This window comes from Musca autumnalis, unplaced genomic scaffold (assembly GCF_047663935.1).
Source record: "Musca autumnalis isolate F117 unplaced genomic scaffold, ASM4766393v1 scaffold_1, whole genome shotgun sequence".
NCBI lineage: Eukaryota > Metazoa > Arthropoda > Insecta > Diptera > Muscidae > Musca > Musca autumnalis.
In genome coordinates, this window is record NW_027411644.1 from 71,526,183 (window position 1) to 71,598,271 (window position 72,089).

The 72,089-nt window shown below is 35.6% G+C and overlaps 1 protein-coding gene across 7 annotated transcripts; it reads right to left on the reverse strand.

Annotated features, from left to right (window-relative positions):
- Positions 1 to 3,925: 3,925 nt before the first annotated feature.
- LOC141401023 (organic cation transporter protein) lies at positions 3,926 to 37,442 on the reverse strand. 7 transcript variants are annotated; one of them, XM_073980852.1, is made up of 7 exons: positions 37,172 to 37,395; positions 32,586 to 32,665; positions 11,322 to 12,017; positions 11,096 to 11,250; positions 4,975 to 5,478; positions 4,770 to 4,910; positions 3,926 to 4,573 (listed from the first exon to the last, which is right to left on the reverse strand). In XM_073980852.1, exons 3-7 carry the CDS (start codon positions 11,906 to 11,908, stop codon positions 4,176 to 4,178), a joined length of 1,785 nt encoding a protein of 594 aa, XP_073836953.1. In that variant the 5' UTR covers positions 11,909 to 12,017; positions 32,586 to 32,665; positions 37,172 to 37,395; the 3' UTR covers positions 3,926 to 4,175. The 7 variants fall into 7 exon arrangements, with proteins under 7 accessions (XP_073836953.1, XP_073836961.1, XP_073836969.1 ...); XM_073980860.1 differs by having other exon boundaries at positions 36,931 to 37,375; XM_073980868.1 differs by lacking the exons at positions 32,586 to 32,665; positions 37,172 to 37,395 and adding exons at positions 30,929 to 31,237; positions 32,184 to 32,521.
- Positions 37,443 to 72,089: the final 34,647 nt, after the last annotated feature.

Below are 72,089 nucleotides of genomic sequence, written 5' to 3' on the forward strand. Positions count from 1 at the left end.
TAGGTTCTCCTTTAGCTCACTGCTAGTGATGGCCATTAGTTTATACCCTTCTAGAATGGGGTCCAAGAGTTTGTCGTTGGCCAGTTTTTCCAATGGTTTTCTGCTGGTTCTTATTCAACCTTCCAGGCCTTCTACTGTTGTCGATGACAGTTGTACCTATGTATATTGACTTTGGCTACATTAGCGTGCGTTGATGGCGCCCCCTTTCATGTCTCCTCTTCTGAAAAGTGTAAGAATTCGTTCACAGTCCCCAGTCTTTCTAGAAGATTCAGTGGTCGGGCTCACTTTCTTCACATCCAAGCCCATTGTGTCACCCTCTGTCAAAGGATTCACGGGACATTCTCCTCTACGTAGACCTTGACGAAGTTTACTCTTTGCATTTGAAGATGGGAAGCTGCTTTGTTTTTCTTGGGCGTTTTCGCAGAATTTTATCCTCTTCGCCGCTGCCCAGAATGTGGAGAGAGTGTTCTTGCTCTCCTTGATAACATCCTGCTATTTTTTATTTTCAGCCGCTCCTAGTACTTCTTAAACTGTAGAGAGCATTGTTATTATACCCTACACTTCCATACGGGCAAAATGTGCCTCATCGAAATAATGGTATTGGACACCAAGTATGTTTGGACGAAATCCGTTTCAGACACTTTGGAGTCGATTTAGCAGTGTCCGTCCGTCTGTCTGTCTGGCTGGTTGGTGAGCACGATAACTCTCGAACCGATTAGAACCAAATTTTGGGTATTTTAATGTTTTGCCTAAACTTAGTTTAAGTTCGAAGATGGACCATATCGGTCCACTCCTTCGGGTACCTCCCCCACAAAAGTTCGAAAATGTTCGGAAAATTTGTGCGCACGATAACTCTTGAAGGAATTAACCGATTTAGTCCGTAATTTGCACATCGTAAAATTTCTACCAGTCTTAGATGAGGTTCCAATATGGACTCAATCGGTGGACTCAATTTCGGAAAAGTTCAGTTTAGGACGAGCTCACGAATCGCTTTGATTTTTGTTGGAACGGCTTATATTCACTGCCCCCCCCCCCCCCCCATACGACGGTACAAGTTTTATCAGGGGCACCCCCATACTTCCTGACAAAATAGCCTGAAAGGTGCAAAAAAAACCCCTATGACACCGTGTGTAGTGGTTGGATGGCAAGATAACTCTCGAACGAATCTGCCGATTCGGTGCAACATTTGGCCTTCATAATATTATGTGCAAACTTAGTTCAAGGTCGAAGATAAGCCATATCGGTCCACTCCTTCAGGTACCTCTCCCACAAGTTCAAAAATGTTCGGAAAAATTGTGCGCACCATAACTCTTGATGGGAGTGACCGATTTGGTCTATACTTTACACGTACTAAAATATCTACCAGGTATAGATCAGGTTCGAATATGGGCTATATTTGTCCACTCCTTCGGGTACCTCCCACACAAAATTTTGGATAATTCACTTTAAGACCTGCTCTCGAATCACTTTGATTTTTGTTGAAGCAACTTGCATTCACTGCCTCAATTACGACAGTGAAAGTTTTTTCAGGGGCAAGTCCATACTTCTTGAGAAAAAAGGCCGAAATTGTAAAAAAAAACCCTATGTCACCATATGCATGGGCTGGAGGTCTCGAACCGAATACTGCGTTCGTCCACACTTTGGATATTGTAACATTTCTTCGAATATTAGATGCAATTCGAAGGTGGTGCTTATAGGTCCACTCCTTCTGGTACCTCACCCTCAAAAGTTCGAAAATATTCGCTAAAATGGTACGCACGATTTCTCATAGACGTAGCAACCGATTTGGTCCAAACTTTGGATCTCTAAATGTTGTCGAAACTTAGTTTATTTTCAAATTTGGGCCCTATCTGTCCAATCCTTGTGGTACCACCCACACAAATGTTCAACATTTTTGTGTGGTTCGAGGATCCTTTGGACATTTTTACCGAAGGTTTTCCTTCCTTGTTTACAGCAATATTATATTTTTCGTATGCTAGTGTGATAAAAAAGACCTATCTATCAATATCCCCGGTGCATATCCCTTTTGTCGGTGCATATGCCCAAAATTTCAAACCACACAGGCTGAGGGTATATCAGTGTCGGCAAAGCCGACTGATACTTTTTATACCCTACACCACTATGTGGGGAGGGTATTATAAGTTGGTTTTGGCCAAAAAGTTTGTAACGCATCGAAATAATGGTCGTAGACCCATACTTATATATACCAAAATGAATGTCTCGACGAGGTGAGTCGATCTGGCTATGTGTGTCCGTCCGTCCGTCCGTCCGTCCGTCCGTCTGTCCGTCTGTCCGTCTGTCCATCTAAACCTTGTAATCACGCTACAGGTCGCAATGTTGGTCGGATCGTCACCAAATTTTGGGTGTTGATGAGGGTCCCGGAGGGGAAGAAGCCTATTGATTTTGGTGATGGTCGGATAATATTCAGGGGTCGGAATGGGCAAAAAACTTATTTGGGGAAAAAGTCAACGTTTTATTTCAAAGCGAATATCTCCGTATCTATAAGGGGAATATCAAAGGCAAAACCTGCTAGTGAAAGCAGAAAATATCACCTTTACAACGATGTATAGTAGGTTGTCGTAGGTGGTCAAACAACGAAGATATCGCAATAGTCGCTAATAGAATCTAAATTTTCATTTATTCGATTTTAATTCTAATGACGAATAACACAGCTTTTGTTGGGGACTTTCCAAAAACAAAGTCTGACGATGAAAGTAGAAAACCCCATCTTTACAATGATGCAAATTAGGTTGGCGTAGGTGGCCAATTAACGGAGATATCGCAATAGTCGTTAATACATCCTTTTTTCCATTTTTTTGTAATCACGCTACAGGTCGCAATTTTGATCGGATCGTCACGAAACTTTGGGGGTTAATGGGAGTCCTACAGAGGAAGAAGCCTATTGATTTTGGTAATGGTTGGATATTATTCAGGGGTCGGAATGTGATGGTTGATGGTTGGCGTACATCCCACTTTTCCATTTTTTTATTTGAGTTATTCTGACGATGCACTTAAATGCGTTTCAATAAAATTGACCTGTATTATTGAAGACATTAAGAACAAAGGCGCTAATCTATCCCAATTTTAATATTTTGAATTTTACCAGTCAAAAGCTTATGCACAGGGGAAGTGGTGTAGGGTATTACATAGTCGGTACCGACCCGACTATAGCCTTGGCTCACTTGTTTACTTGTTGTTTTTGTTTTCACCTTTTGGTGGATGAATTGACATAAAAATAAATAAATTCCAGCGATGTGACGAGGATGTGATTTACGTTTATTTAACAATGTGGCCGCATCTGAATGATGAGCGTATCGAACGTGAAAGATCGAAGTGAGTGTGGAATTAAATAAAAAAAATGAATTTACAATTGAAAGGAATTATATGCATGACTGGAACTATATGAACTATAAAAATGCAAGAGTCGGATATAGTTCTTTTAGTTCCTTGTCCGGAATAGATCCTTGGAACTAGTTCATTCCTCAACTACACAACTCTAATAGTTACGGAAGTCCCCACTAGGTTGACTAAGAATAATTTTTAATGCATTTACAATTTCTAAGAAACACATATTGTCCTTCGCTAAAAATTAAATGCATTTGTTAATAAATCATTAATTTCAAGTCAGTAAAGGCAGAACAATTGCGTGACTGAAATCTGCACAATTTTAGAATCACGCAATTTTTTACATTACTTACTAATGGTCATGGTAGCAACATTACACGTGCAATGAATGCAATTCCTAAAATTTCTCAAGTAGTTGAAGAAAATAATTCTCAAAGTTAGTCTAGATTAGGATGGAGAAGACCTTCAACATGAGATTTGTTTCTCATGCAATGGAATAGAAATAAATCAGCAAAGGGGCTATATAGGATACTTATACTAACATATTTTGAATCTGTGGTCTCTTAATTCAAAGTCGATATTTATATTCGATATGTATATGCAATCACATTTAATAAAACTTTATTTTTAATATAAAAAAAAAACAATACTTATATATACAAGCAAAAACAATACTCTTGAGAGAGCTTTAAGTACACTTCTTGAAAATCACATATATATATATATCTTGGACTACATAGCTTAACGATTAATTTAACTACTTATTTGTGCTAAGAGTTTCCTTTCATTTCTTAAGGATATTAGGATTCCTTCTCCTTTTTCTTCGTTGCCTACAGTTGAGTATTACTAACATCCATTTCCACGGTAAAGACAGGCTTGGCTAGGGGTGATACATCCTTCTTGGCTGGTGCGGGCTCAACATTTTGTTGTGATGTGCTGGAGATTCTCGGTGTTAAAATTAGACAGGTACAAATGCCACCAATGATACTCATGACACAATACGAGCTAAGCGAAAGGGCGACATCGATTTTCTTGAGAACATTAAAAAAGGGTGCTGATAGGAAACATATACGTGCCCAGGTCACCACAGAGAAAACAAAGGGGACTTTTTTATTTGCCGGCATAATCTCAGCCATGCAAGCCAAAATAATCGATTGGGCACAAGAGACACCCATTTTAGGTATGGTGGCAATTATCATCCAAAGCGTGACCTTCAATTCCGGATTCACTGAAAGAAAGATGAGAAGATTAAAATGTGTGGTGGAGACTGTTCTTCAATTTAAATTAGAAGAACTGCTGGGGGTCTTCGGTATACAGATGTCTATAAGGCCTTAAATGGATAGAAGATTACATAGGCGATCTTCTATGTCGTGGTCTTCTATACATTAGGGACCTTCCGGAAGTCTTCTACACTTTGAACTTACTTTCCGATCGACTAAAGAACCATCCAAGGCACCCAATTAGGCCCGTCACGATATTGAAACCTCCAGCCAATTGCCACTTCCATTTGTTGTGTTTCAAAGCGAAATGTAAAGCCAAGAAACAGCCAAAGATTTCGGAGAAACCTACAAAAATACAAATTAAAAAAAAAAATCTCAAAAAAATTATTACCCCGCCCCCTCGACTTACCCATTGCCACAGTATTCGGCACCAAATAATCCCTACCAAACGAACGAAGATTCAACAGCATACCCATGAAATTTGTAACAAATACAGCCAATGCCACATGGGCTGCAATCATATGGAGTTTGGCTTTGGGACCCTTCCACAGATCCAACCACTTTGCTGGCGCTGGGGCAGATTTCAATTTATCTCTTAAATTCTTTAGTTGATAATGAAAATCTTCAGGAATTTTACATAGGCGATCATTTATGGCTGCTCCCTCCCTCACAATCTCCTCCACACGGTCTATATCTTTATCGGTGCCATTTTTCAACAGCCATCTTGGAGATTCTGGGGTCCATTGGAGTAGTAGGGTTAAAAATAATGTTGGAAATGTAATACCCAAATAGATGTGGGTCCAACTGTTGAAGAAGGCACTGAGTGAGGGTAGGAATATTACACCCAAAGACCAGAATGTATCGTAGAGAATTATGGCACCCACACGATAGATGCCGGAAGTAATATCAGCAACTGAAAAAAGAATAAAAGAATTTAATTGTATTTTTTCTACATCTAGGTGGAGCACCCAACCCCTAGACAGTAATCGCATAAATATAATAGAATAAAATATAATAATTTTGGGCTTCGCTGTTATTAGGGGATTTATATATTTTTTAGAATTGGCGCATCTTCAACCGAATTTTTTTGAAAGAATATTTTTTCAATGAGGTACAAACGCATATTTTTTAAAATAAATTTATACATGGAGTCACAAAAGTGGATTTTTTTTAGAAAATATTTTCAAGTTGATTTTTAAAGAAAACATTTTAAGAGCAACAAATGTGAATTTTTAAATACAAAAGAAGAAGAAGAATATTTTCTCAAGAAGCCAAAAAAAATTAAGGAAACGTGGATTTTTTAAAGAATATTTTCTCAAGAATCCAAAAAATTAAGGAAACGTGGATTTTTTAATGAATATTTTCTCAAGAATCCAAAAAAATTAAGGAAACGTGGATTTTTTAATGAATATTTTTTTTAAGAAGCCACAAAAAATGAGAGGAAACGTGGATTATTTAAAGAATAAGTTTCAAGAAGCTACAACAAAATTAAAGAAACGTGTATTTAAAAAAAATACATAAAATATATTTTTTAAGAAAATAGGGGGTTAAAAAATAATAAGAAGGCATGGATGTTTCTTCTCTGAATTAAAAAAAATATTTTTTCTGGAGAACTAGATTGTTTTATTTTTCCCGTAAACGTGGATGATTACAAATATTTTTCAAGGAAATAATTTTTTAATAGAAAATAGTTTAAAATAGTTTTTTTCAAGTGAACGAGGATTTTTTAAATTATTTTTTAGGGTTTATTTTTTCAGAAAACATGTAAAAAATGTTTAAAAACATTATATAAAAAAACTTCTGAAATGAAAAAAGAACATATAAATTTTTTGAAAAAAAATAAATCTGTTAAAAAATATCTCAGGAAATTTTTTAACTTTTTAAGACATTGGAATTTTGAAGAAAAATATTGAAAATCTAAAAAAAATATAAAATTTATTTTCATAAAATAGACAACTTTCAAAAAATTAAATGTGCTAAAAATTGTTATTCTCATTTTTAATTTTTTCAAAATTATTTTTCAAAGAAACCTGAAATTTTTAAAAAATTAAATTTTTACAAAAAAAATTGTTTTCCAAAAATTTAAATTTGTTAAAAATTCTCTTTTCATGAAATTTTGATTTTTTAGAAAAATAATGTTCAAGGAAATTTAAGAAATTATTTCTCAAATTTTATAATGTTGAAAAAATTTTTGAAGAATATTAAAGAATGTGAATATTTTCAAAAGAATTTAATTTAAAAAAATGATTTTTTTTAAATGTTTATCGAAGATATTCGATTTTTAAAAGAAAATTATTCTTCAAAAATTTTTGAATTAATTTTAAAATATACAAAAAATTAAGAAAATATATTTTTTAAAAAAATATTTTTTTTTTTTATTTCAAAATATTTGTTTTTATTTTCCAAAGAGCAATTATTTTTTAAATAATTTTTCAATGAAATTTGATATTTTAAGAAATATTTCTCTATGTTGAATATTTAAAAAAATAATTTTAAAAAATTCAAATATAATTTTGTTATACACTCCGTTTTGTGTCAATAGCACATTTCAAATTGCTTTTTGTTACTTCATTTTAGTCGATATCCGTGGAATAACCTCGGTAATGTTTATATATCTTGGTTTGCAATCTTATGAAGTATATTTCAACGAAAAGTTTGGCTTCGATAACGTACCGTTATATATATTTTTTTTAATTTTCTTTCAAAAAGTCCAAAATGTGTACGGTTTAAAGTGTTTCATCGAAATAGCACATTCTTTAATAACTTGGGTAAAAATGCAAATTTATCCATTTTTAATGAAATTTGATATTTTAAGAAATATTTCTCTATGTTGAATATTAAAAAAAAATATTTTAAAAAATTCAAATATAATTTTGTTATATATTTTCCAAAGAAATGTTATTATTTAAATAATATTTTTCGAAGAAATGTGTTTGTTTTTAAATATTTTGAACAGAAAATTTAATTTTTTTCAAAAGAAATTTTAATTTCGTTAAAAATATTTGAAGTAATGTAAAAAAATTAAATTAAAATAAAAATAAAATTTATTTTCATAAAATAAACATTTTTCAAATAATTTAAATTTGCTAAAAATTGTTATTTATTCTCAAGAAATTTTGAAATTTTAATTTTTTTTAAATTATTTTTAAAGAAGCATGAAATATTTAAAATTTTTAAAAAAATCAGATTTTTATAAAAAATTTCCAAAAAAATTAATTTTGATAAAAATCCTATTCTCAAGAGTTTTTTTTTATTTTTTTTTAGAAAAGTAAGGTTGAATGGAATTATTTATCAAATTTTATTATTTAGGAAAAAAAAACAAATTAGAAGAATATTAAAAAAAAATGAATTAAAAAATATCAAAGAAATGTGAATTTTAAACAAAATTAAAAAAAAATAATTTAAAGAAATCAAATAATATATTTTTTATATTTATCGAAAAATTTTAATTAAATAATTAAATATTGTTGATCCATGAAATTTAACATTAAAAAAAAATTCTTCAAAGAAATTTATTTTTTAAGTATTTAAATTTTTAAGAAATTTGAATTTTTTTAAAAAATTTTCTCAAGTTAACATTTTTCAAAGTAATGTGAAGTATTTCGATTTAGTAGAAAAATATTGTTTAAGGAAATTTATTTTTTTAAATATTTTTCCAAGAAATTTGATTCTCATACCACACAAATTTGCCAAAAAAAACTATTATTCTTACGAAATTTTGATTTTTTTAGAAAAATAATTTTCAAAAGCTATTGAATTAACAACAAAAATAAATTTAATCAAAAAATATGAAATTCAAAAGAATTTAATTTAAAAAAAATTATTTTTTTTTAAAAAGGTTTATCGAAGATATTTGATTTTTAGAAGGAAAATATTCTTCAAAGAAATTTGAATTAATTTACAAATATATAAAAAATTAAGAAAATATATATTTTTTAAAAAAAAATATTTTTTCGAAATTCAGAATTTTTTAAATACAATTTTGCAGAGAGCAATTATTTTTTTAAATCATTTTTTCAATTAAATTTGATATTTTAAGAAATACAAATACAATTTTTTATATATTTTCCAAACTAATGTCATTATTTAAACTTTATTGTTCGAAGAAATATTTTTTTAATTTTTCAAAATAGTCTGGCTTAATCCAATTGTTATTGTTTTAATATTTCAAACAACTAATTTATTAGTGGCGAAGGTTTGGCATTGTTCGCCAAGGGGTAATGCAGGGAAGACTAGTTTCGACCCTCGCCACAGGATCTCATCAGTTCCCTTGTTTCTTGTTTGTGGATATTCTCCACCGAAGTTATTTTTCAATAACTTCTTCAACAAAAAACATTTTATACCCGAACATTTTTTTTTTTAATATTTTGCACTGAAATTTGAAATTTTTTCAAAAAAATTTTCAAAGAAATTTGATTTATTAAGCGGCTCATACACTATCAAATTGGCTTGTCCATCCGATGAACTCCTGCTGTACGTGTGTGCTTGATAAGTGTGTAGCAAAGCATTCAATCAGCCTTCAATCGCGACCGAAATCTTCAAATTTTCCTCTAAAAAACGAATGAACTTCAATTTTTTATTTCTTTCCAAACACAATATTTTCTTTTTTTCAAAATTTCTTTTTGACAATTTTGAAAATAAACCATATTCATCGGATTGATTGGGTTTCATTTTGAAAATCAAAACTATTTTGATTTTCCTCAATCCATAAAATACACACACACATTCTCATATTTTGAAAAATGTACACATACTACTGCAAATGTTGACATCAAAATTTGATAGTGTATGGGGCGTTTTAAAAACATTTATTTCAAAGAAATTTAAATTTAAATAAAAAATTGGTGACATTTATTTTTTTAAAGAAATTTCAATGATATAGGAAAGGATTTCGAAGGAATTAAAACATATTTTTCAAAGAAATTTTAATTTCGTTAAAAATATTTGAAGGAATGTAAAAAAATTAAATTCTTTTAAAAAATATTTTTGATTTAAATTTTTTTCCAAAGACGTAACGAAGCAAATTATTTTTGAAAAATTTAAACAGACATTTTCAAAGAAATTTGATTATTATATGTTTTAATATTTTTTAAAATAAATTTGAATTTAAAAAAATGTTTTTCAACGAAATTTTACCTCATTAAAAAATATTTCTGATGGAAATGTGAAGTTTTCTAAAAAAATGTTTTAAAAAATTTTAAAATTTTAAAAAATATGTATTTTGAAAAAATTATTTTTTTTTAATATAATTCAAAGAAATTACATTTTTTTAAATATTTTATAATAATTGTATTTTTAAAAATAAATATTAATCAAAAAATAAATATTTTTTTAAAATTTGAGGAGACGTAGATTATTCCAGTATGTAACACAATAGATTGCTCTCTCTTTCTATAAAAGACCGACCACCTGAGGCATATTCTTAAAGGATCTTCTACATGCCGACCGCCTGGTTCCTATGAGGAGACTAACTGGTATACTATAGAGAAACCATTTGCTCGTATATGGAAGGACCAACTGGTCTTCTATAGAAAGACCAAATGGTCTTCTTTAGAAAGGCGAACAGGTCTTTTATAAGAAGACCAACTGGTTTTCTATAATAAAACAAACTAATATTCTATAGAAAGATCAACCTGTAGTGCGATTCTCTAAATCATTTTTTGAGTTACCGACAAACATCGGTAACATAAAAATGTTTATAATTTCGGTAATTAACGATATTATTCGATAAGTTAGAGATTAATAAAAAGTTCTAGCGATAGCAACAGTGTTGTCAACTTTTATTTGAACTTTTTATTCATAATTTTGCGTTTTAAAGTTGCCGATTTTTGTCGGTAACTCAAAATATGAGTTACAGAATTCCACAACTTGCAATTCTTTGCTTACAGTTGATCTTGATTGGTTGTTACCATGAGAGTCATCCTAATAATCATATGGTGGATAGGTCAACCCTCACCTAGACATGACAGAAGTGATCTTCTTGACCTATACGACATTATATATCGCAGCTGAAGAACATCAGCCACCACGACAAAAGAGATTAGTTTAGGGATGTGTACAACTATCGATGACACGCCACCTTGCACATTTCAATTTTCATGCCAAACCTTCTTAACAACGAATAGAAGCAGTTACATTCATAGCCCTTGAAATAAAGCCAGTGTCAGATTAAAGAGAAAACGAGCACACACACATATTATATTCTGTTGCAACGGGTCCGCAATTTGTGAATATTTTAAAACAGTTGATGAAAAGTGGAGGATCTGGGACAAGAGTCTCGTAGTAAATAAACTCAGACACTTACTTCGAGATTTTCCTCCCAAATCAGAATAATTATCTGTGGTTGTTTATTTAATTCGACTGGCTTTTTGGCAAATCCAATGGGCAATCCACTATCCACAACTTGTAGAGGCGTTCGGCAGCAATTATATATGCTTTCCCGATTACGCAATTGCTGTTTGTTGTTATTCCTTTCCCCTTTGACAATTCTTAAACCTAATCTGCCGTTTTTTTTTTATTTGAACACTTACATATGGCTTGTCCTGAGGTAAACATCATAGCACAGCACACTGCAGACAAACAACGGAAGGCACAGTGTAAACTAAAGTCTCGAGCATATCCGGTTACAACACCACAAATGATTTGGGCCATTTGTCCAATGAAGTAGACATTGCGAGGACTGATACTGAAAGAAACAACAACAAAAAACACACCTATTATGTCATTCTCCAACAAATATTCCACTGAATTACTTACAACAACATCATTTTTGTGCCCAACACACCACCCGCCATCACACCGAACAAATGCCAAAATTGTGTCCAGGCGACAAAAATATCCCGCAAACAGACCAAATCAAATTCCATAATCAATGATCGGAAATCGAAATTATATAGGAACTGGGTACATTGCTGGCGGCCTCCCTCCAGATCGTCAATATAACATTGATTGGGGGTGATTGTTTGATTCACCGTCAAACCTTCGGCAACGCATTCGAATTCCTTCTGGGGATACAATTCAGGTGCTGTGAAAATAATACAGGCCATAAACCAAGAGGCTGGTATTTTACAGAGGAATATTATTAGAACTGTGCGAAGTTGCCACACTCCAAAATCACCAACAATTTGGCCAATTATATCTGTGGGTGGTGCAGCTGAAGGTGATGAAGTGGCTGGTGGGGTATGTGTTGCTGCTGGAATGTGAAAATTATTTGTACCATCCTTTTCTCCGAGAATATGATTGTGATTGTTCTCATTTGCCTCCTTGACAAAGGCCATGTTGTGTTGGCCCATTTTGGGGGTGTGATTGGGTGACACCCTACTCGTACCATTCGATTGTGACATTTTGTTGTGTGGATTTGTGGTTTTTCAATATTAATATTGGATATTGATGCTACTGCTTCCTTACTATCCGCTGTTTTTCAGACTTCCATGTTGTTTTCTTGGAGATACTCTGAAATATTAAAAAGTAAAATAAAAACGATGAGAATTCCATGTTCAAACTTTCATTTTACAATTCATTTCAATTAACATCAATTGATTCGATTTATAAAAACAATTAACAGAACTGAATCTGTTGTGGTTCGTTCGCATTTTCAAACCACAAATATTTCTTAGGACTGTAATTAAGACACAATTTGGGAAAGGGGGGAGTGGACCTTGGATTGAAATTCTAATGAATGAATGAATCGCAAACACAAATCAATTCCATGTTCCGCATTTCAATTCGATTACAACACGAGATATTGTGGAATTTTATAAGTCATAAATAGTTATCAATTACAACATTTCAAATCTGCTCGTGTTGAGATTAAAATAGAAGGCCAGTGTTCCTCAATATGAAGACCTGTGGACCTGATGACTTGCTGTGTTTCCATAAGGAAGACTCTGGTCTTCAACACGAAGACTTCTGGTTTTTAGTATGCAGGCTTTTGTGTTTCTACTTGAAAACCTGATGTCTTCTTAATCAAGATACCTTTTGTCTTCTATGTAAAGACCTCGGGTCTTCAATATGAAGACACTATTCCTAGAAATGGAGATAGACCCAGAGCCAGATTAAGTATAAAATGAACGTACAAACATACAATTAAAACGAAGACTATATGAAGACGTCTGGTCTTTATATGAAGAACAGTGGTGTCCAAAAGAAGACAACCGGTTTTCTTTTTGAAGACCACTGGTCTGTTATATGAAAACATCGAATGTTTTGTATGAAGACCTGTTGTCTTCTATAAAGAACACCTTTGGCCTTCTATATAAAGACCTTTGGTTTGCCTTAGGAAGACATTAAGTCTTCTTCTATCTGAATACCTGTGGTTTTTTCCCTGGAGTTCGATATGAATACTTGTGGTCTTCTATAAGAAAACATCTGGTCTTCTTCTATGTGAAGGCTTGTGGCCATCTATACAAATGCCTGTGAAAGATCCGTGGTTTTCTTCATGAAAACGTATGCAGGTCCCAGGTTTTCTATGACTTCTAGTATTCTATAGGAAGATCTGTGGTCTTCTATAAGAAAAGGGTGCTTCTATAGACCCTTTCTGAAAGAAAGGGTGCTTCTATACGTCCTTTCTGAAAGAAAGCGAGCTTCTATAGACTATTTTTGAAAGAAAGGGTGCTTCCGTAGACTTTTTCTGAAAGAAAGGGTGCTTCTATAGACTCTTTTTGAAAGAAAAGGTGCTTCTATAGAACCTTTCTGAAAGAAAGGGTGCTTCTATAGAACCTTTCTGAAAGAAAGGGTGCTTCTATAGAAACTTTCTGAAAGAAAGGGTGCTTCTATAGACCATTTCTGAGAGAAAGGGTCCTTCTATAGATCATTTCTGAAAGAAATGGTCCTTCTATCGACCATTTCTGAAATAAAGGGCGCTTCTAGACCCATTCTGAAAGAAAGGGCGCTTCTAGACCCATTCTGAAAGATCGGGTGCTTCTATAGACCCTTTCTAAAAGAAAAGGTGCTTCTATAGACCCATCCTGAAGAAAAGGTGCTTCTATAGACCCATCCTGAGGAAAAGGTGCTTCTATAGACCCATCCTGAAGAAAAGGTGCTTCTATAGACCCATCCTGAAGAAGAGGTGCTTCCATAGACCTTTTCTAAAAGAAAGGTGCTTCTATAGACCCATCCTGAAAAAAAGGATGCTTCTATAGACCCTTTCTGAAAGATAGGGTGCTTCAATAGACCCTTTCTGAAAGATAGGGTGCTTCAATAGACCTTTTCTAAAAATAGGGTGCTTCAATAGGCCCTTTTTGAAAGATATGGTGCTTCAATAGACCCTTTCTGAAAGGTCCTTTCTGAAAAAAAGGGTGCTTTTATAGACCCTTTCTGAAAGGTCCTTTCTGAAAGAAAGGGTGCTTTTATAGACCCTTTCTGAAAGGTCCTTTCTGAAAGAAAGGGTGCTTTTCTAGACCCTTTCTTAAAAGAAAGGGTGCTTTTCTAGACCCATCCTGAAAAAAAGGTGTTTCTAGAGACCCATCCTGAAAAAAAGGATGCTTCTATAGACTCTTTCTGAAAAAGAGGGTGCTTCAATAGACCCTTTCTGAAAGATAGGGTGCTTCAATAATAATAATAATAATTGTTCCACAAACATCCCAGATGGGACAAGGGAGACTTCTCTCATATCAATGAGTGCACGCCGATTCATATTGGCTCAATGATATGGGACCTACTTTTTATTGCCGAGTCCGAACGGCGTGTCTTACGACACCACTTGTAGAGAAGTTTTTCATGGCTTAAATACTCAGGAAATGTCGGGTGCTTCAATAGACCTTTTCTAAAAATAGGGTGCTTCAATAGGCCCTTTTTGAAAGATATGGTGCTTCAATAGACCCTTTCTGAAAGGTCCTTTCTGAAAAAAAGGGTGCTTTTATAGACCCTTTCTGAAAGGTCCTTTCTTCAAGAAAGGGTGCTTTTATAGACCCTTTCTTAAAGAAAGGCTGCTTCTATAGACCCTTTCTTCAAGAAAGGGTGCTTCTATAGACCCTTTCTTAAAGAAAGGGTGCTTCTATAGACCCTTTCTTAAAGAAAGGGTGCTTCTATAGACCCTTTCTTAAAGAAAGGGTGCTTCTATAGACCCTTTCTTAAAGAAAGTGTGCTTCTAGACCCTTTCTTAAAGAAAGGGTGCTTCTATAGACCCTTTCTTCAAGAAAGGGTGTTTCTATAGACCCTGTCTGAAAGGAAGAGTGCTTCTATAGACCTTTTCTAAACGAAAGGATGCTTCTTAGACCCTTTCTTAAAGAAAGGGTGCTTCTATAGACCCTTTCTTAAAGAAAGGGTACTTCTATAGACCCTTTCTGTAAGAAAGGGTACATCTATAGACCCTTTCTGTAAGAAAGGGTGCTTCTATAGAGTATTTTTTGAAAGAAATCGTGCTTCTATAGACCATTTCTGTAAGAAAGGGTATATCTATAAACCCTTTATGAAAGAAAGGGTGCCCCTTATGAAAGAAATGGTGCTTTTATATACCCTTTCTGTAAGAAAGTGTACTTCTATAGACCCTTTTTGAAAGAAAGGGTGCCCCTTATGAAAGAAAGGGTGCTTCTATAGACCCTTTTTGGAACAAAGGTTGCTTCTGTAGACCATTTTTGAAATGAAATCCCATGGTGGCTGGTTGGGATGTCTTCCGCAAAATTTCAAATCTTTAGAACATTCATCCAGCTTAAGGCTACTTCTCGTATAGTTTTGAAATTTTAATTGCGGATAGTGGATGTGAAAACTATACTTCTTGAGAAATAGGTCCCGAAATCTCCAAATATTTGTGGCCACTCCTTCATATACCTCTGGCACTAAAGTTTTTGGTAGTCATTTTGGTATTTTTACAGCGCTATAATTTTGCCACACTTTTAGATTGTGTTGACAACTTCCAAACAAATATCTAAAAATGTACGCAGGAAATTTCCAATCCATCTTTTGTAAAATACGAAAATGCTGTTTCTTTTTAAAAATTACGGATCTAGTCATAGTATTTCTGTTAATTTATTTTTGACAGCCATAGGCTGAGGGTATTTAAATGTAGGCAACTCCGATATTTATTTACCTGGGCTGCTGGGTATTCACGTGTGACAAAATATAACAAATAAATCAAATAAAACAAGAAAAAAAGATAAAAATATACATTTCCACCATGTCAAAAATTAATTAAATTTGATTTATTTTTACCTTCGTGGTCTGCTCACCGATCACTTGGCTTAAACAGGTGCTATTTTACGAAAACCAAAAAAAAAGCTTAATTTAATCTTTACATGTTTCAAAATTGCAAACAGCACCCGTCTTAATTTGTACACACACACACACACTTTTTTATTTTGTTTTCTTTTATTGTTTGTTTTTATAAAGAAATTCGTATTTATGACAATCGGAGAGTAAATACGATAATAAAATGTCACGTGTAAAGGAAAAGGACAAAAATAAAAAAAAAAAAAACAATATGTGACAGAACAAAAAATGTACTAAATTTCAATATTTATTATTAATAAAAAAACAGCTGTTTGAAGCCAGAAGTAATTCATATGAATTCCTCTGCTCTGCTAAAAGAAGAAATGAAAATATGAATTTCTCTATGTATGTACATATGTATATCATATACATATAATCTAATATATAAAAGACAATGTGTGTATGTTACTATGTTTGTATGTTTGTATGTTCCGAATAGACTCAAAAACGGCTGAACAGATTTTCTTGAAAATTTCAGATAATGTACAGGGAACACCGGTGGTGAAAATAGGCTATATATTTTCTTGAATGGTCGTCGCGGAAGTGAAATATCGCGGTCATTCCAAATTATTCAAAAAGGAAAAGACTCAAAAACGGCTGAATAGATTTTTTGGAAAATTTCCGATAATGTACTGGGAAGACCGGTGGTGAAAATAGGCTATATATTTTCTTAAATGGTCGTCGCGGAAGTGAAATATCGCGGTCATCCTAAATTATTCAAAAATATACTATTTCAGATAGTATAGCAAATTTTAGTAAGCGTGACTATAAAACCGCTATAACACTGCCTTCTATGTGTGGGATAACGCGGTCAACGCCATATTTTGGAATACAGTAAAATCCCGATAACTTGAGATGTCACGATAAAGCAATTCCGAAAAATCGATTGGGAAATCTTATAAAATTTTGTATGTGAAGTTTTTAGGTCTGAGAATAGGTCGTAATCTATTTATTTAACCCGCTAAGTGTAGTGACCGGTGGTCCTCCCCACAATTTTTTAAGAAAACCGCGAAATTCAAGATACTTTTTAATATATTGTTTACAAATTGTTTGCAATGCTATTGTAATTACTGTCTTGACCCTGAATGGTCGTCGCGGAAGTGAAATATCGCGGTCATCCCAAAATTTTCAAAAATGTATTATTTCAATTAATTAGAACGTTCGTAAGCTGTTTTTATACGACTAAGTGTAGTGACCGGTGGTCCTCCCCTACAATGTTTTTAATAAAATCTGAAATCGCGGTCATCTCAAAATTTTCAAAAATGTATTATTTCAATTAATATACATAATTTTAGTAAGCGTGACACAAAAATGATATAAACACTAGCTTGAACAAGTGGTAGTGGCCGGAGGTAGTGACCGGAGGTTCTCCTTCAAAATTTAAAAAAAAATCTGAAGTCCATGATATTTTTGAAAGTATTGTTTACAGATTGTTTGCAATACTATTGTAATACTGTCTTGACCCTGAATGGTCTTCGCGGAAGTGAAATATCATGGTCATCACAAAATGTTCAAACATTTATTATTTCAGATAATATACATAATTTTGTAAGTGTGCATAAAAAACGCTACAAACCCTGAACACTTAACAATAAGTGGGATAGCTCGATCAACTCCACATTTTGGAATACAGTGAAATCCCGATAACTTGAGATGTCACTAGACCGAAATTCCAGAAAAATGATTGGACATCAGACAAAGTTATTGATATACAAAACAATATCATCATTAGAATCAGAATACCGCGATAGTGTCCGATTTTTGAAAATATTACAATTACGGATAAAATCTCAAAATGTGGGAAGTGAAACTGCATGAGCATTGATTTCAGTTTATAGTTTATAGAAGTAATTTTTTATGAATTATATAAATGGTGCCATACATATACCGAAGGAACATACATTTCGCTGAGGGGTATTTTACCATGCAATAATGGTAAAATAGAGCGCGAAGAAAAAAGGCGTTACGTTCGATCGGGCTGAATGAGGTTAAATCCACCAAAAATAGCGAAAATTAGTCGCCACCGTTCTATGGGACCTATGTATATCAAAACGAGGACGTATACTGAAAATTTTCTGCAAGACTGTTTACGACCCCCAACAGTGGCTATATCTCCGAACTATCGAAAATCGGGAGGTACTGTTTTTTGGGAGATATATCAAAACGTGAACCTATAGCTGTTGCATACCGAGCGCAAAGAAAAAGGCGTATCTTTCGGTCGATCCGAATATTTATGCTCGCATCTTTAAATTATATTAAAACCAGATTACAGCCATTTTGGTGTGATAATGATGTTAAATCCTAAAAAAATAGTGAAAATCAGCCGGTACCGTTCTATGGGAGCTATGTATATCAAAACGTGGACCTATACTGACAATTCTCTGCAGTAATATTTATGACCCCAACCGAGACCAACAAACCAATATATAGCAATGTTAATTGACCTGCACCGACCATTATATGTGGGTCACAAAGCGCTTTAAACTGTCCATTTATGTGAAGGGTATAACAAAAGAGATTTTATATCTTAAATTTGGGAGATACCATTACATGGAATTTATGTCAAAACATTGACATCAATACTGGACAGATAACTAAAGTTTACACAGAGAACCCAAACAACGGGCCAGCAACGCGGACCGGGTCAGCTAGTTATAATTATATAATAATATAATTATAATTATATACACTGGTGTGCGAAATAATAGAGCCACTGAAGTTACAACGCAATAAACGTTTCTAAATCACTTCTGAAAAGTGTGTTATGGCGCAATTTGTATTTTTATAGTGGAACATTATCCCATAAATGAAATTCAGTCAACATTTGTCCAATTTGGGGGTTGACCTTGTATTAGGCAGGGCAGAGCCTGTAAAGAGGTGTGCGAAATAATAGAGCCACTTTAAGTAAATAAGACAATTTCTTAAGGAAATTAAAATTTTACCGTCAAAATCATAAGGATAACTTTAGTTTTCCTTCCTAACATTATTTTACTGAATAAACCTGCACCAAAAATTAAAATTTTAACTCCCGTTCCAGAGTTAATGGGGCTGTAAACCCATATGGGCCCAGAATGAAAGATAATGCCCCATAAAGACCTCCAATATACCGCAAATATCAATAATATTTGTGATTGTGAAGAAAATGTGCCAAACTACTATCAGAAATAAGAAAATATCAAAAACCGGTCAAAAAGTTAATATTTTAATGATTTTAGAGCAAAAAAATGGGGGGTCATGCAAGAAATATTACCCTTTGTAGCTCCGCTGCTCCAATAAACGAGTAAATTATTGATTGTTATCAACTTTAACATATCTTAGGTATTATTTAAGAACAGTCTAAAACAATTTATTGGTACAGAAATCACGAATCTTAAACATAAAGACAGAGTATGTGTTAAAGTTCAAATTGGCTTTGTTATTCTAATTCGACTGACTTTCAGTCATGTGTCAACCCCCCTTGTCAGAAATAGTCTACTACGTAAATCATTCAACTTTGCGCTTTCGGCGCTAAGTAATATTGACATATTCTGTCAAGAGAGGTTGACAGTTTGCCCGCCAAAGTCTAGTTAAAGTTGCGTTTGGGTAGGGTGTGTTATTCGACACAAGGCAGAATAGACGAACTTCGTTCACGGACTCCGTCCAATTAACAATACTAACAACAATTATTGTTTACGAAAAAAGGTAAAAGCTTTACGAGCAAACATTCAATAAACATACCAAACATCAATACTAAAAAATTTTGTGTTTTTATTTCTCTTCTTTTTCGTTTATTTACACCGCACAACCTCTACGAGGCAAACAACAACAAAAGCTACGCTTTATTGTGGATACTCCACATATCCTAAAATATACAGTCTACTTGGTGTTCCACCTAAAACTTTCTGCTTTCGCAGCTAAACATCTGGTCTCTTCAGGCTGGATTAAACAGTATGTTTATAACAGTTCTCCAAGGATACCCATCTGTGGCTACCTCCTTTATTGCTGAGTATTTGTGACCTTATAAATCATAGAGGTTAGCTTTATTAACTGTCAAGGCTACCAGTGGTGAATGAAAATGATATCCGAAGCTCCCCGTTCAAATTAAATAAATTTTATACCACCTGCCAAGGAAAATGTTCAGCCATAGGCCAACCCACGCGTTAGTCTACGATCACGAGTAAACATACTCTGCCCTTATGTTTAAGATTCGTGATTTCTGTACCCACAAATTGTTTTAGACTGTTTTTAAATAACACCCAAGATCTGTTAGAGTTGATAAAAATCAATAATTTACTCTTTTATTGGAGCAGAGGAGCTACAAATGGTAATATTCCTTGCAGGAGCCCCCATTTTTTGCGCTAAAATCATAAAAATATTACCTTTTTTCGACCGGTTTTTGATGTTTTCTTATTTTTGATAGTAGTTTAGCACATTTTCTTCACAATCACAAATATTATTGATATTTGGGGTATATTGGTCTTTATGGGGCATTATCTTTGATTCTGGGCCCATATGGGGTTTCAGCCCCATTAACTCTGGAACGGGAGTAAAAATTTTAGTTTTTGGTGCAGGTTTATTCAGTAAAATAATGTTAGGAAGGAAAACTAAAGTTTTCCTTATGATTTTGACGGTAAAATTTTAATTTCCTTAAGAAATTGTCTTATTTACTTAAAGTGGCTCTATTATTTCGCACACCTCTTTACAGGCTCTGCCCTGCCTAATACAAGGTCAACCCCCAAATTGGACAAATGTTGACTGAATTTCATTTATGGGATAATGTTCCACTATAAAAATTCAAATTCCGCCATAACACACTTTTCAGAAGTGATTTAGAAACGTTTATTGCGTTGTAACTTCAGTGGCTCTATTATTTCGCACACCAGTGTATATAATATAATTATATATATTATATGTATAATATAATATATATAAATATAATTATAAGACTGTGGTGATAAAAATACTTGAATATTTTGGGAACTATACCTCTTTCTTATTTTCCAAAAGAAATTTAATTACCACCAATTGTCGTATAGCCTCAAATACGCTTATAACGAATAAACTAATCAAAACTATTTGATTTATTGCTGAATACAAATTATTTAATGTCAATATGTTAATTAATAAAATAAACATTTAAACGTGGTCTGCTGCTCTATTAGCAAAATTAAGGTGGTCTGCTCTATTAGCAAAATTAAGACATTGGAGTTTTTTTTGCGTAACAGTTCTTATATCAGCAAATCAACTACAGAGAAAACTTTTAATTTGCACCGTTCTTGTTTGGTTTTGGAGGTAATAAAATAGTAAGATCAAGATAAACCCGATAATTAGAAGAGTCGAAAATTAGAAAGACACACTTTTCGAAACAAAATTAACGCTAATCAGATATTTGTGTTATAAAAAATGTGTGAAATTAAAAAAGTCACCAAAAATAGAAAGAGGAAAATTACAGACAATGTTTCCAGAAAAATCTTCTCGTTTTATAACAAACTAATCCTATATAAAAATTATTCTTAATTGTAAAAAACCTTCAGTTGTTTTTTTTACTTAACACCATCATTGCAAATTTATTGCCAAATTAATTGAGTCACATCGCAATGTTGTTGTCGCGAGACTTCTAAGATCCAATGAATACTGCAAACGACCTAATTTTAGATTGTGGCGTTGGTGATAGCATTGCGCGTATCATATCGAAATTTATTGAGGGGTCTTTTTATTGGCATGCTAAACAATTACGGGTGTGATCTACACGTGAAGAAATTGCGGGTGTATGTTGTTGTTAAAAAAAACAAAACATAAAGAAGAATAGAAGTGTGCATTAGGGCTATAACTTTTTCGCTCGATTCGGTGAAAAAAGTTCCCGCACCGAAAGCGATTTCTAAAGGCCCTTTGATAATTTTTAATAAGAACAATTTTGAAGTTAATATCCATATCCGGCACAAAACATCCCGACATCCAATAACCCCAAAATATTAGGCTTAACTTTTGATAACATATACATTCTTTGTAGGCACGCCTGAGATGATAGCGGGAATGCCCAGTTGGGCATCAGCGACACACAATGGAAAGAGAACATCATCACTTCTCACGCGACGAGAAGTTCTTACCTAGGGACACCAGACCGATTCTATCCCAACTTCGGTCCCATGTAACTTTATAGCTACATCACCCTGAAGCCTGATGTCTAAAACACATGTCGGAAATTATGTCAATCACTGCACATCAATCGACACCTTTTTGCATAACCTGCAAAATTTAGTATCATAGTAAGTATTTGCTTCTCTTAGCAAACAATTATAAAAAGTAACCTTAAAATGGAAAGAAGTGTTAAGCTTTTGGCTAGGAGGATGTTTTTTAGAGCTTTTGGATCATTTGTCAGAAAGCATGGGCTTGCCACAAGGACTACCTTAGATGAACTTTCCTCGAACAGCCCTTAAACTGCACATAAACGAAAATTCTGAACTTTTGAGTCTCTCCATCTTTGATTTCGATTTACAGCCTGTTTATGTATTATGTTTATGTATGTCGATAAGAAAATGAATGCGTACGAAACTCTACTAAACTTCCGATGTGCAAAGATACGACCGAATATGACACTGAATTCGTAAGTAATCATGATTATACTGGACAACACAAAAAATAATTACAAGATAATTCGGTCAGATTATAAAAGAGGACCGAAAAATAGAAGACACGTGTATCGGCGTTTCGAAATTTTACGTCGGGAAGTAACCTTAATAGGCGTGGCAAGTTCCGCGTTTGAAATATTCGACTTCAGATTCCTTGGAATTCAATTTTATCAGGGCAGGAGTAGCTGTCATCATTATAGTATTTAGAACCATGTCAAAACCATGGATGTTAGGACTCGTATGTCAGATATATATTCACTGGACAATAGCCGTAGACTATCCCCGCATTTTCACATACAATATTAGGAACCTATTGCTTATCCTGATGACGTTACTTTACTTTATAGTACTAAAATACGTAATTTTTCAAAGTCCGATCTGGGTTATCAATATTTTCCCTATATATATTCACCATAGATATTTCAAAAACAGTGCAAAGTATGGATCAAATCGGTTAATCTCCTCGAGAGTTATCATGAGCACCATTTTTGCGAAACATTTTGAACTTTTTGTGGGGGACGTTACTTAAGAGGTAGACCGATATGGCCTCTGTTCAAACTTCATATAAATTTAGAGAAGTATTAGGGTACACACAACCCCATTGCCCCCCAAAATGTATGCTGAAACCGATATAATCATAAGTTTGGCTTATACATATAGCGTTTAAAAGAAAGGCGATGGGAGTGTACCTCACCTCCTCCGAAATTCATAAAATATACATAACCGATATGGTCACCTTCGAACTTAAACCAAGTTTGGACAAAATATTAAGAAGGCCAAACTTTGAGCCGAATCGGCTGATCCGTTCGAAAGTTACCGTACGCTCCCGCTACTGATGTCGTAGGTGTTTTTACAGCTTTCGGGTCATTTTATCAGGAACTATAGACTTGCCGCTGAAAAAACTTGTGTCGTCGTAATGGGGTCAACGAATACAAACTGCTACTACGAAAACAAAGGGATTCGAGAGCAGCTCTCAAACTGAACTTTTCGGAAATTTTGTGTGGGAGCTACCCGAAGGAGTTGACATATATAGTTCATATTTGAACCTAATCTATATCTCGTAGAAATATTGCGATGTGCACAGTATGGACTAACTCGGTTACTACCTTCGAGAGTTACCGTGTGCACAATGTTAGCGAAAAGTTTAAAACATTTGTGAGGTAGGTACCAGAAGGAGTGGACTGATATGGCTAAGCATTGACAAAATATTACGAAGTCCAAATTTTGCACCGAATCGGCAGATCCGTTCGAGAGTTATCTTGCGCTCCAACCTCTACACGCGGTGTCATAGGGGTTTCGATTCGAGAGCAGACCTAAACTGAACTTTTCCGAAATTTTGTGTGGGAGGTACCCGAAGGTGTGGATCGATTGAGTCCATATTGGAACCTCATCTAAGTCTGGTAAAAATTTCACCATGTGCAAAGTATGGATCAACTCGCTTACTCTCCTCAAGAGTTATCGTGCACACAAATTTTCCGAATATTTTCCAACTTTTGTGGGGGAGGTACCGGAAGTAGTGGACCGATATAATCCATCTTCGAACTTGAACTAAGTTTAGACAAAATATTACGAAAGTCAAATTTTGGACCGAATGGGTTGATCCGTTCGAGAGTTATATTGTGCTCCAGCCAGCCAGTAAGACGGAGGGACATGGCTAAATCAACTCCAAATTGTCTGAAACACATTTCGTCCAAACATACTTGGGGTATAAAACCATTATTTCGATGAGGCACATTTTGCTCGTATGAAAGTGTATATACCCTCGTTAGCATAAACTGTATATACCCTCGTTAGTATAAAAAGCAGGCGTGGTCGGGTCTTTAGGTCCCAAAGAAGTACCTAGTAAATTTTTAAAGCGATACATTCGTAGTCTCTGGGCCCTAAAAAGGTATGTAAGGTCGGAGACACAACCACAATTGTCTCGCAAATTAATTTCGAATCCGATATATTCGAAATTATTGTTAATATAGCATTTTATATTTTTAATATAGCAATAGGGTATAGGAGAAGTGTCCCGCCCCTTCCGAAATTCAACAAAATATGTAGCCTATTTTCACCGGGGGCCATCGATGTGCATTCCCTAACAATTTCAGGAAAATCAGTTCAGTCGTTTTTTTGTAGAAAAGATTAAAATTGAAAATTGAAAAAAGTGGGCGTAGTCAAATTTACGTTGCATAAAAACCTAAGTTGGGTTATAGCGAACATTTCACAAAAAGAATTATCCAAGTCGTTCCAGCCATTCTCAACTGATGTCATTGCCAACGAACGACATTTGATTTATTATCTATAAAGATATAGCAATAGGGTATAGGGGAAGTACCCCGCCCACTACGAAACTAAATTTGTAACCTATTTTCACCGGTGGCCATCGCTGTACATTCCCTGACAATTTCAGGAAAATCAGTTTTGTAGTTTTTGTAGAAAATATTGAAATTGAAAAAGTAAGCGTGGACAAATTTTCTTTGCATGAAACCCTTAGTTGGGAAGAATCCAAATCGGTCCAGCCGTTCTCAACTGATGCCACTACCAACGAACGACATTTGATTTTTATTTATATAAATTAGAGATTCTCTGAAGTCACAAAACTTCTCAAACAAAATTTATCAATATAGGTCTAGGTTTTGTTATAGACCTCCCGATTTTCGCTATTTTGCGGATTTCATCTAAATTTGTTGACCGAACAAGCCGTTATTTGACATTTGTAGGGACGCTCAAATATAGTCCCCATATAACAGTACCTTCCGAGTTTCGGTATTTTAAGGATTTTAGTTACATTATTTGACGGAACTACCTGTTATTTGTTCATTAAGGGTTCTCAGTGGTCACAAAACTTATACATCAAATAACAGAACCTCCCGACATTGGGTTTTTGAGAATCTTAGCTACAATTTTAACCAAACTGGATGTAATTTGATATTTGAGGTACGTAGTGGTCACAACACTCATCCCTCAAAAATTGCCAATATAGGTCCATGTTTTGGTATAGCCTCATATTGTTATACCCGATTTTAGGTATTTACAGGATTTTAGCTAAATTTTTCGACCGAACTAGCCTTTTGACACTATTTTCCAGTGGTCACAAAACTTCTTCTCCAAAAATTTTCAATATAGTTTTATGTCACGGTGCTCTTGAAACAAATTTAAATGGAAGGTGCTTACACTTGGGAAGTTTTTGCGGATTTTGAAACTACAATGTTCATAGATGAGAAAAATCGAAAAACAAAAAAATTGCCTGAGCTCTTTTTAAATAAATCGCGATTCAAGTTGTCATTTTTAGGTTTTCGCAATTTTGCCTGGAAACCGCAAGTTCTATCGAAATGGGGCTAAATAAAATGTTGTAGCTGTGAAAATTCTCTACCAGATTGTCCTTTATGATGTTTTCGTCGGTTTTATCATTTTTGAGATATATTAGTTCAAATTGGGACAATGCACTGACTGTATCCCCTCCATATAAAATAATGTCATGTACGGTGCGCCTTAACTAACTTTAAATAAAAATCGCTTACATCTGGGAAGTTTTTACGGATTCTGAAACAGCAATGTTCATAGATGAAAAAAGATCCAAAAACAAGAAAAAATCGCTGCAGGGATTTTTAAGTAAATCGCGGTCAAAGTACACATTTTTAGGTTTATTTTAGGTTTTCGCGATTTTGCCTGGAAACCGCAAGTCCTATCGAAATGGGGCTACAGAAGTTCAGGTTACATTTTCAGGTTTTTTTGTTAGGTTTTCACGATTTGCTTGAAAATGGTAAGTCTTATCGAAATGTGACTAAAGAAAATCTTATAGCTGTGAAAATTCTCTAAAAGATTGGTTTTCGGGATTTTCCCTAGGTTGTACCATTTTTGAGATATATAAGTTTAAGTTGGGAAATTGCAGTCATGACTTTGTTTTATTGTCAAAATTTCGACTTCTACATCTCAAAAATATTAAAACCTAGAAAAGCGTCATAAAGGTCAATCGTGTGGAGAATTTGCACTGTTATAACACTTTCTTTAGTTCCATTTTGATTGGGCTTGCGGTTTCCCAGCAAAATCGTGAAAACCTAAAAAAACCTAAAAATGTGAACTTTGATCGCGATTCATTTAATTTTTTTGTTTTTTGATTTTTCTCATCTATGAACATTGTAGCTTCAGAATCCGCAAAAACTTCCCAGGTGTAAGCACCTTCCATTTAAAGTTGGTTCAAGAGCACCGTGATGTTTTAGTACAGCCCCATATAACGTTTCAACCCGATTTTACACAGAAACAAATATTTTTTACATATTTTCGTTCGTGATGTAGTTTTTTCATATTGTACAGGTACCTCACATAAGATACATTTGCAGTTTCTTATTTCTATCCGAAATTTTTCAAAAATATGTAAGAATTTCATGAGATGCAAAATCACTTTCCTATTTTTCCCCATATTCCACTATTTTCTCCCATATTTCATCTCTTCTTTGGTAAATGCTCTCAACTTTGTTCTCGTTTTCTTTGGAATGGTATCGTCGTCTCACCATCGTATTGACAATGTATCAACAAACCAATGGTGCACAAGCACTGTTGGGCAGAAATGCTCGGCCTCATATACAAAAGTGTAAAAAATACATGAGTCTCTCGCAATTTGCCCACCATTGTGCACAAGAAGAGAATGCTATTTTGGGTTTTTGTATGGGAAAGAGAGTTGTAGTTAACTTTTTCGTAAAGACGCGTGCATGGCTGCAACAAACCACAACACAACCTCCACCATCGTCTCATCATCACATTGTTCACCAGCAACAACAAATTCAGCAGCTGCGTTTGTGTTGGGCACACACACGAGATTATCTATCCCTCTCTAGATCATAGCCGACCAAGAAGAGGGCACACAAAATTCTCAATATTTGCAACTTTTTACAGTGTGTTAGTAACGTTGTATGCACGCATGCTGCAAAACAAAAACAAATCAAAACATTTGTGTGATCTTTCGTTGCGTTCGGGTCGTGTGTGTGTGAATTGCCGAAAATCTTCGTAACTTTAACAATATCAAAGCACGACATTGCTCTAGATAAACATCGTGTGCGTTGATTCATTGCTAAAACAAAGAAGATGATCGGTGGTGAGAGTAACGTTCAAACTCACCACAATTGAGATTGTGTGTGTTCACACAGACACGGCTCGCGAGCCCAGTGGTGATTAACACTGGACTATATCAACAAACCACACCACACGCATACACACCACTACCACTTTAGGTCGAAACAATTTGGTTGTTAGTTAACTGACAAACCAAACTACGGTGCGTTTAGTGTCGAAAAACAAAGTGTTTGGCTGTATAGTTCGCAACTACAGATTTTTAATTTCTTTAATATAAAGGCAACATCTAATATCTCTACGCTGATAGGCTTACCATGTGTGTACATATGGTTCGTATTGTTCTGCTATGTTTACAAGACGATAACAACTGCAGTGAAAATCATTAGAAGAAACGGTAAGTTACAATAATACAAAATAAAAGAAATTATAAAAGTAGCAACATTTGCCTCTGGTTTGGTTGGTGGTGTGTGGTGGTTGTTAGTCAATAATGACAAAAACAACAACGTGCCAAAATGGGTTATAGCTATATTTGTTGACTGCACTGCCCGGGATTTTAGGTTGTCAGTGGCCACAAAACTTACTTACTTAGCTGGCCCATTACAGAACATTCGTTCTATAGGCCGAACTAACAAAAGATCTCTATTTCTCTCTGTCTATTGCTTCTCTTTCTGGAATACCACGCCTTGCCATCTCTTCATCCACTTGTTTGCGCCATCTATTCTTTGGCATGCCAATTCTGCGTGCATATTTATACGCCTTTTTAGCGGGCTCATCATCGCTCATTCTTATGATATGGCCTCGCTGCATCTCAATACGTTTAACTATATTGATGTCGTTCTATAGCAGGTACAGCTCGTGGTTCATAAGACGTCGATATTCACCGTCAACGCAGATTGGTCCGTAGATCTTTCGAAGAATTTTTCTCTCAAACACACCAGGCACTGCCTTATCTGCTTGTGCAAGTACCCAGGCTTCGGAACCATGCATCAGCACGGGTAGTATCAGTGGTTTGTAAAGCGTTATTTTTGTTTGACGAGATGTGGCTTTGTTTTTAAACTGCTTACTTAAGCCAAAGTAGCATCTGTTAGCCAATACAATTCTTCTTTTTTCACAACTGATGTCGTTAGTTTTGTTTACGGCGGTGCCGAGGTAGACGAAGTCTTTTACTACCTCAAAATTATAGGAACCAACATCAACAGTTGGCCCGATCTCTATGGACGCATTGCGCGTCGACACCATCAACTTAGTCTTCCCGCCGTTTACCACCAGACCCACTTTAGCAGATTCTCCTTCGACCTTCATAAAGGTATCTGTTACTTCTTTTACTGATCGTCCCATGATGTATATATCATTAGCATATGCAAGTAACATGTGGCCATTGGTGTAGATTGTGCCACTTCTTTTGACGTTTGCCTCTCGAATAACCTTTTCCAGCAGGATGTTCAAGAGATCACACGAGAGGCTGTCCCTTGGCCTGAAACCTCTTTTGGTACAAAATTCTTCGAAGAGGTTCTTTCCTATTTTAACTGAGTATCTCGTGTCAGTTAAAGTCATTTTACAAAGCCGAATGAGTTTTGCGGGGATACCAAATTCAGACATTGCTTGGAATACATTTGAACGTAGCGGGCTGTCGAAGGCTGCTTTATAATCGACAAAAAGGTGGTAGTTGTCGATCTGCATCTTTTGGGCCTTCTCTAGGATTTGCCGCAGGGTAAATATCTGGTCAATGGTGGACTTGCCAGGTCTAAAGCCGAATTGGTATGGTCCAATTATTTCGTTGACCATGGGCTTTAGTCGTTCGCACAATATTCCTGACACTATCTTGTAGGCGATAGGGAGAAGACTTATGCCCCTATAGTTGGAACATCAAGTCTTATCTCCTTTCTTATGGACGGGACACAGGATGCTCAGGTTCCAATCGTCGGGTACGCGTTCTTCCTGCCAGACGCAGCTAACTAGCTGATGCATACACCTTATCAGCGTGTCGCCTCCGGTTTTGAACAGCTCGGCTTGTAAGCCATCGGCTCCTGCTGCCTTATTATTCTTCAGCCGGTTTATTGCTGTCTTTACCTCATCTTGGCTGGGCGGTATACATTCAATACCATCTTCTGGGATTGGATCTGTGGTATCTTCGTTGTCTTCGCGAAGACGGTCACAAAACTTATCCATACAAATTTGTCAACATAGGTCCGTGTTTAGCCCCCATAATGGTACCTACCCATTTTAGATAGTTTGAGGATTTTATGTATATTTTTGACCGAACTACCCGTTATTTGACATTTTGTGGACAAAAAAATGAAATTGAGTATTCCATTTTATTTCAGAATATTTTATGGTGGAGGGCATGGTAGAACAAGCCAGGTAAAGTAAGTACTACAACAAATACAATTCAACAACAACCACATAGGAATTTATTTTTGTTTGTAACGTTAGTGTCAAATATAAATGTAAACAAAATAAGGAAATGTCTATAAATTATTGGAATTTAAAAAAACTAATATTTTTCACATTTGATTGAATATTTTGGAAAACATGAATGAAAACTCGTTAGATTTTCAATTTGAATTTTTCCATATCATTCCTCTAAATGCATTAATTCTCGCAGAAAGCATAATTCTTGCAAATAAGTTTGAGGTCGCTGGAAATTCATTGAAAAAAGAGAAGCTGTTTCAATATCTTGTTTTTGAAATCAAAAGACACATGTTTATTAGGGCTTTATTTTTTCAAACTTATCAAAACACCACATCATATTAACAAATGTTGTACCGCCTCTATAAGCGATGTTTTAGTGTGCGGCACGTCGTTCGGACTTGGAGAAGGTTACATGTCATTTGTATGAAAAAGTCTTTTGTGGGAAAAAGTTTTTTTCTGAAGAATATATTTTTTCTTAAAAAAATATATATCGCTAATATACATCGAACATAGAAATAAATATATAAAATGTCGTATGGAATTTGACACTAACATTACAGCCCAGTTCAGTCAGCTGGGTATTGCTGTTATCTTTTCCTATTCTACCATGGGTGGAAGGTACCCAGCAAAATAAATTGGAAGTAGTGCAATGTAGACTGCTTCTATCACGGCATGTTTTGATGCCGTTCAAACGGAGTCGTGAAAAAGGCACTCCAATCCTCACATTTTAACCGCATTTGGATGCAATCCAAAGAATCACATCCACTTGTCACATTTTAACAACATCCGGATGCAGTTCAACGGAGTCGTGAAAAAGGCACTCCAATTCCTCACAATTTAACAGCATCCGGATGCAGTCCAAACGGAGTCGTGAAAAAGGCACTCCGTTCGCTACATTTTATTAGCAGTTGTTAGAGATCCCTATATGTACATAAATCAGATTGTACATCTCTACAGGCAGCGGCTTTCATTTTCCAAAAAGAGATAATCGTGTTAACATGTCCAAACATTTGTTAATACAAACTAAATAATAATTAATATTTAAATAATATTTAATTTGTGAACATTTTTCCGGCAACTCACCAGAAGAAAATTTCCGAATGGAGTGCTGTTGGAGTACGTGTCGAAATCTTAACTGGTGATGGGAAGACAACCCATTTAGCAAATGAAGCAAAAACAGTTCAGCTTGGAACAAATGCAAGCGGAGGAAACACGCATGTTTGCGATTGAATTCAATGGAGAATTTTCATCATTTGTGTTAATGTAATAAAGTTGTTAATATTTTTGTTTTGCACAAATAATAAATGCATTTTATTTGTTCTGGCATATTTTGTAATGGCTTGCACAATTTCCGCAGAATGCCTGTACCAAACACGTGCTTTGGACTGCCTCCTATTCTACCCCAAAGGGTTAGTTAAAATTCAATGCCAAAGGGACAGTTAAAATGCAGTGCCAGAGGGTCAGTTAAAATGCAGTGCAAAAGGGTTAGTTAAAATGCAATGCCAAAGGGTCAGTTAAAATGCAGTGCCAAAGGGTTAGTTAAAATGCAGTGCTTTGGAGTGCATCTTTCAGTAGTCACGCTCTTGTAAAAATCATCAGTGAAAATGCATAATTTGATGCACATCCAGATCACTTGTACATATCATTTAACTGCATCTTTGGAGGCAAACATTTTGCTGGGTATACATATGTGAGAGATTTTCAGGAATTTTTGTTTTTTTTTTCCAGTGTATAAATTGATGTTATAACAACCTGGTGTCGATTGTTCAGGAAAACACAAGTGAGGATTTGATGTTGATTGCCGGAGGAGCACTTTGTCTCATTGTGATCTTATCTGATAGTTATCATAACGTGTTAGAATGGAGATCACCCCTTGTGATCTTATCTGATGGTTATGTAACGCGTTAGATTGTAGATCACAAACTGAGCGATTTTATTGAATTTTGTTCTAGCCTAAGTACTAATCGTGAGAAGAAATAGTAGGGCGTTAATAGTTTACAGTTGCATAAAATGGTATATCGAAAGTAGTAATTAATGAGTTGTTTTACAAGAGTAGTAGAATAAATTATTTACATGGTTGCATTCTGTCAGTTAACTTTAAAATACAATGAATCAATCACAATGGGAAATTGGAATATTTACAAACTCACAATGACAAAGGTACAAAACTATGAAAATTGTTACTATCGAAATGTAGAGGGCATTAAAGTGTAATTATTGAAATATGGATTGCTTCAATGTTCTATTAAACAAATTAGTATAGAAATAAACTATATAATTTTTCTTTCTTTTAGTTTGCTAATTCACTGACGATAATTTTGAATTATTTGTTACTTGCGTTAATTTTGTGTTGATTCTGTAGATTTTGTTTGAAGAACCAACAAAAATTAGATATGCAAAAGTTATTGTAATTTTTTGTTGCTATAGTTGTATTGTAGATTTATTTTTAAAATTATTTGTTTTTTCTTGCGCTTTTCACTTGATAAACTAAATTTTCACTTTAGTCACTTGAAAACGATTCACAAATATTTGTCTTTGTTGTATGCCTATGCCGGCCTTTAGAAGTGCTGGCGATGATGATGATGATGTTCAATGCGGAAGAAGGCAAATAGCCCATGAACTTGATATTGAATAAGATAATTTAGTGCATTAAAACCACTATGTATTCGACAAACACTATTCAAATCATTGAATTACATACATTATAAATTATAATATAAATTAAACATGAACTCCTTACTTTTCAATGCACCTCTTAGGTCATAACAGTTCAACTCGAAAGAGAATTAATTTCAAATATCACCATAAAATGAAGTTCGCCTTAATAAGGCAAAAAAAAAAAAAAAAATCAATTATAATTAATATGGTAAAAACCAACAACTGGTAGAGATGAATTAAGTTTGGGAAGACGGCAAGCTATTTATTACTAGACATCGGATTTTGCATATTTGCATATTTTTTAATAATAAAGATACGAAGATTCTGTTTGGACCAAAATTCGTTTCAAAGAAAACTGAATTAAATGGCAGGGTCATATTTTGTATTTATTTTGCATATTTGCATATTTTGCATATGCACAAAATATGCAAAAAATATGCAAAATATGCAAAAAATATGCAAAATATGCAAAAAATATGCAAAATATGCAAAAAATATGCAGAATATGCAAAAAATATGCAAAATATGCAAACAGATTTTGGCGGAAAATTGTCATTTAAAGTTGGAAAAACCATCAAAACATGCTTAAAGTGTCCTAAACTAAGACTGTTGACCGTTTAATGTCGATTTTTTTCAGCAGATTATTATGTTATTGAGACCGTTTACGATAGTGTGGTGTAGGGTATAAAAATGTGGTATCGTAATACCATTTTTTTATTATTAAACTATGCAAAAATATAAAATTTGATAAAATATCGAACGTTTTATGTAAAATTCAATATTTTCTTGGTCTTAATTTGTAGCATTTGGCTGGTTTTAACTCAAAGGAACAAATCAATCTCGGATTTTTTTAGACGGAGAGCCGCCTAAACCTTTTTGCATTGTTGATAGCCAAAGTTTGAGCACAATTGGAATATGTTAACACGTGAAAATCTCAATTTTTTTTTGCTATTTGGCGACTTCGACGACCCATATATGTGGAACAGTTAAAGCTATTTGCCCGTATCATGCATTAAATTAAAGTAATAAAAGTACAACAAAGTAGGTAAGTGTTACTGAATTCGAGATAATAAAGTCAATGTCCCGAAAAGGCCTTAGGGCAAAAATTGTTAGGGCGAAGATCTATTTTAATTTTATTTTAATTAATTTCTCGTTGGAGTCAAGCTTAATGACCGATGATGTTTGCATGTGAAAAAGGAAAGCCGAAGATTCGGACCCGCACAACCACCATTATGTGACATGTTTCGCCTTTTGTAGAGTCTCATCAGACATATCGGCCGTGGAATGGCTTCGCTATACATCAAACATTTCCTTTTTCAAATGCAATTTTGTTTTTAGAAAGATGGACATTTGTACATTCATTGTATGGCTTCAATGACAAACGCTTACATAATGTGGTCTTGGAGCCATCTGGGTATAGATGACAACTTGGAGATGAACTCGACTCCTTGCTATGTAGCTCACAATTTTCAAGTTGTTTACCATCCTTTACCCCTCCTGGGGTAAAGTTAAAGTTTAATCTCTTGAACAACAATTAAGTCTCACTTGTAATTATGCTTGGTAAACCTTTTTATAGGAATATTGGCAGTTTATTTTTCTAACTTTTAATCGAATATTTCTGGAGAAATTTCTATCTTTGCTTTGCTACGATTTTTGTCGTCTTTTGGATCTTTACGGTGTTTTACACTATCAGATCAAACAATACCAGGCAAATAATTTCATGAATAAGGTACCACATATGATTTATCATTTTATTCTTTCCTTTATCTGTTTGTGAATGCCTTTCGTATTAAGTAAATCTGCAAAACCGCATGGTTTAGGTCTTGTTTTGGACCTAAAAAATCGCAGACTATTCTAATAGAAATCGCTTGAATATGTTTGGTTCATGTCCGGATGTGCTCCCAAACTTGCAGTCAAAAATCCCTCTCAATAATTTTTCTAGCAAGTTTGAACAGTGGTACAAAAGCTCTCGACCCAATATCTGCTCGAGCTGGTGAGACCCCATTATTCTAGGCATTTGTACACTGCTAGTTCTTGTTTCTCCTATGAGCTACTGTCGGTTTCAGGAACGCCTAGGAGTTGTTCTTTACCTCCATTGAAAGGATAAAATTATTTCTTTCGAAATGGAAGCTTTAGTACAAGGTTTCCTAATTACTTTTACATAAAAATGTGTACACATTATTCGCATAAAATGTACTGGAAATCACATTTTTTATAATAAATTTTTGTGGATTTTTTTTTTAATTTTTAAAAATTGAAGTTGATTTTTACTAACTTCGCCATCCTTCGCCAAATTTTTTGAAGAATCTTCGAAATAGTGTGAAGTCTACAAAAAATTTGGTTCCAGCTGCATATATTAGCATTTCCGTGTGTGACATTAAAAATACTGACGATGTCTCTGGTCGTTTCAGTGAATATTTCGTATTACTGTATCTCAGTATCTTCTTTGTTTTGTGTTTTAATTGTTTGTTTGATTTTTTCTTTAAATATTTAGACATTTTTGTTTTAGCATCTACTTATGAGTGTATTTTTTACATTTGTATATTTTTGATATATGTATTATGCTACATAAAATATGAAAAACAAGTAAAAATGTAAAGTTCGGTAGCACCGAACTTTTTTATAACCCCTACCATGAAATATTCTGTCCTCAAATGGAATAATTTGTTTCCGTTCCTGTCCACGATACCAGACGGAGGCGTTTTTTGACCACTAACAACTCACAATAACAAATTACAACCAAGTCGAACCGAAAATGTAGATAAAAAACCTAAGAATAAACGAATCCTGGAGCTAAGACCACAATTTTTGGCGCAGAAGGTTTTTGATCATTGAGAACTCTAAATGGCAAATTACAACCAATTCGGGCCGAAAATGTTGATAAAATCTTCAAAATACCTGAAATCGGGAGGTACCGTAAAATGAGGGCTATAACGAAACCTGGACCTAAGACCAACATTTTGGCGCAGAAGGTTTTTGACAATTGGAAACCGCAAATACCAAAGTACAGCCAATTAGGTCCGAAAATGTAGATAAAAGCTTCAAAATTCCTGAAATCGGGTGGTACCGCTACATGGGAGCTATAGGAATAATTTGACCCCTATTGAAAATTTTTTGGCTAAAGTATTTTTTACTTATTTTTTGCATATACTGAAAAAATCAGATTGATCCGACGATTATAAATATTTTTGTCGCACCTTCGCCAAATGGCAACAAAAATCTTAACAAAGCAAAGATTCCAATTTCTTCAGAAATATTTTATCCAAACTTCCAAAAGAACAACTTCTGAAATTCCTAGAAAAAGGTCTATAACAATTCTTGTTGTTCTAAAGATTAAACATTAACTCCGAATTTTCAGGAGGTGCAAAGGATGGTAAACATCTTGAAAGTTGCGAACTACATAGCAGAGCGTTCTTCAAGTAGTCAGCTGTACCCAGATAGCTCCAAAACCACAAGATGTCAGACTCTTGAATAAATTGAAATAAGAACAAAATGTAAAAGACATTTGTTTTCATTCCAAAAATTGATAAAAAGAAAGAAGATGTTTTTTAATAGACTCCACTTTCGTGCAAAGGCGTATATAGTCACGTTTTTCGGGACATTGGCTTCTCGAATTCATTAATACTTACGTAGTTTGTTGTTCAGCAAGAATTGTTAAAACAGAATGGCCTTTAATTTAATGCTTAATATGGACAAAAAGCTTTAACCATTCCAGAGAAATGGGTCGCAGAATTCGCTAAATAGCCAAAAAATCGAGATTTTCATAACTTCGAGGCCCCAGTGACACGTGTTAACATATTCCAATTATGCTCAAACTTTGACAGTCTTAAAATCTGACCAAACTAAAAACTTTATGCGGGTGCAATACACCACACTGTCGTAAATGGTCTCAATAACATAATAATCTGCTGAAAAAAATCGACGTTACCCGGTCAACAGTCTTAGTTTAGAACACTGTTATGTATTTTTTGATGTTTTTTCCAACTTTAAATGACAATTTTACGACTTTTATGACGATTTTCGGTCAAAATCTGTTTGCATATTTTGCATATTCTGCATATTTTTTGCATATTTTGCATATTTTTTTGCATATTTTGCATATTTTTTGCATATTTTGCATATTTTTTGCATATTTTGCATATTTTTGCATATTTTGCATATTTTTTGGCATATTTTTTGCATATTTTTTGCATATATTTTGCATATTTTTTGCATATTTTTTGCATGTTTTTGATATGACCCCAAATATCGAAAAATTGACCTTTAAAACGCCTAGATCCAAAATTTGAGTCCAATCGGATGAGAAATAAAAAACATGCAAAAATCCGATGTCTATTTAAAACAAAATACCCGGCGAAACGCACGGTAGGATCGATATTAGACTGCAAGCATGTACTAATTTTTAAATTTAAAAAATGTTCCTTTACATATTAAAAACACCTTTCAAGTTCTATAATACGAGAGCACACACACTATTGTTAATTTGTATGAATTTTTAACACTTCACATAATTTTTGTAGAAATTTCTATTTGAAGCCATAAAGTAATTTCTTTCTTTATTTTTTTTAAGAATTTTTATCTTCAGGCCCTTGCAAGTTATTATCCGTCGTCATTGAATTCCATTAAATTTCAAGTTTAATTGTTTTATTACCACCACAATTTTCTTACGAAAGTGCAGAGAGCCAGAAAAATCACATAACAAATTACTTTATTGGTCATTAAATAAAACAAAAACAGTACCGATATTAATTTATCAGCTCAGTTCTATGAACTCTTTCAACAGTGCGCGTAACGGCCGCAGGAATATCAGGCAACTTGAACGATATTTTTTTAGCTCAACGTTTTGCACCGCTCGATATTTGTTTTAAAACTGGCAAAATATTGCGAATGTTAAGACGTTTTCATTCAATCAACAACCATCACATCGACTATCAACATTGTTGAAGAAAAAGGTTTTCACGAAGAATGTGAACGAGAACGACTGTAGGCAACAGAATGACTGTTGGCTAACAGAATTAAAACAGAATCCGGCAGAAAAAAATATTATACCCACCAACGTTGTTTGTTGAGGGAAATTAAGCGCCATAGCAAACGTCAACGGTAGCATTGTCTGTCGCTCATGTTAACTCGGCTGCGAACAAAAACAAACAAATAGGCGTGAAGTGCTGGCGCTTTATAGTTTGTTTTGAATATTAAAGAACTAGGGATTCAAGTGGCGTATGATTGTTATTGAGTAAGGGAATATTTGAATATTTGTCTGTGTGACAACATATTTATGGTTTTAATAAAGGGTATAGAAAATGTACCGTATGAAAGGACTGCGAAAGGGCCTTTTTTAAAATCATTGGACAATTTTAAGCAATTTTGACTTTTTATTCCTTCGGTCTTTAGGCAATCGAGGGTATATACACTTTGATACGGCCAAAAAATGTGCCTTATCGAAATAATGGTTTTAGACCAGGGATGCTCTTCTTTGCAAAGACTGTATATTCAGCGATCCCACTGAGTTGTCAATGGATTTGCTTTTCTCTCTCACGCATACTGTCCGTGAACAGAAACAAACATTGTTTATGTTCCTTCTGGTACCACCCACACAAATCTCCGATTTGGTCCATTACTTTACATATCGTAATATTTCGAGGATTTTTGATAAATCTCTAAGGGATTAACCGATTTGGTCCATACTTAATAATATTTCCAGCAGACATAACAGGTTCGAATATGAAGTACATATATCGTTCCACTCCTTCGTGTGCCTCTCACACAAAATTTTGGAAAAGTGCCGTTTAAGTTCGCCACTCCAATCGCTTTGATTTTTTAACAGGGTTTTTTCAGGAGCAAGTATGGACTTCCTGAGAAAATGGTCCGAAAGCTGCAAAACAAATCCCTACTGCAACCGTATGTACACGCAGAAAAATATATGTTAGAAAAATGTTTGGATCCAAACAAATTATGTTTGGGGCGGGTTGCAAAAAATACATGTTTGGATACAATCATAATATGTTTGGGTCCAAACATATATATGTTTGCAATATTATGGGTACCAACATATTTTTATACCCTCCACCATATTATGGAGGGTATAATTAAATTTGTCATTCCGTTTGTATAATGTATAAATATTCTTGATCAGGGTAAAATTCTAAGTCGATATAACAATGTCCGTCTGTACATCCGCCCGTCCGTTCGTCCGTCTGTTTGTCTGTTGAAATCACGATACAACTTTTAAGATAGAGCTTTGTAATTTGGTATAGAAGTTTCTATTACTCCTAGGATGTTTGGTATTGCAAATGGGCTATATCGGTCCACGTTTTGATGTAGCCCCCATAGAACGGTACCACCCGATTTTCGGTATTTTGAAGGTTTTAGCTTCATCATCACACCGAAGTACCTGAAATTTGGTATATAGTCTTCTTTGGGGATATAAAACTTTCCCCAGAATTTTGTCGGTATCGATCTACGCCGTCATATAGCCCCCATAGAACGGTACCTCCCGATTTTCGGTATTTTGAAGGTTGTGGCCTCAATATTTCACCGAAATGGCTGAAATTTGATATATAATCTTTGTTGAGGGTATAAAATTTCCAACTTTAAATTTGTCGGCATAGGCCCACGCCTTCATGTAGCCCCCATAGAACGGTACCTCCCGATTTTCGGTATTTTGAAGGTTGTGGCCTCAATATTCCTCCGAAATGGCTGAAATTTGGTATGTAGACTTCGTTGGGGGTACTCAACTTTCCTCTTTAAATTTGTCGGTGTAGGTTCACGCTTTCATATAGCCCCATTGAACGGTACCTCCCGATTTTGTGGCTTCAATATTCCACCAAAATGGCTGCAATTTGGTATTTAGTCTTCATTGGGGATATAAAACTGTTAACCAGAAATTTGTCTGTACAGGTCCACGCCTTCATGTTTCGATATAGCCCCCTTAGAGCGGTACCTCCCGATTTTCGTAATACTGAAGATTGTGACGTCAATATCCCACCGAAATGGCTGAAATTCGTTATTTAGTCTTCCAAGAGTTATAAAATATTCCAGAAGAGTATTATCAGTATAGGTCCACGTCTTCCTATATCCCCATAGAAGCGTACTTCTTGATTTTCGGTATTTTTTAAGTTTTAGCCACATTCTCTTACCGAAATATAGGAAATTTGGTATTTGGTCTTTTTTGAGTCTAAAAACTTTCCGTCAGAAATTTGTCGGTATAGATCGACGTTTTGAAATAGCCCCCATAGAAAGGTGCCTCACATTGTTTTACCGAAATTGCTGAAATTTAGTATTAAGTCTTCTTCATACACGAAAGGAAACTAATTATTCCATTTTACTTCAATACAACTTGTGGTGGAGGGTATAACAAGTTCGGACCGGCCGAACTTTATGTTAAAATATATTTTTTATGGGTGGAGAGAGGATTTTTGTCAAGGAGCGTAACAAGAGGGCTCTCATGGTATGGTGCATTAGAAGACGCAGAAGCGACGACGGGAGGGTGAAAAAGTTTGTTTTTGCTTTGGTGGTGTGTTTGCGGTACCAAACGCAAAACTTTGCAATGAAAGTAGAAATGATCACCTTTACAACGGAGATAACCCAATAGTCGCTAATCCACCACATTTTTTTAATTTTTGGAATTTTAATTTTAATAACGATTATTAGTTGAGGGACCTTCCAAAAGCAAAGCCTGGTGTAAAGCAGGTTGGTGTAGGTGATCAAATATTGGAGATATCACAGTAGTCGGTAATGCATCCCATTTTTCCAATTTTATGTAATCACGTTAAAGGTCCGAATTTTGATCGAATCTTCACGAAATTTTGGGGATTAATAGGGCTTTCACAGAGGGATTTTTTCAGGTATTCCCAATTTCCAATTTGTGGAATTTTATTTTCATGGCGGATATCTCTACTTTTGTTGGACATATAATGAAACTTGACCATCTGAGCTTTAAATTAATACAAAATATGTTGACATTGATGGTAAAAGGAGGAGTTTTGTACTGAAAAAGTGAATTCTAGCGAATTCCAACACACAATCTATATACTACGATCGTTTCGCTGGTGGTTTAATTCTGCTCATCAGGCATATCGGATGTGAATGGTTAGAAGACAAAGGCTGAATTTGATAACTTCTATTTATTCAAACATTATTGCAAATTTGCATTTTCATTTGCTACTAGACCAAATTCAGTCACACATTCCAAATTTCATCGAAATCGGATATATATAGCGTGTTTGTTGCAGCAAATACCTGAAATCGGCCGAAACTATATATGGGGGCTATATTCAAATCTTTAGCGATTTCGATATAATTGGTCACATTTATTTTAAGACCGAATTGAGTCACACATTCCAGCAAATTCGTGAAATCGGCCGAAACATATATGAGAGCTATATCCTATGAGAGCTATATCCAAATCTGAACTGATTTTCACCAAAAGCAATAGCGTTCTTAATATGGCTAAACAAATGATATTCTCAAATTTCAGCAGAATCAGACACTAAATGCGACCTGTACGTTGCGAACGGATGGACCTGCATAAATCGACTCAGAAAGTTATTCTATGTATATGCCTAGAAGGAACTATGTTACATACAAATGCACAAAGGCATAATACCCTTTACCATAGTGTGGTGTAGGTTACAAATAGGTATTTTCTACTTCACTTCTTCGGTCCATTGTCAAACCGAGGAGGATTTTAAATGTATCAAGAGATTTTGTCTGCAATCTTTATTTTCTCTTACGGACTTTGTCGGATTTTTTCGCCCATTGATGCTGTTTAGGATTTATTATCGTCCATGTCCTCTGTCTTTATCCTAAAGCGACCTAATTATAAATGTTTTTTAAAAAATGGTTAAGTCGAATTCTCCCGCTTATAGAGACTTATACGAGGGTCACTGGGTGACGTAGGGGATGGAAGATACCAAGCAAGCCCAGGATTTATCTTGGTCCCTCTTTCATCCCAAGTGGACACTGACCTCCCCGTGGTGTCACCTGGGGAACACCCGTTAAAGGTAGTGAGCTAACATGTGCCGCGCGTTCACCCATAAGAACGTTAAAAACTTGGGTTTGGGCGTCGGGTTAGTAACCCACCCCTAGAAAAAACAGCCTACTATGAAAAAACGAAAGAAAAGAAAAACAAACCCCTCTAAAGTTGACGAACCCCGCAAACGTTTTAAGGACCATGATCTGCGAATCTGCACCTGGAATGTTCGCACTCTTTATAGAGAAGGTGCAATCTTCGCATTGGCAGACGTACTTGAAAAGTACAAGACCGATATTACTGCCATACAGGAAATACGATGGATTGGGAAAGGCGTCATAACAACACCTAAAGGTGACGCACTGTATTATAGCTGCCATGACGTAAAGCATGAGTTTGGTTGTGGATTCGTAGTTAGTCGGAGACTAAAACATCTGGTATCTAGCTTCATCCCAGTGAATGAAAGACTTGCTGCAATTCGAATAAAAGCTAAATTCTTCAACATCAGCTTTATTTGCGCTCATGCTCCCACTGAAGAAAAAGACGAACAGACCAAAGATATATTTTACGAGCGCTTAGAAGAGACATATGACCGTTGCCCTGCCCATGACATTAAAATCATTCTAGGCGATTTTAATGCCAAAATTGGAAATGAGAATATCTTTGGCCCAACAGTTGGGAAATTCAGTCTCCACAGTGAAACATCTGACAATGGTATGAGGCTGATAGACTTTGCAGCTGCTAAAAACATGGTAGTTAGCAGTACCAGATTTAATCATCTCGATATTCATAAGGGCACCTGGCTGTCTCCAGATCAGAAAACAAGAAACCAAATTGATCATGTTGTGATAGATGGAAGACATTCATCGAGCGTGTTGGATGTACGATCGTTCCGAGGCGCAAACATTGATTCGGACCACTACCTTGTTGCAGCAAAGGTACGCACCCGCTTAAACGTAGCAAACAAAGTACGCACAGACACAACACGAAAGTTAGACATCGGTAAGCTGCAATCACAACAGATAGCCACAGCATATTCCACACAACTAGCCCAATTGCTTAATCAAAGCACTCCTCATCCCGATAACATATCAGCGCAATGGCAAAGCATTGCCCACTCCATGCAAACAGCCGCAAAATCCATACTTGGATACCAGAGACCTCCACAAAGGAATCCATGGTATGATCAGGAGTGTCGTGCTGCCACCGAAGAGAAAAATGCGGCATATAGGGGTACTTTACAATCCGTAGCAACGCGTAGCGCACGAGAGAGATACAGGGAGAAAAGGAGAGAGGAGAAACGTCTTTTCCGCAGGAAAAAGAGAGAGATGGAAAAGCGGGAGTGTGAAAAAATCGAGATGTACAGGAGCCAGAATGAAGTCCGAAAATTCTACCAAAGAGTCAAGCATCAAACTGATGGCTTTGGTACAGGCACATCCTCCTGTAGAGACCAGCAAGGTAATTTGGTAACTGATACAGATAGTGTACTCAGGATATAGAAAGAACATTTTTCAAATCTGTTGGTATCCAATAGCAGTGAAGACGACGAAGATACCACAGTCCCAATCCCAGAAGATGGTATTGAATGTATACCGCCCAGCCAAGATGAGGTAAAGACAGCAATAAATCGGCTGAAGAATAATAAGGCAGCAGGGGCCGATGGCTTACCAGCCGAGCTGTTCAAAACCGGAGGCGACACGCTGATAAGGTGTATTCATCAGCTAGTTAGCACCATCTGGCAGGAAGAACGAGTACCCGACGATTGGAACCTGAGTATCCTGTGCCCCGTCCACAAGAAGGGAGATAAGACTGTATGCTCTAACTATAGTGGCATAAGTCTACTCCCTATTGCCTACAAGATCGTGTCAGGGATATTGTGCGAACGACTAAAGCCTATGGTCAACGAGATAATCGGACCATACCAATGCGGCTTTAGACCTGGCAAGTCCACCATTGACCAGATATTTACCCTGCGGCAAATCCTGGAGAAGACCCAAGAAATGCAGATCGACACCTACCACTTTTTTGTCGATTATAAAGCAGCCTTCGACAGCCCGCAGCGTTCAAAGGTATTCCAAGCCGTGTCTGAATTTGGTATCCCCGCAAAGCTCATCCGGCTTTGTAAAATGACTTTAACTGACACGAGGTCCTCAGTTAAAATAGGAAAGAACCTCTCCGAAGAGTTTGGTACCAAAAGAGATTTCAGACAAGGAGACAGCCTTTCGTGTGACCTCTTCAACATCCTGCTAGAAAAGGTTATACGAGAGGCAAACGTCAAAAGATGTGGCACAATCTACACCAATAGTCAAACCTTTATAAAGGTCGAAGGAGAATCTGCTAAAGTGGGTCTGGCGGTAAACGGTGAGAAGACCAAGTTGATGGTGTCGACGCGCAATGCGTCCATTGAGCTCGGACCGACTGTGGAAGTTGGTTCCTATAATATTGAGGTAGTAAAAGACTTCGTCTACCTCGGCACCTCCGTAAACACAACAAACGACATCAGTTGTGAAATAAAAAGAAGAATTGTATTGGCCAACAGATGCTACTTTGGTTTAAGTAAGCAGTTTAAAAACAAAGCCACATCTCGTCAAACAAAAATAACGCTCTACAAAACACTAATACTACCCGTGCTGATGTATGGCTCCGAAGCCTGGGTACTTGCGCAAGCAGACATGGCAGTGCTTGGTGTGTTTGAGAGAAAAATTCTTCGAAAGATCTACGGACCAATCTGCGTTGACGGTGAATATCGACGTCGCATGAACCACGAGCTGTATCTGCTATACAACGACATCAATATTGTTAAACGTATCGAGATGCAGCGATTGCGTTGGCTAGGCCATATCATAAGAATGAGCGATGATGAACCCGCTAAAAAGGCGTATAAATACGGACCGCTTGGCGGGGCACGCAGAATTGGCAGGCCAAGGACTAGATGGCGCAAACAAGTGGATGATGAGATGAAAAGGCGCGGTATTCCAGAGTGCGAAGCAACAAATAGAAAGGAATGGAGATCTCTTCATAGTTCGGCCTATAGAACAAACGTTCTGTAATGGGCCAGCTAAGTAAGTATACGAGGGTCACTAAAAAACCTTCTGGCCTAGGCAACACGCAGAATCGCCAGGCGCCATTTGACGTTTTTTTTTTTGGAAAGTTTAACAGTTTTTAGCCTAAGTGTACTCAGGACAGTGTGACATACGACCATGCGTTGGGTTGTTTACAGTGGCTTGATTGAGACACCTCCAAAACATCGTTTTTGAACATTTTACAGCATCTACTGGAGATTGCTGCGATTTTTCGGGTTCATACGCATAGTTTCATGATTCGTCACCTGGATCCATCTTATAAACGTCTCTTGAAGCAACGTCTTTGAACCACCGCGTATTTTTTCGAAATTTTTTGCACCGACCAACACGGGAGAAAACCCCCATTTTTGGCGCCAAGCGTTCATGCAATATCAAATGTTAGTTGGTGGAATAAATGCCCAAGGATGCCTCTATCTCACGGTACATAACATGGCGATCTTGCATTATACGTTCACGCACGGACCGTTGAACCTCACCATTTAAGGAAATTTGTAAATATATCGTTTTTTCTTGATCTGGCGTGGTCGGGTCTTTAGGCTCCAAAGAAGTACCTAGATTGTAGATTAATTCGTAAATGTTTAAAACGATACATTCGTAGAAAATATCGCATAGGGGAGATATCCCGCCTCCTCTGGAATTCAATAAAATATGTAGGCTGTTTTCGGGGGCCATCCCTGTACATTCACTGACAATTTCAGGAAAATACATAGTTTCAGTTGTTTTTGCAGAAAAAAAATTATTGAAAATTGAAGTAAGTGAAATTATGTTATGACGACATTTGATTTTTATTCATAAAGATATGGCGTTTTCTTAAATATAGCAAAGTGAAGTACCCCGCCCTCTTCGAAATTCAAAAAAATATTTGGGTGCCACCGTGGTGCAATGGTATGCACGCCCGCCTTGCACACAGAAGGTCGGGGGTTCGATTCCCCGGCCAAGCAACATCAAACATTTTTCAACGGTGGCAAAATACCCCTCAGTAATGTTGGCGACATTTCCTGAGTATTTCAGCCTTGAAAAACTTCTCCATAAGTGGTGTCTTAAGACACGCCGTTCGGACTCGGCGATAAACAGTAGGTCCCATATCATTGAGCTAAATATGAATCGGGGTGCACTCATTGATATGAGAGAAGTCTCCCTTGTCCCGTATGGGATGTTGTGGAACAATGTTTTGTTTATTTCCACCGGATGCCATCCCTGTACATTCTCTCAAATTTCATTCTCTCAAAAATCGCATGGTCAAGTCTTTGGGTCTCAAATAAGTAGATAATGTCGGAGACTCAACCACAATTGTCTCCCAAATAAATTTTCAAACCGATACACTAGTAACTATTATAAATATAAATTTTTTTAAAGAAATAGAGTATAGGGGAAGTATCCCGCCCCTTCCGAAATTCACAAAATATGTAGCCTATTTTCACCGGGGGCCATCGCTGTACATTCCCTGACAATTTCAGGAAAATCTGTTCAGTAGTTTTTGTAGAAAAGATTAACATTGGAAATTAAAAAAAGTGGGCGTGGTCAAGGTTTCTTTGTATAAAAACCTAAATTGGGTTATGACGAACATTACAAAAAAAGAATTATCGAAATCGGTCCAGCCGTTCTCAACTGATGCCATTACCAACGAACGACATTTAATTTTTATTTAGATTTATTTTATTAGGGCCCGCGTCACATGGCAAGAATGCAGCTCAGTCATAATCAATTTGTTTAATAAATTTGTAAATATCTACATTGTCCTTGAAAGTGGATGAACTAGATGAGAAGATAACAATGCTTGAAAGCAAACAACAACACAAAGATAACGAGCTTTCAATGCTGAGACAACAAATTTATTTCTCAACAAGAAAATTTGACTGTCTCTACAAATGTACGCCTATGTCAGCCAAGATCACCCATATACGTTAACGTGACTGCAGCAACAACATATGTTCTATTTATTCTCATCTGTCGTGGTTTAGGAAAGGAAAGACTCGATCAGAGAGACTAATGCACAAAATATTTTGAGCACCACCGGCCTATGTGGAATACCATTCTATGAAAATGAATATCTACAAATTCTATTTCAAAATGTATGCACATCTTTGAATGTTATGCCTCCAAACATTAAATGTATGTATACTAGGGTTATGACTTTTTGACCTTTTTTCTCAAAAATGATTTCCTGTAGCAGGAATGAATGAACTTTTGCCTATTAATGTCAATGGTAACGTTCATTCCATTTAATTATTAAAAAAGGTCACGAACAAACCACTTTGAAACCACATTTTGTGAAAAATTTTACATATTTTCTTTTTTTGTTCGTTTTATAAACCTAAAACGTAAAAATTTGAAAATTTTTATTACTCCCACGAAAAGCCACATATCATATGAACAAAATGAGGCATTAATCATAAAAATCGATGATCATCTCACGTTTTTATTTACAATTATGTAAAGGTATCACATGTTGAATCGAATGTATCTCTCGGGAAAAAACTTTGACGATTTTTTATGATTTTCACAATTTGCAAATTAGTGAAAAAAGGATAACTCATTTTATGATTGCGATAGGGAGCTAATAAACTCTCACAAATTTATGACTAATTGCTCTACTGGTTTATTTATGGGAGTTACTCCTTTACATTCAATGTATGAAGGAAAGGATTTGCATTTTTAATTGATGTGTGTTTTTCCTTTGACTACAGAAACCACATTTATTAGCCTTATTTTTTAGAAATGTTTTAAAATTTTACAACGCACACGTGCTGAATCAGGTATAATGTCACCATAAATAAGCCCACTTATAAGTACCTGTCAGAAAAATGCTTGTATAAATAGGTGTTCATTGATCATTTTGTGTCATTCAACAAGTGTCGAAAACCCCGAAAAATGAATAGTGAAAGTGAATTATAACATGTCATTCAAGAAGAGTGCTTCCAACGCGGAGAAGAACAATGAAACCTGGACAAAGAACTTAGTCCAGTTTCAAGCGCCATTAAGAAGATACATAGTGGCAATTGTGGAAACAGCACTGAGTGAACGGAGTCGCATGCCCCTGAAGATACACGTCATTGGTCGCATCAAATGTCTTCAGTCTACAGCAAAAGGACGGACAGAGATGATCGCTCTAATTGCTGTAGAGCTTAGGGTTCTATGGAGTAAAATATTGAACTTGCCGCATATATCGGACCAAGCCATTTAGGCAAAACTAAGAACTCTTCTGAAAGACTACGAGCGCTGCAGAAGAAAACGTAACTTTGATCCAATGAGGGAACTGTTGGACATTACTAATGTAAAGGGCGAGTGGATGTGCAAAGAAGACGAGAAACTCTACAAACTGCAAATTGAGAGCAAAGGCCGTGTTGGTTATTCAAGCGGCAAACCTGCTGGTGTCAATACCATTCACCCGTCCAAGACAAGACAATAGAAGCGAGTGCGCCCACATTTACCAGTTCAGCAATACCTGATTGTTCCGAAAGTGGCTCGGATTTTTACGACAGTAGTACAGATAGTCCCTGGGAGGATGAAAATGCAGCAAGCAAAATGAAGCATAAGCAAAAGGCATTGCAAGACGCCTTGTTACAAGTTCAAAGATTTCGTCCAATAAAGCAGCTACGATGTTCCAGCAGCTTTCCGATGAGGGCATTGAAATCCCAACTCCATGTCAGTCAGGAATCCACAGGGCTATCTGCAAGGAAGCTGCTCTGTTGAATAACCACTTGGTAAACACGGTTTATCTGGGCGGCAAACATTAGAGTTGTGTAGTTTCGGAACGAACTAGTTCCAAGGAACTATTCCGGACAAGGAACTATTATAACTATATCCGGCTCTTTCATTTATATAGTTCCTTTAGTTCATATAGTTCCAGCCGTGCATATAATTCCTTTCATTTATATAATTCATTTTCTTTATTTAATTCCACACTCACTTCGATCTTTCACGTTCGGTTCCTTCATCATTCAGATTCGGCCACATTGTTAAATAAACGTAAATCACATCCTCGTTACATCGATGCAATTTATTTTTTGTCAATTCATCCACCGAAAGATGAAAACAAAAAGAAAAAGTTTCGTTAAAGTACTTCACTCTCGGAACTATTTGGAATGAAGGAAATAAAAAGAACGTGGAACGAGAAAGATTCATTGAACTATATCGGTCTCGGAACTATGGAACTATATTAAGGAACTAGTTCCTTTAAGCAAAAGGAACTAGAAAGTTCGATCCGCTCCAGGAACTATATTGCCCAACCTAGCAAACACCTTGTGAATAAATATAAATTTGATGCCGCAGCATCCAACAGACAGCCGCAGCTCGTCTGTAAAAAGTAAGGAAAGACGCAGACGTCTTAACACAACGAGTGGTTGTAAGTCACTGATTTATTTCAATTAGAGTTGTGTAGTTCCGGAACGAACTACTTCCAAGAAACTATTCCGAATGAGGAACTATTGGAACTATATTCCTTTAGTTCACATAGTTCCTTTTGTTCACCTCATTCACCTACGTCGATCTTTTTTCGTTGCGTTAATTTTTCTTATTTTACATTGGCAAATAAACATAATATATATTTTGTTCTCGGAACTATTTTTAAACGAAGGACACGGCAAGAACGGCTCTCGGAACTATTTGGAACGAAGGAAACAGAAAGAACGACGAAAGAGAAAGATTCATTGAACTATATCGCTCTCGGAACTATTTGGAACTATGGAACTATATTAAGGAACTAGTTCCTTTTTGGGAAAAGGAACTAGCAAGATCGATCCGCTCGGGGAACTAGATTGCCCAACTCTAATTTCAATTATAGCTTCGTTCCAGTACTTTTTTAGTGGTAAAATGTTCAAAAGAGAAAACTGTCAAAAATGAGTTCAACGTACACATTTTTCCAAAATGTACGGGAACGGAAAAATGGCAGAAACGTCAAAAAAACTGGAACAAATTTCAAAGTCGGCGTGTCAGCGAATCGGAAGCCGGCAAACATGGTGCACATTTTTGCTCGCTTAAATTTGTCGTGTAAAAAGTTTCTAAAGAGAAAGCCATTCAGCGCCATTTTTGTTCAAAGAGAAGTGAACATTTTGCAACTTTTTTGGTGTACGGGAACGCATTTCGGGGAAAAATTTTCAAAATGTGTAAAAACTTTTTAGTTCTGGAACGAAGCTAATATTTCGCGTAACTGTATCAATACAAAACATTTCTTAGGCTACCCATTACAATTACAATTCTTATCACTAAACTCTATGTTCTAAAAATACAAACATTTTATAATTGAAGAATTTTCCCACAATGCATGTGCCATAAAATCTTAAGTGCATAGCGCACACACAAACAAATAGCGATACCAGCTACCACTGCATGTGGGATCTTCAACTCTTATCTTAAAACACTTCCATTATCAAATCAATGGAAAATGTGGAAATCTGTTCAAACTATTTTGAACACCTTGAGAGCTATGAATATCAGGCAGTGGTCATCAAGAACGAATTTAAAGAAATTATATTGACTGCGCTCAAATTGAAAGATGGGAAAGCTAAAACAATCGCAGAAGATCTCCAGAATGTGTTAGAGGAGTTCAACCTCTGGGGATCAATTGTGATGATTGTTGCCAATACAACAAGCGTGAAAACCGACAAAAAGACAGGCGTTGTAGTTTGACTGCAGCAAATGTTTGAAGCGAAAGGTTATACCACACCCAAGTTCATCAGTTGCCAGCAACATGTCCTGGATCGAGTTCTTCGGGTTGTCATGGACGATGAACTTCATGCGTTTACAACATCACCAAACATCGAATACTTTTTGTGAAGGATTTGATGAAAAAAAAACTATGCTCAATTGAAAGCAGCCTTCAGTAATGGTACAACTTTGATTAAGGAAACAGTTGGCTGGAGAGACGACATGAAGTTTCTCTTCCACCATACTCGTGTTTTCCGCCATTTTACTGAGAAGAGTGAGATTCATTTTGTAGATTTTAAGCAGATCCCAAACATTTGCAATGCACGCTGGAACTCTCGTGCCATTCTAGCTCTACTTGCTTTTACACTGATGCCTGAAACCCGGAGCAGGTTGCGTAAAATCTGTTTATTCATTTCTTATTCACGGGCTGATCATTGGTTCAGTAGTCAATTGTTCCGCTCTGAAGATTTCGAAGAATTATCTGCAGCTCTAAATGACTACCCAAAAGCTCTCAAATGTTGAATACTCATTGGAAAAAGATGAATCTCCAATCAACATTGTCCGATGCAACCAGTGTTGTGAGCGCGCGATCAAAGATATGCAAGCTCGTGGTTCATGCGACGTCGATATTCACCGTCAACGCAGATTGGTCCGTAGATCTTTCGAAGAATTTTTCTCTCAAACACACCAAGCACTGCCATGTCTGCTTGCGCAAGTACCCAGGCTTCGGAGCCATACATCAGCACGGGTAGTATCAGTGTTTTGTAGACCGGTTTTTTGTTTGACGAGATGTGGCTTTGTTTTTAAACTGCTTACTAAAACCAAAGTAGCATCTGTTGGCCAATACAATTCTTCTTCTTATTTCACAACTGATGTTGTTTGTTGTGTTTATGGCAGTGCCGAGGTAGACGAAGTCTTTAACTACCTCAAAATTGTAGGTACCAACTTCCACAGTTGGTCCGAGCTCTATGGACGCTTTGCGCGTCGACACCATCAATTTAGTCTTTTCGCCGTTTACCGCCAGACCCACTTTCGCAGATTCTGCTTCGACCTTCATAAAGGTATCAGTTACTTCCTTTACTGATCGTCCCATGATGTCTATGTCATCAGCATAGGCAAGTAACATGTGGCTATTGGTGTAAATTGTGCCATTTCTTTTGACATTTGCATCTCGTATTACCTTCTCCAGCAAAATGTTGAATAGGTCACACGAAAGGCTGTCTCCTTGTCTGAAACCTCTTTTGGTACAAAATTCTTCGGAGAGGTTCTTTCCAATTTTAACTGAGGACCTAGTATCAGTTAAAGTCATCTTACAAAGCCGGATGAGCTTTGCGGGGATACCAAATTCAGACATTGCGTGGAATACCTTTGATCGGAGGGGACTGTCGAATACTGCTTTATAATCGACAAAAAGGTGAAATATGTCGATCTGCATCTCTTGGGTCTTCTCTAGGATTTGCCGCATGGTAAATATCTGGTCAATGGTGGACTTGCCAGGTCTAAAGCCACATTGGTATGGTCCAATTATTTCGTTGACTATTGGCTTTAGTCGTTCGCACAATATCCCTGACACTATCTTATAGGCAATAGGGAGAAGACTTATGCCACTATAGTTTGAGCATACAGTCTTATCTCCTTTCTTGTGGACGGGACATAGGATGCTCAGGTTCCAATCGTCGGGTACGCGTTCTTCCTGCCAGATGGTGCTAACTAGCTGATGCATACACCTTATCAGCGCGTCGCCTCCGGTTTTAAACAGCTCGGCTGGTAAGTCATCGGCTCCTGTTGCTTTATTATTCTTCAGCCGGTTGATTGCTGTTTTTACCTCATCTTGGCCGGGCGGTGTACATTCTATACCATCTTCTGGGATTGGGTCTGTGGTATCTTCGCCGATTTCGCTACTATTGGATACCAACAGTTTGGAAAAATGCTCTTTCCATATCCTTAGCACACTATCTGTATCAGTTACCAGATTACCTTGCTGGTCTCTACAGAAGGATGTGCCAGTTCCAAAGCCATCAGTTTGATGTTTTACTCTTTGGTAGAATTTTCGAACTTCATTCTGTCTCCTGTACATCTCTATTTTTTAACACTCCCGCTTTTGCATCTCTCTGTTTTTTCCTGCGGAAAAGACGTTTCTCCTCTCTCCTTTTCTCCCGATACCTCTCGTGCGCTACTCGTTGCTACTGATTGGAAAGTAGCCCAATATGCCGCATTTTTCTCTTCGGTAGCAGCACGACACTCCTGGTCATACCATGGATTCCTTGGTGGAGGTCTCTGGTATCCAAGTACTGATTTTGCGGTTGTTTGCATGAAGTGGGCAATGTTCTGCCATTGTCCTGATATGTTATCGGGACGAGGAGTGCTTTGATTAAGCAGTTGGGCCAGTTGAGTGGAATATGCTGTGGCTAGCTGTTGTGATTGCAGCTTACCGATGTCTAACTTTCGTGTTGTGTCTGTTCGTACTTTGTTTGCTACGTTTAAGCGGGTGCGTACCTTTGCTGCAACAAGGTAGTGGCCCGAATCAATGTTTGCGCCTCGGAACGATCGTACATCCAACACGCTCGATGAATGTCTTCCATCTATCACAACGTGATCAATTTGATTACTTGTTCTTTGATCTGCAGACAGCCAGGTGCCCTTATGAATATCGAGATGATTAAATCTGGTACTGCTAACTACCACTTTTTTGCAGCAGCAAAGTCCATCAGCCTCATACCATTGTCAGATGTTTCACTGTGGAGACTGAATTTCCCGACTGTTGGCCCAAAGAAATTTTCCTTTCCAATTTTGGCATTAAAATCGCCTAGAATGATTTTAAAGTCATGGGCAGGGCAACGGTCGTCATATGTTCCTTCTAAGCGCTCGTAAAATATATCATTGGTCTGTTCCTCCTTTTCTTCAGTGGGAGCATGAGCGCAAATAAAGCTGATGTTGAAGAATTTAGCTTTTATTCGAATTGCAGCAAGTCTTTCATTCACTGGGATGAAGCTGGATAGCAGATGTTTTAGTCTCCGACTAACTACGAATCCGCAACCAAACTCATGCTTTACGTCATGGCAGCTATTATACAGTGCGTCACCTTTAGGTGTTGTTGTGACGCCTTTCCCAATCCATCGTATTTCCTGTATGGCAGTAATATCGGCCTTGTACTTTTCAAGAACGTCTGCCAATGCGAAGACTGCACCTTCTCTATAATGAGTGCGAACATTCCAGGTGCAGATTAGCAGATCATGGTCCTTAAAACGTTTGCGGGGTTCGTCAACTTTAGAGGGTTTGTTTCTCATATACAAAAAAATTAAAGTTCTTTTGGAATGTTCAGATTCCAAACACTTCTTACAAGTTTTAAATCGATAGAGGCAAGGAAATTTACATACCGGACGCACTAAAGGCCTGCGTACATAAGCTGCTCTGCCTGATTGCCATGCTTTCCTGCTTCATTTTTGACATATAAAAATAAAAGAATAAAGAAGGCCGAGGAAATTTTGAACTGGGTTGCCCTTTTCTTTTTTATTCTTTTATCAGAAGTAAGCAAGGTAAGCAGGCAAAGCAGCTTATGTACGCAGGCCTTAAAGGCCTCGACACATAAGAAGCATGGCATTCTTGCTTAAGTCATATCTGGTAAATGACTAAAGACCAAGTTCGACCTAATTCAAATGTGATTCTGAAATCTTTTTATTAGGTCAAACTTGCAGCCAGTTTCTGTATGTCGAAAGAAGAATGTGTGCGAATGAAACATGCCCGAACTTTAGTTTTCGAAATAATTTTACCTTTGCTTTTGCATCAAAACAAAAAACAAATTTAAAAAACACACAAGAGTTTGGACGTTTTTCTTTCGCACACATTCTTCTTTCGACATACAGAAACAGGCTGCAACAGCCTGCAACAGCCTGTTTCTGTATGTCGAAAGAAGAATGTGTGCGAAAGAAAAACGTCCAAACTCTTGTGTGTTTTTTAAATTTGTTTTTTGTTTTGATGCAAAAGCAAAGGTAAAATTATTTCGAAAACTAAAGTTCGGGCATGTTTCATTCGCACACATTCTTCTTTCGACATACAGAAACTGGCTGCAAGTTTGACCTAATAAAAAGATTTCAGAATCACATTTGAATTAGGTCGAACTTGGTCTTTAGTCATTTACCAGATATGACTTAAGCAAGAATGCCATGCTTCTTATGTGTCGAGGCCTTTACATTGAGTCAAAAGCAATAAATTAAAAACATTTCCTGATAGTAGTAACAAAAATGAGAAATGTCATGGACGATCTACCAGTAACACCAATAAGGGGATGGAGAAATCATCGTTTTCGTTTTCTTTGGGATTTTTTCTGGGGAAAAAGGAATATATTTGGGGATTTTTGGGGATGAACGACTCTGAATTTGGGGATGACGCACAGAAAAATACTGGTAACACTGATCCGCATAGAGTCTACTGATAAACCATGGCACAATTTTTTCTTTTAAATTTTTGTTTTTTAATTTTGTGTTTTCAATTACAATAACTTTTTTGACAGCTCACAGTAAATCAGCTGGGCTGATGCGGGTACCTGTATGATTGTGCCATGTGATAAACTTAATAGTCTCTTTCGCTCTTTTTACCAGCCAACGCCCTGCAAACATTTTTTCAAATTTTTAATCGCTTAAAGATAATCTGCGATTCGCGGGGAAGATCAATTCAATCGCGGAAGAGCGCGCCTAATGATAACCTGCGGATCGCCGACATAAAGTAACTGTGTCCGGGAAGCGAATCGCGAGGAAGAATCGCAGATTAATCATCTGGAAGATCTTCAGAAGATCAACATGTAAAGAAAAATTAAAAAAAAGAATAGAACAATTGTTTTTTGTTTCTTTTATTTGTTGTTTAGTTTTCTCTGCTTTTGTTTTCTTTTCTGCTTTGTTATGGTTTTTAATTATTACTTTATGTTGTGGTTATTTGTTATAGGCACTGTACTTAGTACTGTTTCTTCAGTCACTATGTTGTCTTTTGGTTAAACTTGGCAAAACCTGGACATGTGTGGTTTGTCAATACTCATAATATTATACGTGCCATTTATATCAAAGTTCTGTAGAAAGTGTATATGAGAATTATATGCAACAAACCAAAAATGTTAGTAACAATCATCTGTTGCTCTTCCAGAAGAGTCTTCTGTGATTCCCAACGGCGATCATTTGAAAAATGTAAGAAACAAATGTAAACAATCACCCAATGATCGCCGTGGGGAATCACAGAAGATTAATCTAAGCGAACAATCTTCCAAAAATTGAAAAAAATGTTGGCAGGGCGGCAGCTCTCACATACAATACTGAATCCGACAACTGAATGTCGCTGCATTTTTCATCTACCTACAGTGTTGCCAACGAAGATGTCGCTGCGTTGCCTAAATCATTTTTATACCCTACACCACTATGTGGGGAGGGTATTATAAGTTGGTTTTGGCCAAAAAGTTTGTAACACATCGAAATAATGGTCGTAGACCCATACTTATATATACCAAAATGAATGTCTCGACGAGCTGAGTCGATCTGGCTATGTGTGTCCGTCCGTCAGTCCGTCCGTCTGTCCATCTAAACCTTGTAATCACGCTACAGGTCGCAATTTTGATCGGATCGTCACAAAATTTTGGATGTTGATGGGGGTCCCCGAGGGGAAGAAGCCTATTGATTTTGGTGATGGTCGGATATTATTTAGGGGTCGGAATGCGCAAAAAACTTATGTGGATTAAAAGACAACGTTTTTTCCAAAGCGAATATCTCAGCTTGTATATGGTGTATACTAAAAGCAAAACCTGACAATGAAAGTAGAAAATATCACCTTTCTAATGATGTAGGTTCTCGTAGGTGATCAAACAACGAAGATATCGCAATAGTAGCAAATAAAACCCAAATTTTCATTTTTGCGATTTTAATTATAATGACGAATATCACAGCTTTGGTTGGAAACTTTCCAAAAACAAAGTCTGACTATGAAAGTAGAAGATCCCATCTTTACAATGATGCAAACTAGGTCGGCGTAGGTAACCAAATAACGGAGATATCACAATAGTCGGTAATACATCCCATTTGTCTATTTTTTTGGAATTCACACAGTTCGCAATTTTGATCGGATCGTCACGAAAATTTGAGGGTTAATGGGGGTCTCACAGATGAAGAAGCCTATTGATTTTGGTGACGGTCGGATAATATTTAGGGGTCGTAATGGGCAAAAAACTTATTTGCATAAAAATACAACGTTTTTTCCAAAGCGAATGTCTCAGCTTCTATATGGGGTATACCAAAATTTTCATTTTTGCGATTTTAATTATAATGACGAATATCACAGCTTTGGTTGGGGACTTTCAAAAAGCAAAGCCTGACTATGAAAGTAGTAGATCCCATCTTTACAATGATGCAAACTAGGTCGGCGTACGTGACCTACTAACGGAGATATCGCAATAGTCGGTAATACATCCCATTTTCCCATTTTTTGGAAATCACGCTACAGGTCGCAATTTTGATCGGATCGTCACAAAATTTCGAGGGTTAGTGGGGGTCTCACAGGAGAAGAAGCCTATTGATTTTGGTCATGGTCGGATAATATTTAGGGGTCGTAATGAGGAAAAAATTTATTTGAAGAAAAATCCAACATTTTATTCCAAAGCAAATATCTCAGAGTCTATAAGGGGTATACAAAAATCAAAAACTGGCAATGAAAATTTTCCACTTTCACCTTTAAATCGATGTAACGTAGGTTGTCAAACAACGAAGATATCGCATTAGTCGTTAATAGAACCCAACTTTTCATTTTTGCGATTTTAATAATAATGACGGATATCACACCTTTGGTTGGGGACCTTCTAAAAGCAAAGCCTGACTAAGAAAATTATGCAAAGTAGGTTGGCGTAGGTGGTCAAATAATAGAGATATCGCAATAGTCGGCAATGCATCCCTTTTTTCCACTTTTTCTGATATCACACTACAGGTCGGAATTTTGATCGGATCATCACGAAATTTTCTCACAGAGATAGAAGCCTATTGCTGTTGGTGATGTCGATAGTAGTCAAATATAAAATTAAATATTAATTATTTTGGTTCAGTTCGCCTTTTCATTTGGTATAAAAGCCATATAGGTGAAAACTTTAGCATCTTCCTAAAAGAAATGTTTTCGAGTGAAAAGATTATGCACAGAGGTAGTGGTGTAGGGTATCACATAGTCGTCCCCGTACCGACTATAGCCTTTTCTCACTTGTTCTTTCATATTATTGTTGCCAATAGTTCAGTTATTTTTAAAATTTGCTACACTCAAAAAAAATGTTACTATTTTATGCCCATATATATTAAAAATTTTCTAAATACTCGCATTATTGAATTAAATATATATTTTTGAATAGATTTTACATTTTTTAATTCACTTGTTTTTAAAATAATTCTAAATCCTATGCTTCAGGTGTTTGTTGCTTATATGTCCGTGATATTTGATACGGGTTATAATTCCAAAGACGAACTTTATAACATGATAAGAATTCTTGCTAAGCAAAGGAATGGACTCAAGTTGGTACATCTCAATGCCCAAAGTCTTAATAATAAAATTGATTAATTTCACAGAATCTTCGTATCATCAGGTGTTGATGTTATATGCGTGTCCGAAACATAGTTCCATTGCGACGTTCAAGATGGTATTTATGACATTCCTGGATTTACCCAGTTTCGAGCTGATCGTAAATCACATGTAGGTGGAGCATGCATTTACATGAAAAGAGGAATCAAAAGTAAAATTATAACAAAATCTAATTATAGCTCCCCAAATGAATATATTTTCATTGAACTTGCTTTGCAAAATAGTCATAAATGTCTTATTGGTTGCGTCTATAGACCTAACAAGCAATCAGACATCACAGATCTTCTGTCGGAATTACAAAATATTTCAATGCCATACGGTGACATCATTGTGTCTGGTGATTTCAACAGCAACATCCTAGTAAAAAACACGTTAACCGACTATTTTCAATGCTTGATTTACACTCTGTAAACACTTCATCACCAACACATTTCCATGCAACCTCAAACAGTTTAATAGATGTTATTTTCTTAAATCAACTGTCAAAACTCCTTTATACGATCAGCTGTCGGCACCAATGTTCTCTAAACACGATCTGCTTTTTATGACTTATGATATTTCTGTCACTAGCACGAGGGAAACATTTTCGTTTCGTGATTTCAATAAAACTGATTATGGCCTTTTGCATCACCACATACTCCACGTAAATTGGGATGAAATCTACCACATGCTTGATGTTAACGACCAAATTAATTTTCTTCAGGATAAATGCAATCATATTTTAAATAACTGTGTGCCTCTAAAAACTATATCGCCTAAACATAAAACCTTGGTTCAATAATTACATAAAGCAACTCATTAATCAAAGAAATATGAACTATAAAAGATGGAAAAAGTATAAAACGCCTGAACTGTATGAACTGTTTAAATCATCAAGACAGCTGGTTACTTACAATATTCAAAAGGCTAATAACATGTTTATATTATAGCCTTTTGTAGGGTTAACCTTCTTTATGAGGTTTTATTTGACGTATATGCAATGGAATTGACATTTGAAATCCAGTGGGTTTGTTAAATCCTCTTATATATAAACGTACTATAAATCCATTTACTACAAAAACAGATTTTCTACAGCAGTTAACAACAAAAGTAAATGGCAAAAAATACGTGAGATTGGCAATGGACAGAAACCTAGTTCAAATTTAGATGCTGACATCGATATTGATGACTTAAACTCAAAGTTTGTTGGGGACAATCATGTTTCTGTTTTTGAAAATGCGTATTCCAAATTGAACATTGTACGGAACCAAAATAAGTTCTATTTTAGATGTGTCGAGCAGGCTGAGGTCATTACAACGTTTAAAGAAATTACTTTGAATGCCAAAGGACTGGATGGAATTAATCCAAAGCTTTTAAGATTATTACTGCCACAACTTCTTCCGCATATAACGCATAGTTCTTTAAAATCTGTTTTTCCTGATATATGGAAACGAGCAAAAATTGTACCTGTTCCAAAATCAAACAATAGGTGTGTTCGTTTACTCAATAATTTGTACAAATTTGTAAAAGTCCAGTAACTTCTTGTAAACGACTAAGGTCTTTTGCATTGTACTGTAGAGTAAACGAACAACATCCAGTAAAAATTCGTACAAATTTTGAGTAAACGATTGCATTGCTACCGCTATTGTCGAAAGTTATAGCAATCTTAATGAGTAAACAAATAAACCACTACCTTACGATAAATAATCTAATAACGGATCGTCAATCTGGATTCAGAAAGAATAGGAGTTGTATTTCTACCCTTATTGATGTTGCTGAAAATCTAAGAAACAATATTGATAATAAGCAGGATTCATCCCTGGTGCTGTTAGACCATAGTAAAGCCGTTGACACTGTCAATCATCAACTTCTTCTCCTGAAGCTTGAGAAATTATTCAACTTTTCGAATACGACTTGCCGTCTACTACATTGATACCTGAGTAATCGTTCACAGTTTTTAACAAAAATAAAGCTTCCATCGAGTTACCTGTAAATAATGGTGTACCGCAGCGTTCCGTTTAAGGCCCATTATTGTTTTGCATCTATATAAATGATCTTCCGGATATATTAAAACACTGTCAATTACACATGTATGCGGATGATGTCCAGCTTTATATTGGATCAAATTCCAAACATTTGGATACTACATTGAATAAAATTTACATTGATCTACATAACATATTTACGTGGGCAAGCATCAATAAACTAGCAATCAACCCTACAAAGTCGAAATGCATTCATATTATTCGTAACAAACATTTTGCAAATAAATGGCTCTGCCATCCAATATGTTAGCACCGCCACCAACCTTGGACTGGTCTTCAATGAACAACTTTCTTGGTCAAATCATATTAATATCGCAACATTTAAGGTTCATGGAATGCTACGCAACCTCTGGGCTGTCCAAACCTCTACCCAATTGGAAATCTGGCAAAATCTTATCTCGTTCCAACTCTACTTTATGGCTCCGAATTATTTTACAACTGTAATTGTGATGACCAGAATAAGCTGAATGTCACGTTTAATAATATCGCTAGATATGTTTTTAACAAAAAACGCAGTGACCGGATTTCTGCATATGCCAACCAAATATTTAACAGGAGCTTTGGGAACTACCATAGACTAATGAATCGTATAGACAAAGAAATACTCATGTTATGTGCTGTCAACCGACTCAAACAGAAAAACTCAAAATTGTTCCAAGGCGATTTTTGGGGAAAATGGCAGGACTTTTTTAAATATTTTTATCCGAGGATGAAGATTCCGTCAAAAACTAACCCCATACAGTTTTTGTTAGAACAAAATGTTTATTAAATCGTATTTATTCGTATTTTTAATTGAGTTGTTCTGTCAACAAACTCAATGTTAACAACATTGGTGAGAGCATTTCTTTGTCTTTACGATTCATTAGTCTATGATGTGAACGAGAACGACAGTAGGCTAACAGAATAACTGTTAGCTAACAGAATTAATAACAGCAACAGCAAACTGAACTATCCGAGAGAAAAAATATTATACCCAACATTAGTTGTGTCTTTCTACTTTTTCAGTAATAATTATTCAGTAACTTCTTTTCAGAGAGTAAGAGAGATTTTACTCTTTGATACGAAAATAGAGAAAAAAGTAAAAAGACAGCATTTAGTAAACTTTAGCAAGATAACAGTTGATAACCAAAACAAAAACATTGGTGCCAATGCATGAAAGAAAAACTAACTCCAAAGCAATGAAAAAGTTCTTCAATTTTAAGCAAAATAAATAAAAAATTATTAATATATTAATAAAATAATCAATAAATATTGCTGAATCTTAATATTTATAGTATTTTTCCACAAAAATAAGGTAAACATTGAGCAGCTGACCATTAGCAGATGATTAAAAAACAGCTGATCGAACTTGCTAAATGTTGCTGGGAAAAATTCTTTCAGCAACTTTTAGCAATTTCTTAGCAAGCAACTGTCAAAATTGTTCTCTCACTTCGCTCTCTTTTACTGAACTTTTGTGTTAAAAGACAGCATTTAGTAACATTTCGTAATAATTATTACAAATTATCACGTAAAAAGACACACCTATTGTTTGTTGAGGGAAATCAAGCGCCATCGTAAGCGTCAACGGTAGCATTGTCGTTCATGTTAACTCGGCTGCGAACAAAAACAAACAAATAGGCGTGAAGTGCTGGAGCTTTATAGTTTTTTTTTTTTTTAATATTAAAGAGTTAGGGGTTCAAGTGGCGTATGATTGTTACTGAGTAAAGGAATATTTGCATGTGCGTGACAACATATTTGTGATCTTCTTTAAGGATATAAAAATGACGCGGTATAAAGGGCCTTTTTTTAAATCATTGAAAAAATTAGTATTTTTGGCGTTTTATATTTCGAAAATAATTTTAATTTAGTTTGTTGGTGAGTTCAGTGATTCAGAATCATTTTTCCTGATCAAAATATTTAACGGATAGAAATACGTATTTTTATAATGTTTTGTTCGACAGATAACAGACAATCAAAATCTCAGCAAATTTTTGAGGAATTCAAGGTCAAAGTTCGTTTGAATTTTTCAATATTTTGCATCAACCTGTGAGAAATCAGTGAAACAGATTTTGTCGAAATAATGGTTGTAGACCTATATTTATTTATGCCTAAATGGGGTGACGTAGGGGATGAAAGATACCAAGGAACGGTCCTGACCGGCTTTAACATGGCAAAGTTCAGGATTTATCTTGGTCCCTCTTTCATCTCAAGTGGACACTGACCTCCCTGTGGTGTCACCTGGGGTAGCTGCCTTTAACACCCGTTAAAGGTAGTGGGCTAACATGTGCCGCGCGTTCACCCATAAGAATGTTAAAAACTAGGGTTTGGGCGTCGGGTTAGTAACCCTCCCCTAGAAAAAACAACCTACTATGAAAAAACGAAAGAAAAGAAAAACAAACCCCTCTAAAGTTGACGAACCCCGCAAACGTTTTAAGGACCATGATCTGCGAATCTGCACCTGGAATGTTCGCACTCTTTATAGAGAAGGTGCAGTATACGCATTGGCAAATGTACTTGAAAAGTGCAAGGCCGACATTACTGCCACTCAGGAAATACGATGGAACGGGAAAGGCGTCACAACAACACCTAACACCTGACGCTCTGCATTATAGCTGCCATGACACAAAGCATGAGTATGGTTGCGGATTTGTAGTTGGTCGGAGGTTAAAACATCTGGTCTCCAGCTTCACCCCAGTGAATTCGATTAAAAGCAAAATTCTTCAACATCAGCTTTATTTGCGCTCATGCTCCCACTGAAGACAAGGACGAACAGACCAAAGATATATTTTACGAGCACTTAGAAGAGCACTTATGACCGTTGCCCTGTCCATGACAATTAGGCGATTTTAATGCCAAAATTGGAAAGGAGAATATCTTTGGCCCTAACAGGCGAGAAATTCGGTCTCCACAGTAAAACATCTGACGATGGTATGAGGCTGATAGACTTTGCAGCTGCAAGAAACATGGTAGTTAGCAGTACCTAATTTAAGTACACCTGGCTGTCGCCAGATCAAAGAACAAGAAATCAAATTGATCACGTTGTGATAGATGGAAGACATGCATCAAACGTGTTGGATGTACGATGGTTCCGAGGTGCAAATATAGACTCGGACCACTACCTTGTTGCAGCAAAGATACATACCAGATTAAACATAGCAAACAAAGTGTGAACAGACACAACACGAAAGTTGGAAATCGATAGGCTGCAAACACAACAGATAGCCACAGCATATTCCACTCAACTAGCCCAATTGCTTAATGAGAGCACTCCTCGTCCCGATAACATATCAGGACAATGGCAAAACATTGCCCACTCCATGCAAACAGTCGCAAAATCAGTACTTGGATACCAGAGACATCCACTAAGGAATCTATGGTATGACCAGGAGTGTCGTGCTGCTACCGAGGAGAAAAATGCGGCATATAGGCCTACTTTACAATCAGTAGCAACGCGTAGCGCACGAGAGAGGTATCGTGAGAAAAGGAGAGAGGAGAAACGTCTTTTCCGCAGGAAAAAGAGAGAGATGGAAAAGCGGGAGTGTGAAAAAATCGAGATGTACAGGAGACAGAATGAAGTCTGAAAATTATGCCATAGGGTGAAACATCAAACTGATGGCTTTGGAACTGGCACATCCTCCTGTAGAGACCAGCAAGGTAATCTGGTAACTGATACATATAGTGTGCTAAGGAAAGAGCTTTTTTCCAAACTGTTGGTATCCAATAGTAGCGAAGTCGACGAAGATACCACAGATCCAATCCCAGAAGATGGTACTGAATGTATACCACCCGGCCAAGATGAGGTAAAGACAGCAATAAACCGGCTGAAGAATAATAAGGCAGCAGGAGCTGATGGCATACCAAACGAGCTGCTTAAAACCGGAAGCGACACGCTGATAAGGTGTATGCATCAGCTAGTTAGCTCCATCTGGCAGGAAGAATGCGTACCCGACGATTGGAACCTCAGCATCCTGTCTCCCGTCTATAAGAAAGGAGATAAGACTTTATGGTCCAACTATAGGGACATAAGTCTTCTCTCTATCGCCTACAAGGAATATTGTGCGAACGACTAAACCCAATGGTCAACGAAATAATTGGACCATACCAATGCGGCTTTAGACCTGGCAAGGCCACCATTGACCAGATATTTACCCTGCAGCAAATCCTGGAGAAGACCCAAGAGATGCAGATCGACACCTACCACCTTTTTGTCGATTATAAAGCAGCCTTCAACAGCCCGCTACTTTCAAGGGTATTCCAAGCCATGTCTGAATTTGGTATCCCCGCAAAGCTAATTCGGCTCTGTAAGATGACTCTAACTGACACCAGATCTTCAGTTAAAATAGGAAAGAACCTCTCCGAAGAGTTTTGTACCAAAAGAGATTTCAGGCAAGGACAGCCTTTCGTGTGATCTTTTCAACATCCTGCTAAAAAAGGTTATATGAGAGGCAAACGTCAAAAGAAGTGTCACAATCTACACCAATAGCCACATGTTACTTGCTTATGCTGATGATATAGACATCATGGGACGATCAGTAAAATAAGTAACCGATACCTTTATCAAGTTCGAAGGAGAATCTGCTAATGTGGGTCTGGCGGTAAACGGCGGGGAGACCAAGTTGATGGTGTCGACGAGCAATGCGTCCATTGAGATCGGACCAACTGTTGAAGTTTGTTCCTATATTTTGAGGTAGTAAAAGACTTCATATACCTCGGCACCGCCCTAAACACAACAAACGACGTCAGTTGTGAAATAAAAAGAAGAATTGTATTGGCCAACAGATGCTACTTTGGCTTAAGTAAGCACTTCAAAAACAAAGCCACAACTCGTCAAACAAAAATAACGCTTTTCAAAACACTGATACGTCGTATGAACCACGAGCTGTATCTGCTATACAACGACATCAATATAGTTAAAAGTATCGAGATGCAGCGATTGCGTTGGCTAGTCCATATAATAAGAATGAGCGATGATGAACCCGCTAAAAAGGCGTATAAATTCGGGCCACATGGCGGTGCACGCAGAATTGGCAGGCCAAAGAATAGATGGCGCAAACAAGTTGATGAAGAGATGACAAGGCGCGGTATTCCAGAAAGCGAAGCACTAAACAGAGAGAATTGGAGATCTTTTCTTAGTTCGGTCTATGGAACAAATGTTCTGTAATGGGCCAACTAAGTAAGTAAAATGAATGTCTCGAGGCGCCGAGTCGCTAATCTGTAATCACGCTACAGGTCTGTACCAAGTTAGCCCTAAGTCATTTGGTAAAAAAACTGAAACTCTAGTATCTCCCTAAAAGAAATGTTTATCAGTGAAAAGTCTATGCCCAGGGGTAGTGGTCTAGGGTACCACATAGTCGGTCCGTCCCGACTATAGCCATTGCGCACTTGAGTGATTATGTTTTTTTTTTGTGTAGACTATGTTGATTGGTTCTGTGTAGAATACTTAGGGCTACTCCTTATGATAGGGGGGTATCGTCAATCGTCTAAAAATTTACCCTGAAAACTTCTAAAACTTATTTTACCAACTACGAAAATGCAATCTGTTTTCATTTGCTATTTATTTTATTAGGGCCCTCATCACATGGCCCTGTCTTAATCAATTTGCTTAATAAATTTGTAAATTATTTTCATTCAAATGCGTAGAGCTAATTGCCATCTCTTTGATAATAAGAAATTGAAACACACAGTCGCATTGACACTTTGAAAGACGTTAATAAATGTACGGGAAAGGCTCCATTTGGTACAAGTGGTGAAATTATGTTTGTCTACCGCAGACAGATTAACTTAATTAGATGAAATATTTTCTTAGCTAATTCATAGCTAAAAGACATTCTATTTATAGGACTTTTGGATATATGTATGTGTAAACAACTTTAGAAACTTATTTCCATTTCCATTCATACTTACTTACTTACTTAGTTGGCCCATTACAGAACATTTGTTCCATAGACCGAACTAAGAAAAGATCTCCATTCCTCTCTGTTTTTCGCTTGACTTTTTGGAATACCGCGCCTTTCCATTCATAATAAAAATAATTTTCCAAACAAATTGAAGTAAATACGTTGCAGCACCACTTAGTGTATTTCATAATCAGACCATGGCCTTCGGCAAATATTGAATGTTATAAAAAAGTAAATTACACGTTTTAACTGATTATAGAGGTTTTTGAAGGAATTTGTATGGGGGTATGAGGGTATGGGGGGATTGCGATGTAAGGTAAGCGAACAAATAATGATAAACTGTTAAATGTTCAGGTAATTTCTTTATTAATGTAATATCATTCGTCGAATTACGTTATATTTTAACATTTTGCACAATCACAAAAGGGGTATAAATACTAACATTTGAATTACATTTGTTTACAAAAAACGCCCTCAGTTTGTAATGCAAAAAACCCACTCTTTAATAGTGACACATATTAGCCGGCTGTACGGCTAAACAAGAATAAATTAATAAACGGCCTTTGCATTTGCATAGCCATATTTCTATGCACATTTTTGTAATAAAATTATTTGAACCTGTTTTAATGAGTTATTAGTTGTTGACATTATCTAGAACTTAAAGTAGCTACTTGGTTACTTGTTTGTGTACAGTTTGGTACCGACGGAAGCCTGAAATTTTTTGTTACATTAGCATCAGTAATGACGGACTAGGAGTTCATTTATACTAGCGATTCTTGGCTTGATAAATTGGTGTATATCGATTTATTTGCTTAAAATATTTTTCAAAAAATCCATGTTTTTTGTCCCATGAAAAAAAAAAATATTTTTCGAAAAAACCCCCCTTGGAAAAAATATTCTACAAAAAGATCCTTGGGAAAATATTCTTCAAAAAAATCCACGCTTGTTGGTCCTTGGGAAAAATATTCTTCAAAAAATTCACGTTTGTTGGTCCTTGAAAAAAAAAAATTTCTTAAAAGAATCCACGCTTGTAGGAACTTAATAAAATATTCCTTAAAAAATCTTCGTTTGTTGGTCCTTGAAAAAATATTCTTTAAAAAATCCAATTTTTGGTCCTTGCTAATAATCGTTTGTTGGTCCTTGAAAAAATATTCTTTAAAAAATCCACGTTTGTTGGTCCTTGAAAAAATATTCATTATAAAATCCAATTTTTTTGGTCCTTGTTAAGTGTTACGATTGTAACCTCTAATCGTTTGTTGGTAATTGAAAAAATATTCTTTAAAAAATCAACGTTTGTTGGTCCTTGAAAAAAAATATTCTTTAAAAAATCCACGTTTGTTGGTAATTGAAAAAATATTCTTTAGAAAATCCACGTTTGTTGTTCCTTTAAAAAAATATTCTTTAAAAAATCCACGTTTGTTGTTCCTTTAAAAAAATATTCTTTAAAAAATCCACGTTTGTTGTTCCTTTAAAAAAATATTCTTTAAAAAATCCACGTTTGTTGTTCCTTGAAAAAAATATTCCTTAAAAAATCCAAGTTTGCTGGTCCTTGAAAAAATTTTTCTTTAAAAAATCCACGTTTGTTGGACCTTAAAAAAATTTATTTCAAAAATCCTCGTTTGTTGTTCCTTGAAAAAAATATTCTTTAAAAAATCCACGTTTGTTGGACCTTAAAAAAATTTATTTCAAAAATCCTCGTTTGTTGTTCCTTGAAAAAAATATTCTTTAAAAAATCCACGTTTGGTGGTAATCGAAAAACATATTCTTTAAAAAATCCACGTTTGGTGGTAATCTCAAAAACATATTCTTCAAAAAATCCACGTTTGGTGGTAATCGAAAAACATATTCTTTAAAAAATCCACGTTTGTTTGACCTTAAAAAATTTTTCTTTCAAAGATCCTCGTTTGTTTGACCATAAAAAAAAATTTCTTTCAAAGATCCTCGTTTGTTGTTCCTTGAAAAAAATATTCTTTAAAAAATCCACGTTTGGTGGTAATCGAAAAAAATATTCTTTAAAAAAATCCACGTTTGGTGGTTATCGAAAAAAATATTCTTTAAAAAAAATCCACGTTTGGTGGTAATCGAAAAAAATATTCTTTAAAAAATCCACGTTTGGTGGTAATCGAAAAAAATATTCTTTAAAAAAATTCACGTTTGTTGGTCCTTGAAAAAAATATTCTTTAAAAAATCTACGTTTGTTGGTAATTGAAAAAATATTATTTAAAAAATCCACGTTTGGTGGTAATCGAAAAAAATATTCTTTAAAAAAATTCACGTTTGTTGGTCCTTGAAAAAAATATTCTTTAAAAAATCTACGTTTGTTGGTAATTGACATATCATATCCCTTAAAAATCCACGTTTGTTGGTAATTGAAAAAATACATTCTTTAAAAAATCCACGTTTGTTGGTCCTTGAAAAAAATATTCTTTAAAAAATCCACGTTTGTTGGTCCTTGAAAAAAATATTCTTTAAAAAATCCACGTTTGTTGGTTCTTGAAAAAAATATTCTTTAAAAAATCCACGTTTGTTGTTCCTTGAAAAAAATATTCTTTAAAAAATCCACGTTTGTTGTTCCTTGAAAAAAATATTCTTTAGAAAATCCACGTTTGTTGGTCCTTGAAAAAAATATTCTTTAAAAAATCCACGTTTGTTGGTTCTTGAAAAAAATATTCTTTAAAAAATCCACGTTTGTTGTTCCTTGAAAAAAATATTCTTTAAAAAATCCACGTTTGTTGGTCCTTGAAAAAAATATTCTTTAAAAAATCCACGTTTGTTGGTTCTTGAAAAAAATATTCTTTAAAAAATCCACGTTTGTTGTTCCTTGAAAAAAATATTCTTTAAAAAATCCACGTTTGTTGGTCCTTGAAAAAATATTCTTTAAAAAATCCAAGTTTGCTGGTCCTTGAAAAAATTTTCTTTAAAAAATCCACGTTTGTTGGACCTAAAAAAAAATTTCTTTCAAAAATCCTCGTTTGTTGGTCCTTGAAAAAAATATTGTTTAAAAAATCTACATTTGTTGGTAATTGAAAAAATATTCTTTATAATATTTTTTGTTGGTAATTACAAAAATATTCTTTAAAAAATCCACGTTTGTTGGTCCTTGAAAAATATATTGTTTAAAAAATCTACGTTTGTTGGTAATTGAAAAAATATTCTTTAAAATATTTTTTGCTGGTAATTATAAAATATTCTTTAAAAAATCTGCGTTTGTTGGTAATTATAAAATATTCTTTAAAAAATCTACGTTTGTTGGTAATTGAAAAACATATTCCTTAAAAAATCCACGTTTGTTTGTAATTGAACAAATATTCTTTGTTGGTAATTGAAAAAATATATTCTTTAAAAAATCCACGTTTGTTGGTCCTTGAAAAAATATATTCTTTAAAAAATCCACGTTTGTTGGTCCTTGAAAAAAATATTCTTTAAAAAATCCAGGTTTGTTGGTCATTGAAAAAAAAAATATTCTTTAAAAAATCAAGGTTTGTTGGTCCTTGAAAAAAAATATTCTTTACAAAATCCACATTTGTTGGTCCTTGAAAAAAATATTCTTTAAAAAATCCACATTTGTCGGTCCTTGAAAAAAATATTCTTTAAAAAATCAACGTTTGTTGATCCTTGAAAAAATTGTTCTTTAAAAAATTCACGTTTGTTGGTCCTCCAAAAAAATATTCTTTAAAAAATCTACGTTGGTTGGTCCTTGAAAAAAAAATATTATTTTAAAATCCACTATTGTTGGTCCTTGAAAGAAATATTCTTTAAAAAATCCACGTTTGTTGATCCTTGAAAAAAAATATTCTTTAAAAAATCCACGTTTGTTGTTCCTTGAAAAAAAATGTTCTTTAAAAATCCACGTTTGTTGGTCGTTGAAAAAAATATTCTTTAAAAAATCCATGTTTGTTGGTCCTTGGAAAAAAATATTCTTTAAAAATCAAAGTTTGTTGGTCCTTACGAAAAATATTCTTTAAAAAAAAACAGCTTTGTTGGTCCTAGAAAAAATATTCTTTAAAAATCCACATTTATTGATCATTGAAAAAAATGTTTAAAAAATCCACGTTTGTATTGAAAAAATATTCTTTAAAAAATCCACTTTTGTTCGTCGTTGAAAAAAAAAATATTCTTTAAAAACTCAACTTTTTGGTCCTTGTTTAGTGTTACGATTGCGAGATACAACAATTGCGTTGGCTACGCAGTGTCATAAAAATGAGCGATCATCATCGCTATTTTTAAAAAAGTTTCCAGATTGATCGACAACGTCACCACTCATTGCATTGTATTTTCTCACACCTTCATTTAAACTGCTTCAGACTTTCCTGCTGTTTGTATTATCTATTATGGCATAAATATTAGATAATAAAATATTCTGAATTAGTTGCACAGTTGTAACAACGAGAATCAAGTTTAAGGAAATCCAGTCTAGAATAAATTCGAAATCTTCATTTTCAGATTTGTTTTAGAAACTCATTAGTATCTACAACAAAAACAATGAAACACGTGTTGATCAGATGCAATTTGTAATACCCCAGCAAACCAATCGTTCCGAAATTGGTAGGAATATGTGATGCTAATAAATTCGTAAAGAAAATTGTAAGGAGTGGTTGACATAATTTCGGAACGAAATGAAAATGGCATAAAAATCGGGACGAAATCGGAACGATTTTTTCGACAAGTGCTTCTGAAATTGTTCGGACGTATCGGACATCCCGCATTTGGTTTGCTGGTATCCTACATTTTGAGCCGTATGAGAATGTTTTGCTTAAAATAGCGCCACAAAAAGCCAAATTAATCAATAAACAAACATAAAAACAATGCTGAGAAGTTTTCCCATAAACAGAAAAAACATCAGCACTACATTATGTAAATGAGCTACTAATTATAATTAATAAATTATTATTTATTTAAAATTAGCAAGAGTAAATATTACCTTTAACTTTTAGACTTTTTTCCAGGTTTTTTACTTTGTTGCCACACAAAGAAAATTGAAATAAAACCACAATTCTATAATTCAATTCAATTTTCTCTTTTCAATTCAATTGAAATTGGAAGGAAATTCTTATCGTTGTTTGTTTGTTTCATTCTTTATTGGCATAGCTTAGCTGCACTGCTCATTGTTTATCCATTAATAAATAATGTCATTATTTGTTATTGTTTTTATTACTATTTGTCTTAGGCAACGAACAAGAACCCTTCTTCTGCACTCTCTGTCACACTGGCTAAAGGAGGATTGTTTCAAACATGCAAACGGAAATTGAAAATTGTCTCGGCGATATCAGGTAACGGCTGCTTTATTCCGCCACAAATAACGTCAACCATCGCTCACTATAAAAATTGTTTACTATTCAAATATTTAATTAGTGTCCGTAGGTTTAATGTGTGTTAATTAACCCATTGTTTAACGATTTGTTAAGTGGATTATTATTTTAAGAGTTACACATTGAAGAAGGGTTACACTAAAGGTGCGGAGGTGCATGTAAGATACCAAATAACGGTAAAAATAATCACCAAATCTGATAGTCTTCTATTAAAAGAACTCATAACTTTCTATGAGAAAACCTCATCTATTAAAAGGCCTTATGGTCTTCTATTAAAAGACCTCATGGTCTTCTATGAGAAGACCTCAAGGTCATCTAATAGAAGACATCAAGGCCATCTATTAGAAGACTTCATGGTCTTCTATGAAGACTTCGTTGTATTCTATGAGTAGACTTCGTGGTCTTCTATTAGAAGCCTTCATCATGGTTTTCTTTGAGAAAACTTCGTGGTTTTCTACGAGAATATTTCGTGATCTTCTATGAGAAGACTTCGTGGTCTTCTATGAGAAAACTTCATCGTCTTCCATGAGAAGACTTCATCGTATTCTATGAGAAGACTTTTTCGTATTCTATGAGAAGACTTTATCATCTTCTATGAGAAGACTTCATCGTCTTCTATGAGAAGACTTCAACGTCTTCTATGAAAAGACTTCATCATCTTCTATGAGAAGACTTCCTTGTCTTTCATGACAAGACTTCATCGTCTTCCATGAGAAGACTTAATCGTCTTCCATGAGAAGACTTCATCGTCTTCCATGAGAAGTCTTCATCGTCTTCCATGAGAAGACTTCTATGAGAAGACTTCATCGTCTTCCATGAGAAGACTTCTATGAGAAGACTTCATCGTCTTCCATGAGAAGACTTCTGTGAGAAGACTTCATCGTCTTCCATGAGAAGACTTCTATGATCAGACTTCATCGCCTTCTATGAAAAGACTTCATCATCTTCTATGAGAAGACTTCGTTGTCTTCCATGAGAAGACTTCATCGCCTTCTATGAAAAGACTTCATCATCTTCTATGAGAAGACTTCGTTGTCTTCCATGAGAAGACTTCATCGTCTTCTATGAGAAGACTTCATCGTCTTCT

Excerpts from the sequence above, each read along its gene's own strand:
- LOC141401023 (XM_073980826.1), bottom strand. The coding sequence starts at position 11,908 with ATGTCACAATCGAATGGTACGAGTAGGGTGTCACCCAATCACACCCCC. Across the intron at positions 4,911-4,974 it reads GCCGAATACTGTGGCAATGG|GTTTCTCCGAAATCTTTGGC; the intron begins GTAAGTCGAGGG and ends GTATTTTTGTAG. Across the intron at positions 4,574-4,769 it reads GTTCTTTAGTCGATCGGAAA|TGAATCCGGAATTGAAGGTC; the intron begins GTAAGTTCAAAG and ends TCTTTCTTTCAG.